The sequence below is a fragment of the Sinohyriopsis cumingii genome, chromosome 9 (genome assembly GCF_028554795.1).
Source record: "Sinohyriopsis cumingii isolate HCF-2022 chromosome 9, ASM2855479v2, whole genome shotgun sequence".
NCBI classification, from domain to species: domain Eukaryota; kingdom Metazoa; phylum Mollusca; class Bivalvia; order Unionida; family Unionidae; genus Sinohyriopsis; species Sinohyriopsis cumingii.
In genome coordinates this window covers 77,321,569-77,393,657 of record NC_142969.1, presented here as the reverse complement: position 1 = coordinate 77,393,657, position 72,089 = coordinate 77,321,569, and the positions used below count along the sequence as shown (strand labels likewise).

Below are 72,089 nucleotides of genomic sequence, written 5' to 3'. Positions count from 1 at the left end.
AAGGTAGGAAGGTTACATTAGACTGTGACCTTACAAACCTGCCGTAAAGTATCCGATAAACAGGTCAACTGTAACGTTATATAATCCAGGTCAGAAACAGCTTGCCTTAGACCACTTGTTACATTTCATGACCATTCTGAACAGTACATGCTATTTAGATTCTTTTTTTAGTGAAAGCATTTCATGAAACTGCACACAAAAAACTGACCATTTAGTAAAATGTTTTTAGTAGTTTTTAGCTATCATTCATCTATATTCCACAGAGAATCCTTTAGGTGTTTTCAAATTTTGCATTAAAAATTGTATCGAAACTCAGGGATATGAATATATATTAAAGTGCATTTCACCTTATCGCTTACATTTACTGATTGGTTTTCTGAAGACAACTATCCGAAATATAACACTCGCTCTTTATTTTAAATCTATAGATGGAAGGAATTCATAGTTGTAAAAATCACCTGGCCGTAAGACAATGAGATCATACAACAACCCTGCATGCGACGTGCATAATGTGCAGGGACTCCCTCAGAATTAATTTCAGGGGACGGGCAAACAAGTAATGGTCAGCTATTAAGCTTTATGGATGTAGACCCAAACATGTTTAGAAGTGAAATGGGGTGGGGGTGAGGGGTGGCGCCCCTATGTGCTTGCGCCCATGATAATGCGTCGAGTGTCTATCAGCAGCTTCTGTTTAAACGTCTAAAAAGACAGCACATCTGATCAGTTTTGACGAAATTGGGAACAAATTATCTTAGCAGGAACACCATTACAAGTTTTACAAATAATACCGGTCCGATTTCAAATACCTCCATGGTTACTAAAAGAGAAGAGCCGCTGTTACTAAGGCAAGAAAATTGTGCTTCATTAGCTTTACCAGACCTGCGCAATACAATTTATTTTAGCATAATGCATTCAGGTATGACGATGTTTTAAGCTGCTACAAATGATGTTGATTTACCATCAAATATGGCAACTCTTAAATATAGAAAATTACAGAAACCTATTCACAGCATTTGCTTTACAGAATTTGCCAATATTTGACAGAAAACATAGCTATGTCGGTCTTTTAAGTTTGTATTAATGATAGTGATGCTCCATCAAACATGGCCACCATGTCTCAAAGAGAGAAACCTTTGAACGACTACTCCAAAACCAATGAATATAATTAGCTCAATCTTGACTAAACGTATCCTGATATGAAAACCTTTCAGATGTGCCCAAAATAATGTCTATCCATTACTGAATTTTGCCGAAGTTACTAAGTTTAAGAAGAAAGAAATTTGAACCGACGTGCCTAAACCGCTTAATAGAATTTGACGAAACTTAATATAAGGCAATGTGAGATGATGATTATTTAATATTGTTAAAAAATACATATTCACCGTAAAACAATACACTTGCAACTAAAATTACATTTTTCCGCCCCAAATAAAGGTCTTTAATCTGAGAAACTCCTAAACATAATTTAACCGAACTGAATAGAAAGCATCCGGGCATTTAATGTTTTCAAATTTGTGCGCTTGATGCTGATCTGCTCATAAATGTTGCCATAAGTAACAAAAATATAAAAAAAATTAAAAAAATTCTGAAAAAACAACAGCAGAAATGTATCGTGTGTGAAAAACTATGCTGGCATAAAGAATATCTAAATATGCAAAGATGGTGCCTATATGCCGTCATGTACTCCCAACGCTACTACAAATATAACAACATTGAAAGAACTTCTTTTCCATGTCTGTAGAATAGAATTTAATTACTCTTTAAATAAAACATTATAGCATCAAAGCCTTTAAATTATGCATAAATGATGCCAATCAATCATCAAATTGTCGACGACGATAGAAAAACCTTTCAACGACTTCAAACAACACTCCACAGTTTTATATAAAAAATTCCGATCTAATATCCGTATGTTACCACTCTTATTAAAAATAAAAAGCGTTTAACCAACTTCTTCTAAACCACTGCTGAACACAGTTTGATGATATTTAACGGGACCAGCTTGTCACAAAAAGATTTAAAGTTTATGCAAATGATGCCAATCCGACATCAAATACGACTGCCATTTAAAAAAAAGGAAAATTTTTCTTGTCTGAAACTTTTTAGCCGACATTTTAAAAATCTGGCACAGTGCAGTTGTGTAATAATGACAGAGAATTGTACAAATGATGCCGATATGGTAACCATTCTCCTCAACCACTTAACAGAATGTGACAAAATTTGACAGAACATATTCTGGCATGATGCTTTAGTTTTACGTAAATGATGTCAATATTCTATTAAATATGACTGATGTTACTAAAAAAATAGAAACAAAATGTTTTTAACATTTAAATGAGATTGCTTGACAGACTTTTAAAGCTTTCCTAAATTACATTTTTTTTTTATCTTTGCTAGCAGCAGAGAGGGCGAACAACCTCTAATTGACTCACTCGTTATTCGCAAAAATAAGCCTTCCTGGAAAAGGCAAAAAAAGTTTTGCAATGATTGAAGCGAAGGATTTACTAATTCGAGTACCAAGTATGAGGCTTCACCCTCTCTGCAGCTATTAATTAATTCTTTTTCTTTTCAAGACCGATTTGATAACGTGTTCGAGGATCATGCAAGTTTATCGTTATTAAACCATGCGGGGATAACTAAGCATGACTAAATACATTTCTAAAATGATTATAATCCATGTCACCGTTACACCAAGTCTGATGAATATTTCGTAACGTGTGTGTATCAACCCGTTAAACACTGCAATATTGCAATTGTCTCTGATCATTTTAGGGATTTATGTATACCGCTGAGTAACACAAAATACGTCTGTGTTTTTATGTCTTCCGCGAGAAAATATCCGAGCTGGATTAGATTGTTTATCCAGCATCACATCATCGTACACAACTAAATTGTTAATAAACCCATCAATATCATCTACAGATGACGCTTCATCGATATCAGTAATACATTCAATAACATCATCACCTTGTTCATTTAACGCTCTTGCGTTTTCATTAAAGTCTTTTAATACATCATAACTCTGCTAATCATCAACTAACGGAGCAACCAAATACAACTTGTCCCAGGTCATCCACTTCATTATTGAATTAAGTAACAATTGACCTATGATAATCATTCGGCTATAATTTGGTAGCGCAGCATGATGTTTAACCGGTTCTCATTTTCTTACCGCAGAAAAGTCAGTGACCTCCATGTTATAGAAATATAATAAATAATATGGATTTATATTGTGTGAAATTCAGGGCGCGTACCCCAACAAGTATTACAACAAAACATAACAGGTCAGCAGTTACAGGAAAGTGTGAACGATGCAGTACAAAGAAATTTAAGTTTATTCCCGCTGACAAATCGGTTTTAAAAAAAGCGAGGAGATGATATTGCCGCCCAGTTAGCCAAACTTCCAGGAACTCCGTGGGCTAAGTACCCAGGAGAAAAACATCTTCCAGGATATAATTACTGCGGTCCTGGTACCAGACTTAATATCAGAATTGACAGCCAAGATCAACCAAAACCAGGTGAGTATACAATAAACGCTATTGATAAAGCGTGTCATACTCATGATGTAGCCTATGAAAGTAAAGATATGCAAGACAGACACATAACAGATGTGAAATTAATTCACGCCCTATATTCCATAAAAAATAAATCTTTCAAAGAACCACTAGCTAAATGGTTGGTGAGATCTGCAATGAAAGGTAAGCTTGTATTGGGAAACGGTAATTAATCGTCCGATTATTGAAATAATGGAGTCTATTTATTATTCCCCAAGAGGATACTGGAGGGATAGAGCAGTGATTAGTAAACTCGCTGAAGCAGCAGGTGTCGAACGTTCTAATGGAGAAAAATGGTTAGCCCGACAGGCAATATGACAAATTTATCTACCACCGCCTAAAACAATAAAATACGCTCATTTTGATGTCAGCGTCCCTAATAAAGTTCATCAGGCTGATATTTTATTTTTATCACATGATACTAGACGTCGAGCATCGTACAAATAAGCGCTAACTGTCATTGATGTTGCAAGGAGATATAAAGAAGCAGAGCCGTTATCAACAAAGACAGCTTTGGAAGTAGCTTCTGCGTTTAAACGAATTTATCAACGAGGTAGTCTACGATGGTCATAGCTGTTACGGGTTGAACCTGGCAAAGAATTTCAGGGTGCAGTATCGTAGCTGACGAAGCGACATAATGTCAAAATAAGACGAGGACATACTGCAATTCATCGCAATCAGGCAATTGTTGAACGATTTAATCGAACGCTTGCTGAGCGGTTATTTGGATATCAATACGCGAAGGAAATAATTCAAGACAAAAGATCTCGCGAGTGGGTTGCAAGATTACCAAAAGAGATAGCTGCATTAAATAATGAAATTACTCGAACACCCAACATGAAACCTATTAATACAATTACAAAAAAGTATACCAATACAACGACGTGATTTTTCAGAGCAGCCCCTATTAGGTAATGTGACTCTAAGATATTTATATGAACTGGTGGGAAAAATAGAGCGACTGATCCTATTTGGAGTATTACGACGCACAATATATCTAGCATAACAAGATCCACGGGTAGACCTGCAATCTACAGATTAGATTCAACTGCTCCTCGACGTGGATTTACACGTGACCAATTACAAGTAATTCCCGAAGACACGCAATTACCACCACGATCACTTAACTAGCGCCGTTACGTCGATTACACTCGAGACAGGTCAACATCACATTTTCACGTGTATGACCACGACGGTTATCTTTTCTGTCCAAGGTAAATTGTCTTGGATTATTACTTGAATACTGCCACAACATTACACAATTACACAACATTACACAATTACAGCTCGCACAGTGATTATTCTGCTGCTGCTTCAGTGTCATAATAAATTCAACATCTAGATCAAAGTTGCGCTTGTTGTTTTTTTTCTCACTTTGTTTATAACCAGCTATTTTTTTTTTCTTTTTGTGCTATCGTCGGTTACATCATCAGTAATTTCTGTAGCGTCTATAACAATTCTCCACAGCTGAGATATTCGTCTGACTCGATACACTGCGAGATAAACTAGTTTTGACCATTCGACACGATCATCTACAATCCAAACTCGCGTATCAGAGATGGTTAACCCCTGAGATGAGTGAATTGTCATTGCGTATCCTAGCGTCCACGGAAATTTGTCCGCGTACAATACATCTTGAACAATATTGACATAAACTAAAACAATATTGTTTAATACAAGATTTCGTTTATCGATCTGTCGTGGTATATCAACGAAAATATTTTGCCGTCGCGTATCTGCTGGTCGATAACACAGCGGCACTGGTAATTCCGGAAACTTTTCTTTATGTAACATAAATAATTGTTGTTGAAGTGTAGCACAAACTATCATTCTACTTGCCACTATCAAATCGTTCGGGTTCCACGTTTGCAGAAAGTCGTTCATTGAAGTTTCTGAAATTATTTTACGCATTATTTCACAATGAATTTTATTCGGTTGTAGTCTGATTAATTTCTTGAACTCGTTTAGTTCTGCATCAAGAGATCTGTGATCATCAGTTATATCCGAGTAGTGATCTACAAAATTCTTTAACCAATCATGTGGAGATTGTCCAACAAATGGTGGTGGTTGACCGTGATCGCCGGACATTGTCACAGCTGTATTTTTCAATAACAACCAATCGAGAAACATTTTTAATAGATCTTTAGATACTGTACATATCTAATCCCAAATAATAATTTTTGGAATGTAGTTCGCTCCCATTCGGTCAGGAGTCCATGTGTCGCCCTTGTATCTGAAAAAGCTGTGATAAGTACATGCTTGTACTCCTCGTTGTTTCATCTAACTGGCAAGTATGTGTGTTGGTGTTAGCATAATCATGTCATCGCAATTCTGTCGAAATAATTTGATCACCCGAGTTGTCTTACCAGAACCTCCTGAGGCGTTTAGATAAACAGTATTGTGTCTGGATACGGGATCATACACGGACGCCGCCCTCGACATTTGTTGAGGCGATAATTCTGATATCTGATTGCTGAAATAAATATCTTTAATCGTAACATCTGCGGATTCAGTATAATTACATAACATGTCTTGCTTCATTCTCCACGACCCCCATGATGCATCAGTGTTTGTAAAACAAGTTACCAGTCATGTATATTTTTATCGACATAAAACGAATCCGTTTCAACTCTGACTGCGGTGTCAGGGAATCTATTTATCATCGATAATAAATTTATAGACACATAAGCGAGCATTGACGATCATAAATGAGTATACTGAGGCGATTCGCCATCCATATAACCAACAATTGTACACAACCGTGTTCCGTCAGATAAGTTAGCGTTTTCTCGACTTACAAATATATTTCTCGCTGTTGCATCAGCGATTACGAAGTCATATTCAGCATCATCTAGAATTAATCGTGCATAATGTCGTTTATGATCATAAGCTCCACCTTGAGTAAACGTGCCAATTATTCTTCTACCGAGATCCTTTGCGGCACTATCATCATCAGGTGATGGTAACTAAACTTCGGTCTGCTTCCGATATGATACAATTTCCTCACTTACAATTAGCGATATCAGTATTTTACAATCAATCATATATCGTAATAAAGCTTGGTGCCCAGCGTTTTTCTGAAAAGTGTCTACCAAACCAAACATAACAGATCGGATGCAGATCCTTAGCTAGTTCGAATGACATAATACGAGCAACCCCGGTCAGGTCAAAACAAGGTAATGGTCCATTTCTCGATACTCGTGTCATCTCGTTTGTGGGGTGTCAAAACCGCGTAAAATATCCAGAACACTCCCCCATTCCTAAACCTTCCCGTATAACACGCGACCATATCAACCGAGATAATGTCGTTGTGGTTGTACTTGGTATTCCACAATCCGCCGTGTCCGTATTCGCAGCAACTTAATTGTATGTCTTCAAGAAATTCAAATCGTGTTGGCTTCCACGAATTTTTCTCTCTGGCAGCGTGGGTTGCAACTGATGAAACTGTAAAACAATTATTTAGTAATTGCTCAGTATTTTTTGACAATTTCTGCTCAAGATGTTTCATCGTTTCTTGAAGAGATTCTTTACGATATATTTCTTCGTTAGGTCGTACAAATTGATCCCGTATAATTTTGAATGTTGACCATACGTGAGATACCACATCATCACGAAATTCTTTTTTTAGCATCCCTGATAATATTAATCAGATTAATCGTCGGATCAGTCAGAGTTCGCCTCCGCAAGTCAGGGGTTCTTCTGTCAAGATTGAATCTGGAAGATTTCCAAGGCTAGATTTTAGATAATCTCTCAAAGTTTTCCATATTATATTGCAGGCAAGTATTTGAATAAAAAAATATTATATATACGATGGCTCAAATAAGAAATCAGTGTAGGTGGTTGATGGTGGGGTCTTCAACTCCTTGTAATAAATCCTGCTTGAATGAATTATGTGGTCAACATTTGCAAAGTGTGCGAAGGGTGAGTCTTGGTCCATAGTCTTGTTTACGGTGTGGTGTTGGAGTTGGAGAAAAACATAGCTGTGTGCGTGTTGTGTTGATAAAAAATATAGAGAATTAAAACGATATTACGATAAAAAATATAACAAACCTGTTGATAAGATTACAAGTTGTTGTTGTTGTAGGGTTTAACGCCATTTTTCAGCACAAGATAGGCTATACATGGCGGCCAGTATAATTGGTGGAGGAATAGCCCTGGAAAACCCCAGGAAGAACCACCGACCCACGAGAAGCTACTGGCAGGCTTTCTCACATACCCACGTTAGCCCAGCATGAGACTCGAACTCACGCAGACAGAGGTGAGATGGCAGTGATCCGTAACGGTGAGCGCTTTAGACCACTTGGAGCTCCCGATAAGGTTATAAGAACCCCTGAAGACTGTATAAAAAGAATTCTTTATTTCAGACTACAAAGTCCATACGAATAAATTAAAATATATTTATAAAGTAAAATCATTGTAAACATAAAAGAACATACGTATCATACATACAAGTATACAAATACATTTAAAACAGGCGCCCCGAGTGGCCGAGTGGTCTAAAGCGCTCACCGTTACGGATCACTGCCATCTCACCTTTGTCTGCGTATGTTTCTTGTTAATGAACGACAGTTATAAAATGAAATGCGTAAAGTATCCATTATGTATATTTGAGTCCAATTTGCGGATATGATGGTTCAATTACGACTTTGATAGTAGTCTCTAACTAACGCGTTTCTTGGCCACGCATCACGTTCAGCATCCCATTGTGCGTAGGGTTATCACATGTGATTTTGAAGCTGGCATAGTTATTAAATTTCGTTTGCAACTTTTCCACATGGGTGGGCTTAACTCCAGAGTATTGCTCAATATGCGAGGAAATGTCGGATTCCTGCGTTTCTGGGGCAAGTCTTGTCACGAATATGCATCGCTGTCGCATTGGATACACTGTACGCAAATTTGAAGACGCTGATTTTCCTATGATAACAATTCCACGCCTTCTTGAAAACTGGTGTGTGAATTGGACATTCGTAAACTTATTAAGCCGTCGTTGATGCAGATTTGTGCGCTATGTTTGATGTGGAAATGCTGTAATACAGAGGTCGTTGTTCCACAGAGAACTTGCGACTTGAGCAAAAGTTTTATCGTTTTCCAAATCCTCGTCTTGGGCATTGGTGTCTTCTGAACATGCGACCACTTTTAACGCAGTTGTGCTGTGGTTTAATTCGCCGTCATCTGATGCATTATTATAATGGATTTCTGGTGTTGTATCCCATAAAGCAGAGCAAGTCTTGTTTGCACTAGCCCGAGTCTCATTTCTGTTGAGTCCGTGCATTGGATACCGTCGCGTGTGCTACTAGTAACGGTTCTTTCTTTTGGACAACTGGGTTCAGGGGTATTCCTCGCTGATCTACATGGTTGACTTTTCAGCTCATGATTTGTTGTACTGTAGCCTCGGTTTGCAGATGAATTCTCAGTGAGTACAATGTCAGACTAACTGTGTTCGAATTGTCAACATGGAGAGGCAATGTACTTTTGACTGTCGAACATGGATGGATTTGTTCACATAAATGTTGCATTGCACAACATTTCCGCCTGGACTGACTTAAGTATGTCCACTGAATGTTTCACATTTACCATGTCCTTCAATAAAATTGACATGTCCACATAATTTTAAGATACAGGTGGCAACTGTGATTTGAAGATAAGTTATAATTTAGACAAATATGAATATATATTTATTTTTTCAAACTGTGGAGTTTCATATTCTATACAGTTAAGCACATTTGGATTTCCTCCTCGTCAATGAACTATTCTGGTAAGATCTATCTACAGATGTATTTCCATTGATCCTGCTTCTTCTTGATCTGTTATTCCTGGTTCTTCTATAAAATACGAATAGTGGATGAACATATGAAATATATCCCCTATTCGTAAGTATTCTTCCAGAGTTAATAGGCAGATAAGAATACAAAGAAAGTGAAACACTAATTTTCTCAAAACGCTTATCTACAGATTTGTAATCCTAGACATCTAAGATCGGAAAGTCTGAAACATAATACGAAACAAATCGTTTGTGTAAGTTCATCGATATTCAGACAGCTTCACCTTACATACGTCACTCTCTAAAAATTACATAGTGAGCGCCCCCTATACGAGAGGGACCGAATGTTAGGGGTCCTACTAAATACTGCTAAGCCCGACAAAGCCAGACAAAGCCTGACAAAGCCACACAAAGCCATGTGAAGTCAAATAAAAAATGCGTATTTATATTTTTAATTATATTGATGAATAAATTAACTAAGCCGAAAGACTAGTTTTCAACATATTTATGCAAAATTATATGACCGAAAATTGGAAGACAGAGTACAAATTCGAAATTGAATAATGACAAAGTAATAACAAAGTATGACAAAATCATACGTAAACTGTTTATTACTATATACATTGTTCATTGAACTTATCGAAAGAAAGTGCAATTTTTTCAATATTTACTAATCACACAAAGCCAGACAAAGTCATACAAAGCCTAACAAAGCCTCACAAAGCCTGACAGTCATAAAAGTCATTTTAGACAAGTGTATTTATATTGTAAATTATATTGACGAATAAATTAACCAAACTGAAGGATTAGTTTTCAACATAATTATGCCAAATTAAATAACCAATAAAATTTGGCGGCAAAGTTCGAATTCGAATAATAAGAAAATCCTATGTAAAATGTTTATTGTAAGTTTAAAAACGTTTCTATCCTTGTACTGAGTTAAATAGATAATAAAAAACAATGATCATAGACAAAGCAAACATTTTCTAGTTCTGTTATATTTATTGACATAAATTGTGTATCAACACTATATATTATCAAATATTTTTAGAATGTTACAATATTGTACAAATAATAATAAGAAAATGTTTGAGAAAATGCAAGATTTAATATTTAACGTAATTCACAATAGTTATATATGTCTTCGCGCGTCTTTGCTGTGTTTAGTAGGACCGATACGTCTTGGGGAAGAAAGCTTATTGGGCGCGACATTGCCCATAGTCAAAGAAACAACACACGATAATAATTACAGCTGGTAACAGCGAAAACTTATGTAAATGGGTATACCAAAACAAAATATTATATCATTGCTATTATTTGGAGAAAAATATAATTATCTTGAGAAAAAGAAAAGAAAATATTTAAAATCGCCAAATGTCTCTTTCTCCCAGGGCGCACGTAGAGATGGCACTAAACTCTTAAGGGGAAGCTGAGAAGATAATAGTATAAGAAGCGGCACAGGAAGAGGTCAGGATGGAAGAAGAAGGAAGAAAAGGAGAAATCGTGTAATAGAATAACGAAGGCATTTACAACAAGCCAAATTAACATATATTTCCATATTTATGTCATATTCAAATTGTTTTAAATTATGAAATACCATTTTTATAATGTCTTCATATTTAGTACAAAAATGCTGAACATGGATTTGGCAACGGCCAATCAAATCTACAATGAATAATCACAGATTCTCAACTGGTTACATGTTTTAAACTGTTCCTTTGCGCTGAGTTAAATTAATAATAAATAAAAAATAATGATCATAGACAAAGCAAACATTTTCTAATTCTTTCTCTGAGTCCTTGTCGCCCGGCACCGTGTTTTTTTATTTAGCTTTTTTGCCAGTTTTGGGGCTTTCAACACAGTGTACATGCCGTCAGAGGACGTGACCGCTGTTGTTAATTTAAGGTGGCATTTCTTAAAAAATGTCATGAATATATCGTCTTTTTCTTCCTCAGATTTGGAATTCCGTGATAATTTAATTATTTTACATCGAGAGAATTTTGTGTTGAGGATATAGTTGCCTGTCCCGTAAAGAGATCGGCGAAGGTCGCCGAGCTGGACCTCGATCAGTTCATATATTTTTTCAATGAGTTCGTTCGTTTTCCTTGGTTGCCAATTGAGTAAGACCTTTAACCGGTTATTCATGCTTTCCGTATTATTATTAGTCCAAAGTTGGTCATCACCGGATACAACATGTTTTGCTATTTTCTCTTGAATGTATCTTTCGTAATAGACCAAAAAATCTCCGTGATTATTTTCAGTCAATTTAGTTTTCAAGATTTGGTTACGTTCGTCAAAAGTTGCTGAGTCATTGGCTGTGGCAACACCATTTGATCCAAAGATCATTTCAACGATACATGTCCGCTCCTTAGTGTTTTTGAGAATCTTTTCTGTCATTTGACGGATAAGATTGTCTTTGATGTGTTTCGTGCACAGCTTTCTTCGGCAATCAGGGAAAGCCAGATCAATAGCGTTGACCATTGCCTTCTCATAGTCAGTCCCCATTAGTATCTCCACATTTTTAAGTTCAATACCTAGCACACCTCTGAGATGGGAAAAGAACCGGAAATAGTTCTGTTGACAACCGTTCCAATGGAGCATCAATAGCCCCAACAAAATTGGCGCATCGCCTGTTACCTTCCGCAGCACTTTATGCGATTTTTATACTGTGGTTGTTACGAAACATTTCCCAAGGGAAAATGTTCTGTCAATGCCAACCACACCTGCTCCGGACTCTAAAAACGATTTAAAGTCGACCAGTTGTGCTTCTGTGTAGCAGATAATGGCAGGAAGAGCGTTGTCTCGGGAATGAATAACTTCAGCTACGTAAGGATGATGTTCACTCGTCATTCTCAAAACATCCAGTAACTCGTCGGCGACATTATGTGAGCTTCCTTTGGTTATCTTCTCCGCTTTTATTCCTGCTTTAATATTCTGACACTGTCTGAGATCACGCGGATAATCTACAGATATATTATGGGATGGATCAGTCATCCTGGCGTACACATCTGTCGGTTTCTGGTGTTCTGCAAGTTCTCTAATTTTATCCATAACCTGTGGATTCGTTCTTTCATAACCATCTGAGCAGATTTTTGCATTCCCATGTTGAACCAGCGTAACGTCATAGTCTCCGGTATATTCCACGATGGCGACATCTCTACACTTTAAACCGTTTATCCAGGTGACACGTTTTTTTGTAATTAAAAACAAAAAGTTCAGTGTTGCATAATACCTAACGAATGTAATTATCTCGGACCTGGGTGGCTGCGGCTGCAGCAGTTTTATTTTCCTTGTTCCCGCTTCATGTGTTTCTGTGTAAATCAAATCTTCTTTGACTAGAACTTGACACAGTTTCTTATCTTCTCTTATCAGATATTTAGTTTTACACACGCTGACCTTATTTGAATCCCATACACCACAGTCATCCCAGTATTACGCAGACTTATAATTGTGTTCTCTCTGTATTGTTCATATTATCCAGAACCACATAGACATTTTGTTTAATTCCAGTTGGAATTTGTTTCACAGTCGGAATGTCACTCACAATTATAGAGTATTTTTTCTGCATTTAGTGGGTTTTTTTCCGGGAAGACGGTAAGTTCCTGGTTTTCCTGAATGTTCATCTCGTCTGTATGCTCCAAAGCTTCATTGCTATCTACAGTGTCTGGGATTGATGATGCTGCCTGATCCTCACATTCATTATGTCCATTTAACGTGCCCCAGGTATTAATTTTTTTGAGTTCTTCAGTTTGTATGTAAGCTGTGTCATTGCTCAAAGTTATATCCAGGCCTAATCTTTGAGTTTGTGCTAAATTATCCTCATCTGTGACAATGGGGTCGGTGGGGATACCTGATTCTTCGCAAGTGAGGTCCATACCATTCATTGACTTATTTGGTGTGCTGACCATTTCATTTTTACATGTAACCAGTGCCACAAAATGATTCGGCAACCAGATGCGACCACAAAACTCCAAGTGACTTCGTTGTTTCATTTGTGCACTGTGGCACATGTGTTTTCGTCAAGAGTTGCGCTATGTAGTCGGCAGGTCCGTTTATTTTTGGGTACAAAGCGTTGATGTTACAATCCAGCGCATCACTTGCAGCCTGGATGGTCCACGCACTAGAATATGCACCAGTCATAGCACAGTTCATGAGAGCATCTACAAACGAAGGTGAACACAACAGAAAATCTTTTGAATAATTCTGCGTTATGTAAAATTGTTAATTACAGGCCATTTCTATACAGGTGCGCACTTTAATTTCACAACACATAGACTCTGCACCACACAATCCGATGGAAAGGGCATTAAAAAACAGTTCCCATCTCCTGTCGTCAGTAAAGGCCGATACGTTTGGGAGTCTTTGTTGGCATTTTCTTCCAAGTAGCCAAGTGCTGCGAAGTCGATGTAATGTTGTGCTGGGTTTAATTGATGATGATCCAATCGCAATGGTGGCAGAAGTTGTTTGTCTCGTTTGGCCATGAAACGCACGTGATCAATGCTGAATGAAGCCGCCTGCAACGAGAAAAATATCAATAATGAAGCTGAATATGTAGCTATCCCTCACTTTGAGAAAATAACGAGATTTGTGTCTATAGGTAGAAGGAATAGGTCACTCTGCGCTCATAATTGAGTCCTTTTCATGCTTTTCCTTATACCTATATGCCAAACTCGCTAATTTATGTAAATAATAATAAAGTATAGTAAAATTAATGATAAGCTACACCACATTCCACCTCATCTAATCAATTCAATGTAATAATGAATGTTCAGTAATTATTGTTTGTTGTTATTTATCTAAAGTACAGTCCAAAAATTGATAAATTGATTAAATTTAATAAGGTTGAAAAGAACATTTTTAAGAATTATGTTCTGCGCTAATAAACAGTTAATTTGACCTTATTTTTGGGAATGCATAAACATAAAGCGAAAAAATCATGATCACATTAATATACTTATATTTTGCATAATCAACATCTTGAAACTACCCTTATAGTGCCTCTATGTTAATTGAGTTAAAGGTAGCGCGTGTCCACTCACCTACTCGTGATTGTAACACGCGTTAACGCGTGTTAATCGAATTACAGTAGCACTTCGACCACATGCCTTACATTTTATATCAACAGTAAATATTTTCCAGTATTGTAAGTTTATAAACCTTTTTATCGTTGTACTAAATTAAATGGATAATGAAAAAGAACGATCATAGACTAAGCAAGCATTTTCTAATTCTTACATATTTATTGGTATACTTTTTTGTATCAACGCTACATAACTTTTCCGTCTTTGCGGTGTTTAGTAGGACCGATACGGTATACCAAAATAAGCCATATAATATCTTTGCTAAATTGCTTGGGAAAAATTATTAATTATCGTGAGACAGAAAGAATATCATTCATCTGAAACGTTCACGATCCCGACCTCCCATCCCCCACCCCGACATTTAGATTGCCAACACCTTATTGTAGATTATTTTACAACACATCGTTGCTAATAATAATAATAATAATAATAATATGCGTTATTGGCAACATGGTTCATCAGTCCAAATTACATGCGTTTATGAAAAATAAAGGTACAAGCACAAAATATATCAATTCTAGGATTAATTAATGTACACAACATACCACAATTGATTCTACCAAGAACATAAAGCACGAATAACAGATTTTCGGGAGGAAAAAATATCCCCCCCCTGCAAATTCAATTATATGGCAAAGTAAAACGCAAAATAAAACCCCGATGAGGATCAAGAGTTCACGTACTATATTGAGAATTTCTCATCACACACGACATGATTAAATGAAACTTCTCCCATTCCGTATGAAAACAGTAGATTCGTTTCTTTAATAGTTTACTGAACCGATACACCGTTAATATGGTCAGGAATATATGTCTATAAATAGTTTAGAAATAATGAAAATAAAAAAGGTGATAAAACACCCCGGCGGGGCAGTTACATATTTATTGCAAGCCATTTGGCGTTTTCACATAAACTTTGACATTTGCATATATGGGTTTTAGCATTTTACTACAATTTTTCATTTGCTAATTTATGATAAGTGTGTTCCTGTCAATACGGTCAAACGCTTTTCATAATCAAAATAATAATAATAATAATAATAATAATAATAATAATAATTACCGTATTTAGCCTGTTCATTGCACTTTCATAGTTGTACACTCTACCGTCGGCTGTACGACTACACATACGACATTCATAAGGGTATTGTCCAGAAATAGTTTTTAAATCATCAATTGTCAAACCATCACACCTTGCGTGCATCCAACACTTGCAATTGTCACAAGCAAGGGATCCAACACCACAATTAAGTCCACATAAAGCACAGGGCCAGTTCATCTTTTGTCTTTTTCGAGCAGAAGCACTAGGCATTTTGTAATGTAAACTTAAATATGATGTTTGTTAAATATAAACAAGAAATATATTTCAGAGAGATGTAAATGATATCCAATGATGCTAACACGTAGTAAATTTTTGAATGATAAACCAATATGTACGTGTCCCCTAGTATAAATAGGTATCATTTGGCATGATTGTAATTTGCTAGTTTTTCAAATGTATACAGGTGTTACATTTTGGTGATTTACTCCCGGAGCCGTCAAACGCAATGCCTAATTAAATGTTTTGCGGTGCTTTTTTTTGAACATAACAAATGTGTTTTTTTTTTTTTTTTGTTTCTTTCTCAACCATCTGTTGTTCAAGCGATCATTTCACAATAACAGACTGACTTCTGTTTGACGATTTACGTCAACAAAGACACGAATCTGGCTTAACCAATTAAACAAAAGCCGATAGAGCAATTTTGGTTTTTATTAATAAACTGAGATCACTAAAGCCAATTTTCCATTATTATGAAAAACACACATGCATTCGGTCTTCACAGAACATACCAGTATATAATAATTCTCAGCATATATTTATTAACATTACAAAACAACAAACAACAGAAAGTATCACATAATTTCTTTATAATCGATTTCATATTTCTATCAAATATGGCGTGCGTCGCCGCTAAATAAAAATTTATAAATATGTACAAAAATTATTGTTCAAAGTCTTGTAAAGCACAGTTTTAAAACATGAAATAAAGTGTATAAACATTAAACTAATGAAGTTCAACTGAATTGTATTTTTCCTATTATAACATATATTAAAAAATTGAATGTTCTTTCCATAATCAGTCGAAGAACAATTTATACAATTATAACAAACATTTCCAACATGATTGTGTCATATTTTATCAATACTTTATGATTGTTTGAAATTCGAACTTTGTCGCCCAATTTTCGGTCATTTAAATCTGCAATAATAAGTTGAAAATTAGTCTTTCGGCTAAGGTAATTGATTCATCAATATAATGAACAATATATACACTCTTTTTTAATCTGACTTTGCATGGCTTTGTGTGGCTTTGTTAGGCTTTGTCGGGCTTTTTCAGGCTTTGTCTGGCTTTGTCGGGCTTTGTCAAGCTTTGTCGGGTTTTGTCTGGCTTTGTCGGGCTTTGTCAGGCTTAGCAGTATTTAGTAGGACCGGAATGTTAGCGAACAACAGGGACGAATTAAGGAAGAAGAATTTGGAAAGTCTGTTGTCATGTATATCTTGACGTATAAAGATTAGCTGGACAGGTGCGTTAGTTTAGTTATCGTTTAGACTAGGAAGAAAACAACTTTTAAAAACTACTGTTGAATTCAGTTGGAATTTATTCTTAGATAGTTGAGCGAGTGGGAATACAACCTGGACCAAGTTACTTTCGATTTGACGACCCGCCATTTATGTTAGGCTGATGAGTCCTATTGCTGCGTTACTACCTAGAAAACATCAAACAAGTTTCACTATATTTGCTGTTTAATTTTAAACTTACTGCATCATTAATCAACGTGTAGTGCAATTTAACGATTTTGATATCCAATTATAGGGACTGCCAAAGTGCTGGGTATTCCGAAGTGACCTGTAATTTGTACAGCCAGGTGCCCAAAAATTTCAAAATTAAATTCATAAAGATATTTATATGACCGAGTTATGGTAAATTCATCAGATAATTACAATTTATGATATTCTGTTAAATCAGATGGCATTTTTATAGTTAACATTAATCCGAGTTTCCTCTGACCCTTCCCACTCCACTTTTGATATGTGGACATTTCTGTTGGGTGTAGGACACACGGTACTAATTCCACTCCAATGGTAAACATATGGAAACACTATCATATTCAAAATTCAATAACTTAAAATTTCTGGGTGCTGATAATGACACCTATAATTCTTCATGCACATCTAACCTTGGTGCAAGCTTATGTGTGGAGAACACCATATGACCCGCGGCACTTTGTTTACATACATGTGCATGAAACACGTGTTATTGATTCTGCACCAAATGAATCAGGTGCTACTTTCAGTATTGAGTACTCCTGAGTCAAGCCTGTAAAAATGCTAAAATTGCATCAGTAGAAATTTGTCAATATAGTTTTTACATTACATATAGGATAAGCTCTCAAAAGATATTTTTCCTAAAATTTTATTTTTCATTATTAACCAATTATAGACCACCAAACCTGTAAATACTCTTATTTCTTCACCCATTTCTAGACTGGGTCACAGTTCTTCCATATAATTAGTACCGTGTGTCCTGTAGAGTTAAGAGTCCATTGCCTATTGAAAAGTTGAAATTCGTTGACACCATTGGGTGTTGGCATAGGGTAGCTGCTTACTAGCCGGCCTAGCAAAATTGAACGTTTTATCGATATATATGATAGGAATATGATTTATTTTCTCAGAAATTGTGACTCAGTGAGTATTAGCATTCATTATATATTTTTTTCGCAGACACTACAGATGAGACAAAACTACAGCATTGATAAACTTTGACCTGGAGCTCACCATAAAAAAAGTTGTGAGCTCCTTTATTTACAGTTTACCTCTGAAGTTATTGAGCATAAAAAAATATTACCATGTATGATATTAATTGTTACAAGTAAGAAGAAGAGATAAAAAAAGTGTGGGAAGGGGGGGGGGGCCCTACAGATATTATGAACTTGTGAGAGAGTGAATAAGGTGAAGTTGTTTACATTTGAAACATGCATAATGGAGAGAATGTTGGCATTCCTCTATGTTACTTTCATGTACTGTGGCAGAAATGCCTTTGGTTATTGTACTTGACAATGTGGAGATGTACATGATCTAAACACATAACTAAAATTTGAGTGTCCAATTTAGATGCAGATGGCTGCGGGTTCAAACACCGGCTGAGTCATAGCAAAAACTTATAAAAATGGTACAAGCAGCTGCCTCGCTTGGTGCTCAATTTGTGTTATTTTGTGTTTCTATAGACATCATGTGACTTTCATTTATATTTTAAGTTTGATCTCCTACAACAACACTGGAAATGGGTTAATGTAGATAGACTGTTGGACCACTGATCTTGTGAACATGTTGGTTGTGAGATTTGAGTAGTTAGGTGACTAGAAATGCCAAGGGAGAGTTCAAGGTCAAGTTCAAGTTTAATCATCACCGTAGTTTCATCTCATCTATCAGCAGATTACAGACATAGCAAATTTTATACTGTACCTGCAATTTGTTAGAAAATAAATCATCTTCCTTATTGATTGCATGCAGGTATGGCCCAGTGTAAGGTTTTTAATGTTTGCTAAAGCAGCTAGTAAATGGCTAGCCTATGCCAACACTGCAGTGAATTCCAACTTTGATGGGCAAATGACTCAGACCCTACATCCCAGCATAAATGCCCAAATATCAAAAATGGGGTGGGAAGGGTCAGAGGAAAATTGGAATAATTAATTGTGTACCTGGTGGATGTTATATGACTGAAAAATGTTAGAGCAAATAGATCTTTTCAAACTTATAAACATGTGAGATCAGAAAAGGAAAAATCAACACCCACTTTACAAATTAGTAAAAGAAGAACATGACAGCTCTCAGATTGAGCACATTGTCCTGCTCATTGCAGATTTTGCGAATTTCACAATTATTTAGCGAAAGTTAGACAGGTAGACTAGTTGTGTGTGATTGGTGTGATTTGGATTTTTAATTTACCTTAAACAATTTTTCAGTCATAGACTTGTTAAAGTGAATGGTGAATATAAATAATTTGTCAGTTTGTGTTTGTATTATGGTTCTAATCCACATAGATTTGTATTATGGTTCTAATCCACATGGATTTGGAACATTTGCACAGCTGCAGACTGGATTATTAGCAAAAATAAACATACATTTTTCATAAAGTATACTGTAAATATGGCTTGTAATACATATTTTTTGCTCGGATTACACTTTTTTGCCAATTACATTAGCAGGATTGGCAAGCATCATGATAGTTAAAAAAAAGTTTTACAAGATTTTGAACATGCATTTCGAAGAAGGAGGCAACATAATACATGTAACAGGTTTTGGGTTATCACCCCTGAGTTATGGTCAAGGAGTTTGGGTTAGCAGTGATGGTGTTGTTGGGAGATATTTAATAAAAAGTATGGATAATTGTATTGTGGCAAGTTATGGCAGTCGATTTAGTTAATTATACTTCAGTACATAAATTTATTTCATGAAAAAGTTGTGGAAATAAGGATTGTTTGATAGTATGATGATGGTTGATACATACAGATTTTGTTAAACATTGATAGCATGAAAAGAAAGAATGCATTATACACCTGTAATTTTATATAAAATGTACAAAACTGTGTGAAGCTCATGGCATTCATATACTACCAGACATTTGTTTTGTACACTGCAGATTATATGGCAACCAGATATGTTGTATTCAGCAGGGTTTGTTTATTATTTATTTCCAGGTAATCACAGCGGAAGTTATCAGAGTTTGGCACCTACTGAGAGGGATAAACATGGCATCAGAACAAGATGCAGGTATCTTGACTGAAGTGACTTTGTAGTTTAAGCTTTCAGAAAAATATATTTCTCTTTAACTTGTCTGCTCTGGTGGTTTAGTGGTTAGAGCATCCACCTCAGGTTCAGGAGATTGCAGGTTCAAACCCCATCTGAGTCATAATGAAGACTTATAAAAATGGTGCTAGCAGCTGCCTTGCTTGCCACCCAGCATTAAGAGGTTAGTGTTATGACTGGTCGGCATGATGTCAGTATAATATGACTGAGTGGGACATGCCCCAGTACTAGACATCACTATAAACTGCCACTTTGGGCTTGCATCATCAAGATCATGGATGGGTTTGGTTCAGGTCTCACTGGACAGTTTATCTGATGAATTTTCATCTAACAATGACCTATTGCAGAAAAATGAGAATAATTTTACACTGAAGATACAAATAAAAACAATCTAATGATTTTTGTAGAAAGCATACATGTGAGATTTTGACTATGGCAATCAGGTTAATTCCTGTTGCAACTGGTGGCTTTTATACTGAACCAACACTGTCACCAACCCCTAAATTTTACATTCATTCTTGACAGGAAATAGCTATTTTGAATATTGTCCTGTGACAAGGCAGCTAAAATAATCAGTATGTGCCTGATGCATGAATAAATTTCACTAGTACTATAACAAATTTTAGCATACTTTTCATCACCCTTCAACCATCTAGATTTTTAGATATTTACCTCTGTAGCAGACACGCACGTAAATATGTAAGCCAAGTCGGCTGCTCATTTGCAGCCCAAGTTATGCATTTGATCTCCAGTGCTTGTCTAACTGACAGGCAGTTCCCAACAAGCCAACCCATTTCCAGGCCTAACTCAAAGTAAATCTAAACCACATTATAGGTTAAGCTTATGTGTGAATTTATTAATGCTAGGCTTGTGATAATCAGGTTCATGCCTTCTACCTTAAAAATTAGGGAGGTGTCAAAATACGAAACTATCCTGTGAGACTTCATTGTCCATCTGCCAAAAGTAGCTCATTATCACTCAGGAATCTGTGCTTCTGTTTGGATGTCATTCAGACTTGGAATATGGGTTTAGGTCTTCAAAATCTTGGACAAGTTTGATGAGTGAGATCAGTGGATATTAAGAGTTGATGTCGTACATCATTGATGATTGGCATGTCTGTTTCTAAGAGTGGATGATTTGATTGTCTGTTTCTAAGAGTGGATGATGGGTTTATCTGTTTCTAAGAGTGGATGATGGACATGTCTATTTCTAACAGTGGATGATTCACTTGTCTTTTTCTAAGAGTGGATGGTGGGCATGTTTGTTTCTGAGAGTGAATGATTCGCTTGTCTGTTTCTAAGAAAGGATGGTGGGCTTGTCTGTTTCTAAGAGTGGATAGAGGGCATATCTGTTTCCAAGAGTGGATGCTTGGCATGTTTGAATCATAAAATCATCATCATATAATTTTAGTATCCATCAAAGATCCTCCTCCCATCATTACTCCCAAGAATTAACATTTTTGTTCTGTTATGCATGTTATGATTTTATGTTGTTTTCCCCTGTTTCATATTGCCTTGTTGGTACAGAAGGACGAAAGAGGAGCTGTCATGATGACATAGATGGACCAGCACCCAAAAGAAGAATATTGGAACCAGGTATGAGCAGGAAATCTGATAATTGTAACTGTTGTTATTATATGATCTAAAAAAGAAGATAAGAAACATGAACATCAATATTTGTCATAGCAATTAAGAGCTCAAACTTGTCTTTCCATGCCACAATTTCAGTACATGGAAGAAAGTTTGCTTTCAGAAGGTAGCATGTCATTTACTTGGGTGAGCCATGAGCATGACTCCATGCTACTGGACTTTGTCCTAGCATACATATACCAAACTTGACTACCCTTTTGCTTATAAAATTATTGCATGAGATCTCACATATTGATTAGTGTCCCTGTCTACTTGACACTCTACTATTGTATTGATCAATATCCTTATTTAGAATACTACATGACACTGTACAACCATCCTGATCAGCATCCCTGTTTACTGTTCTAGTTGAAAACTGTGCTACCATATTGATCAATATCCCTGTTTACTACTCTAGTTGACATTATAATACCATACTGATCAGTATCCCTGTTTACAATACTACTTGACACTGTGCTACCATACTGATCAGTATCCGTGTACTATTCTAGTTGACATTATACTACCATACTGATCAGTATCCCTGTCTACTATTCTAGTTGACACTGTGCTACCATACTGATCAATATCCCTGTTTCCTATTCTAGTTGGCACTGTGCATGCTATCATTCTGATCAGTATCCCTCTTTACTAGTCTAGGTGACATTATACTACAATACTGACCAGTATCCCTGTTTACCATTCTAGTTGACTCAGTACTACTGTACTGATCAGTATCCTTGTTTACTATTCTAGTTGACACTGTATATGCTACCATACTGATCAGTATCCCTGTTTACTGTTCTTGTTGACACTATATTACCAAACTGATCAGTATCCCTGTTTATTATTCTCGTTGACTCTGCTACCATACTGATCAGTATCCATGTTTGCAACACTACTTGACACTGTGCTACCATACTGATCAGTATCCCTGTTTACTATTCTAGTTGATACTGTAATTCCAAACTGATCATTATCGGTCTCAGTTTACAATACTGCTTGTCACTGTGCTACCATACTGATCAATATCCCTCTTTACTGTTCTAGTTGACACTGTACTAAAATACTGATCAGTATCCCTGTTTACTCTTCTTGTTCACACTGTACTACCATACTCATCAGTATCCCTGTTTACTATTGTATTTGACTTTGTGCTACCAAACTGATCAGTATCCCAGTTTACTATTCTAGTTGACACTGTACTACCATACTTATCAGTATCCCTGTTTACTCTTCGTGTTGACACTATACTACCAAACTGATCAGTATCCCTGTTTACTATTCTTGTTCACACTGTACTACCATACTGATCAGTATCCTTGTTTACTATTGTAGTTGACACTGTACTACTGTACTGATCAGTATCCTTGTTTACTATTCTAGTAGACACTGTATATGCTACCATACTGATCCGTATCCCCGTTTACTATTCTTGTTGACACTGTACTACCAAACTGATCAGTATCCCTGTTTACTATTCTAGATGACTCTGCTACCATACTGATCAATATCTCAGTTTACTATTCTAGTTCACACTGTACTACCATAATGATCAGTATCCCTGTTTACTATTGTAGTTGACACTGTGCTACCAAACTGATCAGTATCCCTGTTTACTATTCTTGTTGACACTATACTACCATACTGATCAGTATCCCTGTTTACTATTGTAGTTGACTCTGTGCTACCATACTGATCAGTATCCCAGTTTACTATTCTAGTTGACACTGTACTACCATACTGATCAGTATCCCTGTTTACAATACTACTTGACACTGTGCTACCATACTGATCACTATCCCTGTTTACCATTCTAGTTGACACTGTACTACTGTACTGATCAGTATCCTTGTTTACAATTCTAGTAGACACTGTATATGCTACCATACTGATCAATATCTCAGTTTACTATTCTTGTTCACACTGTACTACCATACTGATCAGTATCCCTGTTTACTATTCTAGATGACTCTGCTACCATACTGATCAATATCTCAGTTTACTATTCTTGCTCACACTGTACTACCATACTGATCAGTATACATGTTTACTATTCTTGTTGACACTATGCTACCAAACTGATCAGTATCCCTGTTTAATATAATTGTAGTGGACTCTGTGCTACCATACTGATAATTATCCCAGTTTACTAATCTAGCTGTTACTGTACTACCAAACTGATCAGTATCCATGTTTACAATACTACTTGTCAGTGTGCCACCATACTGATCAATATCCCTGATTACTATTCTAATTGATGCTGTGCATGCTACCATATATTCTAGTTGACACTGTGCTACCCTACTGATCAGTATCCCTGTCTACTATTCTAGTTGACACTGTACTACCATACTGATCTGTATCCCTCTTTGCTCTTCTAATTGACACTGTACTACCATACTTATTAATACCCCCCATTTGGTATTTCAGTTGATATTGTATTACCATACAGATCAGTATCCCTGTTACTCTTTTTTCTATACCTTATGAGTTGTGGAGGTATAAACATGGTATGGAAAACATGTTAATATTATGGAACAGTCTTGGAAAACATACTTAAGAGAAAAAGTGAAGCATTGCCTGAAAAGTGACTAAAATATATATTATTTCAAAAGATGGCTAACAAAGGGTACCTGATATATTGTCTAAAAATGTGGCAAACGTATTAGCTGAAAGGGTACCATATATATTTCCATAATGGTGGCTAGTATGTTGAATGAAGAATTACTGCCTAAACTACTATCCATAAGTGAAGCAATACCTAACATGGTTAAAAACGCTACCTCTAATCTTGACTCGATTAACCTTAGAAAAAGCTGTACCTCTAACTGAAGCAAGAGCTAAATGCATCTGAATATGCATGTGATTGTTGTGTCCTGCTGAATATGCATGTGATTGTTGTGTCCTGCCATCAAAATCTGAATATGCATATAAGCATTGTATCCTACTATCAAAATTTTAATATGAGCAGAAGTATATATAACGATTATTGTACATTTGTATAAACCAGATGACTAATTAGACATGTAATGGTGCTGTATTGCTAACATTACTTCCTAAAATTTGATAAAACATTACATTATTCATATTAAAATATTAGAATTTTAAAAAATTTGCATGGGAAATATACTGTATTGAAGGTTTTGTATGGAAATAGACCATATTGAAGCCTTGTATGGAAATGGACCATACTGAAGGTTTTGTATGGAAATATACTGTATTGAAGGTTTTGTATGGAAATAAACCATATTGAAGCTTTGTATGGAAATGGACCATACGTAAGCTTTGTATGGAAATGGACCATACTGAAGCTTTGTATGGAAATGGACCATACTGAAGCTTTGTATGGAAATGGACCATACTGAAGCTTTCTAAGGAAATGGACCATACTGAAGGTTTTGTATGGAAATATACTGTATTGAAGGTTTTGTATGGAAATAGACCATATTGAAGCTTTGTATGGAAATGGACCATACTGAAGCTTTGTATGGAAATGGACCATACTGAAGCTTTGTATGGAAATGAACCATATTGATGGTTTTGTATGGAAATATACTGTATTGAAGGTTTTGTATGGAAATATACTGTATTGAAGGTTTTGTGTGGAAATATACAGTATTGAAGGTTTTGTATGGAAATAAACCATATTGAAGCTTTGTATGGAAATGGACCATATTGAAGCTTTGTATGGAAATGGACAATATTGAAGCTTTGTATGGAAATGGACCATACTGATGGTTTTGTATGGAAATATACTGTACTGAAGGTTTTGTATGGAAATAAACCATATTGAAGCTTTGTATAGAAATGGACCATACTGAAGCTTTGTATGGAAATGGACCATACTGAAGGTTTTGTATGGAAATATACTGCATTGAAGGTTTTGTATGGAAATAAACCATATTGAAGCTTTGTATGGAAATGGACCATAGTGAAGGTTTTGTATGGAAATGGACCATACTGAAGCTTTGTATGGAAATGGACCATACTGAAGGTATGGAAATATACTGTATTGAAGGTTTTGTATGGAAATATGCGGTATTGAAGGTTTTGTATGGAAATATACTGTATTGAAGGTTTTGTATATAAATAAACCATATTGAAGCTTTGTATGGAAATGGACCATACTGAAGCATTGTAAGGAAATGGACCATACTGAAGCCTTGTATGGAAATGGACTATATTGAAGCCTTGCATGGAAATGGACCATACTGAAGGTTTTGTAGCAAGTACTGGACCATATTGACATTTTTGTATAGAAATGGACCCTAACAAAATCAGATTTTTGATTTATGTTTTGTGAATATGGGGGACCTTACTGATTTGAAATCTTATGCACAAGTGTAGACCTTCTTAAGAATGTCCTTTCCCTAATTAATAGTAAACCTAATTTGTCTATTTCATAATTGGAATCTGTATAATGGCCACCAAAGATTTTTTACCAATCTATATATATCTTATTAGGGTCTTGAACAGCTTTGATAATTAGCAAGGATCCATGCATACATATAAAGTGAGTATATATCTAATTGGCGTTGGGATTTGAAAGTCTAATGACTCATGCTGTAAAATTTTCTAAATAGTTAATGTGGCAATCATTTTAGAGAGATTTAATGTAACAGATGTATTGACAAGTTGTGACAAAAGGATGAGATTGATATTGATTAGTATTATATGTACTGGTGAGAAAGCTTGCCAGTAGCTTCTCGTGGGTCGGTGGTTCTTTCCGGGGTTTTCCGGGTTCTTCCTCCACCATTAATACTGGCCGCCATGTATAGCCTATCGTGCTGAAAAATGGCGTTAAACCCCACAACAACAACAACATATGTACTGGAAAAGGAGTTATTTTTTGTTCAAGATTTGCTGCTGTAGCCTTAGTGTCTATGATTCACTAGTTTTCTCTCAAGCTGATTATTTATAAAAATAATTTCTTTTCTTCAAAAGACGATTTTAAATAATTTCACCGAACAATTTACAGTATTGTATTCCAAGCTACTGCTTTTTAAAACTTAATGAGTTAATTGGTAACAAGCAGTAATATATATCAGAAATATGTAACACCTTGCAGTTATCAAATGGCATTAAGAGTAACATCTGATGGTGAAATTTTATTTGGACAGGCCCTGGTTTAAAAAAAGTTCTCTATGTCTCCTCAGATTGATATTTTGCATTATTATGCTTAAGATTTAAGAGAATGTCTTTGCCTGAGGTAGTGATAGTGCATAGGAGGCAAAATTATGTTTGGTTTTTAAATTAGACATATGGAAACCTATTATTATTGAAAAGAGATTTGAGGAATTCATTAAATTAGAGGGGCCCAGAGGGCCAAGTGGTGTTCCTGGGTTCTTCTTCCACGATTTATACTGGTCACCATGTATAGCCTATCTTGTGCTGAAAAATGGTGTTAAACCCTACAACAACATTAACTTAGAGGAAATTCTTAAAATTACCCCTGAGATAAGACAAAACTCCATTAAGGAAAATTCAAGATTTTAAGAATATAGTTTAATCCCCAGAACTTGCTATATAGTCTGTGAGAAAATCATTGTTACTAACTGGGCAGTAAACAACCATTCATAATTAAGATTTATAATCCAATTTTGATTAAACTAAGTTTATATGTTTATATCCAGATCTTGGACGAGTTCAGAAATGAGTGATACAATGCATGTTATTGGGATGATCTTGTATCGGATTGGATGACCTTGTTTCCACTGTGGTTGACATATTTCTGATGTAGTTTTGATCATACTTAGAATAAGTTTGCTGATTTCATCAAGCTCTTGTTGAAGTTTGATAATGAAAAAGATGTGTGTATAATTAACAAGTTGATTCTGCATCAGACTGGCTGATGTTGTTGCCTTAATGTGAAAACTATATTTCTAATCCCAATTAGATCAAGCTTGAAATATGTTTGTTTTTTTGGGGGGGAAAACTCTTAAATATGTCTGAGATCCAGTTATACTAATTATATAATTTGGATGCGATTGGCTGATCTTGTAACCACTTGGGAAACCATGTTTGTGATCCAAATTTGTTGACTTTTTTGAGTGTCTACCATTTGGATTGTTTCCAAACAGTGATTAATTGTGTTTATAAAGAAGAATTTAATGGTCCACAGTGTCACAGCTTTCATTTTATCTTCAAGATGATGCTTGCCAGCTTATCATTATCTAGGACATTTATTTCAGACATTTTTATGAACAGAAGCAATTTTAGGTCAGTTCCATTTGATGGGGAATTACCCAGTTTCAGTTCTAAGAATATTAAATATGTAACAAATTCTGTAATTAATGGACCAGCAGTCTTTAAGAAACTTGGACTAAGATGATCTCTAGTCTAGTTGCCTTAGCGTCATTAACCTCAGAGATGAACATTTGTTTCAGGTATTTAAAAAAAGAGACTATTTCGGGAGTTTGGGTTGTGTTGTTTTATGGTAATACCCTTTGTACTGTTTATATAATAGTCACTATCTTGCCCTTAGTACTGTGCATATAATAGTCTCTTTTTGTGGACAACTCATTCCAATTTGCAGAAAGTCATTACAAGTATCATCAATTTCCAGTGAATCAGTAATATCTATTTAATGTCTTTAATTTCCTACCTTATACCACCTCCTACACTTTCTAAACATTTTCCTCCCTGCTGAATAATCCTCCTTGTTGCTCTGTCTCTCATTACAGTACTGTTAGCCTTGTGGTATATGTTTTGCAATTTATTTCTCCATGTCTTCAAATGTCTTAACACATTTTAAAATTGTCTTTTTCCAATGCCATATAAGATAGCAGACCCATTGGCCATAGTAATTATATAAGTAAAAATAAGAGAAATATAATTCCACAGAATTTGAATTCTCTTTTTTCCCAGAAAAGTTACATCGGGATGTTCTAAACCAATGTCTGCCAGAACTGATGAGTTGTCTTGATTTTAGGAATGTCTCCATTTACATTCAGCAGAAAGAACTTTTGGATGATATGACAATGCGTGACATCTTGGTAAGAATTAATGATACCTTAGTATTGTATGAATGGATTATTTCACATGATTTAACTTGTACTTTTTGTGTTGGATTTAAGAATGATATACAAGCTATCACTTGTACTTTCTGTGATGGATTTCAGTGTGATATACTACCTATAACATGTACTTTTTGTGAAGGGTTTAAGAGTGATATATGTTAGGATTGCAGAGCTTTTCACCTGCCATAACATAAGTACAATTTTTGTACTATCTAAAGTTAGCGTCTTTTGTTTGAACTTGTTTTACAAGTTCTGTTAATATTGGTGCAGCTGAAAATTTTAAACTTAAAATTGAAAAATATTCTATTATGAAGTGATCCTTTCCCAGATTTAAATCTCTGCTTTTGGATGTTTCATTCTGGCAATTATTTTCTTGAAATATAGATGAATTGTATAATTTCATATCAAAATTTGGCATCATTAGGAAAAAGCTGAAGTTGATGAGAGTTGGATGTACCAAACATTACATTGTAAATAAGGCTGATTTAATGATAATATTAACAAGAAGGGAATTGGATGTACACACATGAAATAAGGCATAAGGTTGATTTTAGTGTGTGTTTGATTAGGATTTTTAATGTAGCTTTAACAATTTTTCAGTCATATCACCACAATGTCTGCGGTGTGGCAGTTTATAGTGATGTCTAACACTGGGGCATCATGTCACAGACATGTAGCATGATGTCCCACCGAGTCAGATTATCCTGACACCAGGCTGACCAGTCCTAACACTAACTCTTAATGCTGAGCACCTAGCCAGGCAGCTGTTAGTACCATTTTTGTAAGTCTTTGGTACGACTCGGCCGGGGTTCGAACCCATGACCTCCTGCTTCTGAGGCAGACACTCTAACCACTAGGCCACTGGAGCGGTACCCATACATACATACATAACATAAAATTGAAATATATTCTAACATATGAAGTGATCCTTTCCCAGATTTAAATCTCTGCTTTTGGATGTTTTGTTCTGGTAATTATTTTCTTGAAATATAGATGAATTGTATAATTTTATATCAAAATTTGGCATCATTAGGAAAAAGCTGAAGTTGATGAGAGTTGGATGTACAAAACATTACACAGCAAAAAGGCTGATTTAGTGATAATATTAACAAGAAGGGAATTGGATGTACTCACATTACATAAGGCATAAGGTTGATTTAGTGATAATGCTGACTACTTTCTTTATACTATATTATATACCTTTGAAAAACTTAGCTAGCCTGATGTGATCATTTTAACCTTAGCTTATGACATTAGGCCTATACATTTACCCCTACCTCTGAAACAGAGGCTAGTTAATATTAATGTTTGTTGATTGATCTGTTGTTTTTGTTGCATTTGTTTTCAAAGAAAAACAGTGAGCATGGTACATGTATTTCTGTTTTTGTCTCCCCTTCTGTCCATCCATCTGACTTTCGTTTCTACTCTTTAAGACTATTTGTGATTAAAGACTGAAATTTGGCACACTTAAACATCATTATTATAAGGTATGTTTCATACCACATTGGGAGTCCTATCTTCATGGTCAAGGTATGACTCAGATTTTCTGTCACCTTTTATTTAAGATTCATAACTTTCAGGATACTCAAGTACAAGTAATGAAACTTGGCATTCATATGCTCATCACTAAATGGTGTGTTGTGAACCATGCTGGTGGTTCTTCTTTCAAGATCAAGGTCACAGTTTAGCTGTTTTTCATTCAAATTAGACATTCAATACTGCTTCATAACTTAAAAGCCATTTAAGATTAAGGGATGAAATTTGTATACTTACTAGATCCCATGTTTTAGATGCTTCATCAAAGTTAGTGTAATTGCTCCACATTTTTTGTTTAACAACACATTTCCCATTCTAAAGATATTTGAGATTAAGGGATGAAACTTGGTACATATATGCTTGTACATCATCACTAGAAGGGTTCTTATCTACAACATCAATGCTGACTATTTTAATTTTTTAATCAAGCTTTCCCTTCAGCTTTGTAACTTTTCACCATTTTATATTAGAATATGTAACTTTGTGAACTTGTAGAATCATTTAATATAAAACATTTGTTTGATTTGTTGGATTCCATGTTTGACATCTTGCCCTGAAGGTCAAGGTGACATGTCAATATTATAAGATGTGTTTAATTTGTACCATGAAGCATTTGCCCCCGCTCCCAACTCCAGGATGACCTGCTTCATGCCTGTGACCTCAATGTGAGTTTCTTAGTAGCTTTTTCTGCAGCCATTGTGACAGTAGACCTGGTAACCAGGGCAAGTTTTATTTCAAACTTGTTGATTATTGCTTCCTGTGCAAGATCTTGGATCTTCAGTTTCTTTGCACAGTGCACTGCATGCAGCCATATTTTCCTTAAGCAAGCATATATTGTCTTCTACCCATGGCCGGGCCCAGGAGTGCAACCTGTTCATAGATGGCAGTGTCACTACTTTGCCACAGCACATCATAGCATTTTTGCTTCTCCACACTCCACTCTCTGCATGACCATGTACAGCTTGTTCCATTTCATCCAACACATCAGCTGCATGTTATCACTACCCAACAGGACAACCAGCAATATGTTGATGTAGTCTTGGTGTGGGGGCCAGTGATGCTGGGGCTTTATGCACTGTCGTGTGGCCTAGAAGTTGACAATATTCAAATTCTGCCTACACTGCAAACAAAAAACTGAAATGGTCACCAGCTATATTGTGCTGCTTGCCAGTGGCAGGTGCATGTTAAAAAGGGGCATGGTCTGCAAGATTAATAGAATCTATGTTGGTGTTTGGACTGAGACAAGGAAATGCAAGTCAAGAGGTTAATATTTTGTCCCCCCTACGAGAGTATGCCTAATAGGGTGACAAATAATGTTACCCTGCAGCTGGAATTTCCTTCTCTTGGTACAGACACCGACATCGATTAATTTTCTTACCCAATTTTTCCAAACTAAATTAAAATAACCCTGTACCCTTGCAATTCAGTTGGCAGATCCAAAACATAGTATTCAACCAGTACAATTATTACTCTAATAAAAAATAAAAAAAGAGTATGCCAGATTATCCACACCATTTGTGTCTTCGCAAATCAATACATCAACCCTACATCACTTGCATCAACAGACATTTTGAATGATTGACTGAAATCTGGAGCTGAAAGAACTAGTGCACCACCAAGTATGACTTTTAATTTATCAAAAACCTCGTGACATTTGTCAGACCAGTGAAACTTGGATTTCTTAATCAATGAGTATGTCAGAAATTCAAGAATTATGGAAATATTTGAGCAAAAATTTCTGATAAATTTCAGCTATTCCAAAATTTGCCATCAGCTGCCTCTTACTGATACGGGCACTGGGAATTCAGAGATAGCCTTTTCTTTAACTTCTATAGGTGTAAGCTGATTGTGTCCCACAATATGTCCTAAAATATAACACAAGCATGCCAAAACTTAATTTTATCAATATTAGTTGTCATCACTAAGTCCATCAGAGAATTTTGGATGGTTCAAAGTGGTATTTCCATGTATCATTGGACATCACGATATCATTGATATATGCATCACAGTTATCTAGACCAGAATATGTTCTAAAATACAACACAAGCATGGCAAAACAGAATTAGTTGTCATCACTGAGTCGATCAAAGCAATATTTCCATGTATCATTGTAGATCATGATATCATCAATGTATGCATCACAGTTATCTAGATTAGATGTTATCATTTTCGTTGTACACTGGAAAGTTGAAGGAAAACCTTTCATACCAAACTAATTCACTTCATATTGATAAAATCCATCTGAGTTGTACCAGTGACTTATAAAAATGGTACTAATAGCTGCCTCACTTGGTGCTCTGCATTAAGAGGTTAGAGTTAGGACTGGAAAGCCTAGTGTCAGGATAATGTGACTGGGTGGGACATCATGCTACATGTCTGCGGCATGATGTCCCAATACTATACATCACTATAAACTGCCACACCGTAGACATCATAGCGATATAAAATCCAAATCACATACACACACCCTCTCATTTCACAGACATATGGACAGGTTACATGTATCAAATATACCATAAGCTATACCAGATGATGATTCTAACTACATCCTCATATGGATGGCCTGTTTCCGTTGTGACTAGCCTAGGCCATATACTAGGGATCACGAAGGGCCAAATATCAATATTACTGGCTCAATCAATAACATCCCGTCTTACATTACATGCAGCCTGACTTTTGCAGATGTGTGCAGGGACCAGTTTAACTTCCAAACTACCTCGAGACTCTCATTTGGCACGATGCCACGAGTAGTTCCTCACTCCTCAGCATATGTCGTTTTGCAAGCTGCGTAATGCTAGCTTTAATGCTAAGTCACCAAAAATTGGGTAGGGCAGAACTGGCCTTTAACTGCTACTCCATTTGATAAAATTGAGATGACAAGAACTTGTCAAATTCATGTGTTGCCATTTTTGACTGCTTTAGGAAACTATATGATCATGAGTTGTTGAGCATGTTAGCTGCTTTTATTGCTGCCTATTGAAAACATCTTCGGTTAACCCATGTGATAGTTTGGGTAATGAAAATATTTTATGATCTGACTATTGTTTACTCACTCACCTGTTTCCTAGTATTGGTAGAACATTCCTTAGTTTAAATTCCAACTTGAATTCTTTATTTTTCCATGGCTTTAAAAGTTGAAGATGTATGATGATTTTTTTGTGATATTGAAAATTCTTGCAAATTTTTTAAATATGTTATCAAGATATTTGTATCCATGACAGTAAATTAGGGAAAAATTTCATCATTTTTTTTCAGCACCAAGACTTGGTCATTATTTCTTGTATTCACCATTTAAACCATGCAATGGCTGCTACTTTTTCAGACATTATATGGTTGACATTATTTGACTGTAGAAATTAATTCATTTTTTGCTGGAGAAAATGAGAAAAATTCTTTTCTGAATTTGTTGTTGTGAAGTGCTCCTTGTCCCAATTTCATCATCACAATTTAAAGTTATAGTCAGGAAAGGACATTTGACAAGGTCAGATTTTAGTTTTGTTGGTAAAAAACCTTGACCTGATTTTTGCTTTTTTGAATATTGAAGCAATATTCCTTTTTAAAATTACTAAATTAAAAACATTTAGCGGTAATTGCATTGTATTATTTTGTAGGAGGGGCAAATAACATCAGAAAATATAAAGAGGCTCATACAGTGGATTCAGCAAAGAGGATATGATACTTATAAAACATTTAAGGAATGCTTGGTCCTGGCCAAACAAGAAAATTTAAAAGTCATGCTGGAAAAAGAGGAGGAAAGAGTTGCCATGGATATGGACATAGGTTGGTTTTTAGCTCACATGATTTTAGACCCATATGAGTTTATATTGTGATCCAGCATCTGACATGTGTAATTGTCATCTAAGATATTAGTTGGGGACATTCATGTTTTACAGACATATATCCCAGTTCATGTCCATTAAGCTGTCTTGAACAGTTACTCATGTACAGTAAATACATAGACCAGTTTTATTTTATCAGCTTTCTGCAGTTGCCATGGAGATGGACAAAGGTTGGTTTTTAGCTCACATGATTTTAGACCCATATGAGTTTATATTGTGATCCAGCATCTGACATGTGTAATTGTTATCTAAGATATTAGTTGGGGACATTCATGTTTTACAGACATATATCCCAGTTCATGTCCATTAAGCTGTCTTGAACAGTTACTCATGTACAGTAAATACATAGACCAGTTTTATTTTATCAGCTTTCTGCAGTTGCCATGGAGATGGACAAAGGTTGGTTTTTAGCTCACATGATTTTAGACCCATATGAGTTTATATTGTGATCCAGCATCTGACATGTGTAATTGTTATCTAAGATATTAGTTGGGGACATTCATGTTTTACAGACATGTATTCCAGTTCATGTCCATTAAGCTATGTCTTCAACATTTACTCATGGGTGGACTGTACAGTTATACATAAACCAGGTTTATTTATGCTATATGGGTGCTTAATTTGTTGTTCATGTTCATTTGTGGTACTCTTGTAGTTGATTTGTAAAAATTGTAAACAAAGTAACAACTGGCTTGAAATATCATCATGAAAATAGTGGTGTAACTAGAGAAAAGAATATATTTTTTTATAAAACTATCTTATAGGCATTTAATGAATGAAATTATAATTTCAGAATTTTTTTTTTTTTAGTATCTTCAGAAGCTACTACACAAAGAAAAAGACCAGAGAGTGATGGCCTGCGACAGCTTAAAAGTAAGTCCGAACAAAAACATACATAATTATCTTATTGAGCTCATTGTTATTTGGCAGCACTGGTCTCAAAGGCAGATGAGCTTGTCTGAAACCTCTTTTGTGTCAACAATAGCCACAATGACAAGTAGTTTTTGAAACTTAAATGATAATCTGCTGAACATTAGGACATTATTATTAGTAGTAATATTAATAGCTAGGTCTGTGTCAGATGTCCACCTACAATGTCCTAAGCCATTTTCATCTAATTATGACAATGCTAAATAAGACCAATTCCACTTTATTGTCATCAAACCTGCTTTATAGATATGTCATAATCTTTAAGAAGAATGACACCCAGTCCTCATTATCCATATCTCAGCATTAAAGATTAATTCAGAAGAGATTGTTTGATGGTACAGTGTATGACATCTGTTGCCTATCATTTGTTAGCACTACTTCTGAACTATTTTGAGGAAAGTGATGAACCTTAGCACATAGTTTGATCCTGAGGTTTACTCAGTCCTAAACAAACATTGTGTGCTTCTGATATCCAACATGGCCACTAAAGTGTTCATCTTGAAAGACTTTTTGCTACTTCTGCTGAACAAATTGTCACATGACTATTGGGTTTCCTCTTCTTACATATAGTTACCAGTGGATTTAAATGAAAATGATGCTTGTCTGACCTCCACTATGTTATCCACATTGGCCATCTTGAAAATCTTAGTATTATTATTCGTAATGGATGTCATGTTAGCATGGGATTTCTACTAAAGCGCTTCATCAACAGCTATTTGGTCTAATTGAAACTATTATCAAACACACCACAAAGATGATTGCCATTTAAAAATCATGCTATCAGTACATTATCTAAACAGATTGATGTAATGACAGCAAATTATTTACTAACTCATCCTTATCATACAGTACAGCTCACATGATATTTTGTTAGCATGAAAATAATGTCAATGATGCATGAACCTTATTAAGACTATACCTGCTTATATTCCAAGGGTTTTTTTATTTCAGTTTTGTTTTGGAATTCTACCTACAGATTCATTCATGTGCTTATTTCCCATGAAGTTCATGCAGTTTTCACATAGAACAGATATATTGAGAACATGAGAACATCAGTGAGATGCTGTACTACCTCTTTGAAAAGAATGGCAAACATAGCAAAATTTTCTTTGAATTGCATTCACACATGAAAAAAGTGAAATGAAGTTCTGATACTTTCTTTGAATTCATTATCTTTTGAGATGAATTTGCTTACTATTTATATAACTGCCTTAAGGCAGAACCATTATGGAACTCGGTTGTCCATTGGTCTTTTGCCAGGTTGCTTCCTGCACAATAACCCAATTGTCCGCAACCTACAGTTACCAAACATTCGTAATGGCTTTTGCTTTGGGTATCAAAAAACCATACAAGTTTCCAGCTTAAAAGCTCAAAGATCAGGATCATTGTGACTGAGACAGAACAATGGTTTCTGCACATAAGCTCAGGTTCACCATCTACAGTAACCAAACTTTGTTGCTGGCTTGCACCCATTTATTTGTTCAGGTTCAGAAGATTAACGGTTAAGGTCACTTAAGGAAATAAGAAAGTTGGTCATTGCTCAGTAATTCAGGCTGTCCATATAGTTCCCAAACTTTGTTGATAGCTTGCTAGCTTGCACTTTGGGATATGGATGAGGTATATTGAGGGATCAAAAGGTCAAAGGTCAAGATCACAGACTGAATGAACAGAAATGATCTTTTCATAATAACGCAGGTTTCTTTCATCTATAGTTGGCAAACTGTGTTGAAGCATACAGATGACAAAATAGAGAAGTCAGCTAAGAACAGATGAGATTTGCAGAATCGGATCAGTTTTGACTTCAAAATAAGAGGATTATTATCAGCCTGATTTTTAGGATGCAACTGGACAAAAATGGCGACTATTATTCCTTTGTCTATAGTAACATAAGCATATCATTCTTGTCACATCAGACCTTTCACAATACTTTTTTAGCCTTTTATATTGCCCTCATGTATAGTGTCATCACCGAGATAATGATGTGTCACTACTGGTTCAGATTTCCTCAAGAGGCCGCCTAAATTTTCCTCAGAATATAAAATTTAATTTAAGTGTATGGATTGGAATGTGACAATCTTAGTACAATTCTACTGAGCATGGTAAAAAGTTTAAATTGTTTATATCCAGTGGGCTCATTCATGTTGCTGCCTGATTGCCAGAACTAATCAAAGTTGGTCCAGTCTGGATAGAATTTGGAAGTTCTTCTTAAAGTTGGCTACAGAAATGGTAGAATGCATATTCTTGTCTTTTTGAACATGGTTCCAACTACTTATACTTGTTTCTATTTCATTTTTGTATTTTGTGTAATATTTCAGTCAACTTGATAAATTTTTGGTGTTTCAGCATTGGGAGATAATTCAAGCTTAGATATCTCGACAGACTTTAAATACTGAAGTGAAACCAACCTGAGCCCTTTACTAACAACTAATCTAACCATAATCCTCCAGTGTCTTTTTCCCTTTCATAATTACTTCCAATCACACATTGCATAATACCTCAACAAACCTGAAACACTGAAGCCAAACCAACCCTGCAGAAAGAAACCAACTAATGTTAATTGTTTTATGCTACCTGAGATCTTTTGTAATCCATTATTGTCTCTTGTCCTTTCCAAATTATTTCTGCTTACACTCAGTATGATCGAATAACTGCTTTTAGATTTTTATCTTTTGAATCAGTGATTAAAGTGTTATGTTTGTAGGGTTAGCACATAGTCAAGTATTGACAGGGTGTCTTTACAGTGAATATGCTACTTTCGAGGCAAAGTGTGCAAAAAGACCCTGGAAAGTTTATGTTCTGGAAATGTTTAATAATAATTTTGGTATGCAGGAGATTTCAGTGAGGGACAGGATACACCCATCATCAAAACCCTTCCAGCAGGGAGGTTCACATGTATGTGATAGCCTGTACTTGAGGTGGGGATGAATCCTATTGATTCTGGATATGAAAGTTTAAAGTGGCTATAACAGTTTAGAGTGTTTCCACACAGTAGCATCATGACTTCAACTAGATATTGTATATGTCTTGCAAATGGGGAAAGGATAAAGTCTGTTGGTTTTGAGATCCAAAGGTCAAACTTCAAGGTCAGTGTGATTGAAAGAAATAATGTGATTTCTACACAGTGCAGTAGCATTAGTTGTATATCACAGACCTGGAGCAAACAATGAAGACTTTGAATGGTTTTCAATTTAAATGGTCTTTTCGTGACCTTTTGTGAAGTTTGCCTGTATACAGAAGATGGATGTGTGCATACTATTATGAAATTTAAGGGAATTCTCTATACTGAAACAAAATGGACAGCATTGTCGACTTTCCAGTAAGGATCTGTTCTGCTTGATCTCCAATGTGAGTAAACTTAATCAAAAATGAAATAAGCTTTTATGATTCTTGATGGATTTTTATTATTTTGTCACTATCTTAAGCAGTGTAAATTCATCACATTTCATGCACTTACATATAAGTAGTAAAATGAATGTTGCAGATAGGAAACTTGTATTGAAATTAAGTTCAAAATATGTAAAACATGTTTTTTAGTTTAATTTCAACTGAACATTTTACATCTGAAAATTGTCATTGAATACTATTGGAATTTAAAGAATTCTTTATGCTTTTTAAAAATGGTATATTAATTTGACAAATTATTTGAAACGTTTGTCCAGTAAAGCCAGATTGACCAATGTCACCACATTCGATGATGCTACCAGGCTGATTGGGCTTTAGTAAAGCCAGATTGACCTATGTCAGTCCACACTCGATGATGCTACCCATGTTCATCGGGCTTTGGTCTGAAAAGGGCTAAAGACAGAGATTCAGAAACAATTTGCTAGAAAAGGGGTGATAACATGCATTAAACTTGATCTGTGATTAGTTGAGTAGGTGACAGTTTCTTAATTGGATCAGGTAACTGTGGTTAACAAAACACATGGTAGTTAATATTTGCCAAGTGTCAATGTCAAAAGTTAGGGTCATGCCAATGCTAGGTCACTGAACCTAATGTTAATGACTGAATGACTTTTGAATTTTGAACTATCAAAGTATTACACACTGTATAACTTGAACCAATTTTACCAGCATTCATGAAAATGTGTTGTGTAACACAGTGCTTCTACTTTTGAATGCTGTTCATAGAAGCCATAACAGTAACCCATGTTGTTAGTGAGAGTCCTTGACCTTGCATTAATATACAAAATGGTGTCAAATCCCATAGCTGATTCTCATGAGTCTTGAACTAAAATAAAAATAAATAGCACAACATCTGACCAATGTCTATGCTCTGATTCTAAGAGGCCTGTACTTGACTGAGGGGCTTTATAGCCAGGAAGCAATGTGTATGAATCCATTTCAGAAAAAGTTACTCAACCATAACAAAATAGATCACTGTGCCCAAATTTTTACACTTAAGTGGGTTTCTTTGAATTTGTTTTGCATTGTATTATTTACATTTGTTGTGTATTTATCCTTGTTACACACCATTCAGAATTTGTTGTGACCCCTGCATTGACAAAACTGCATGTTGGTGTATCATGATAAAAGTATATTGTCAGTTCATAGTCAGTTCATCCATTAACACTGGTTTATTATCACTGCTAGGTTAAATCCTAAACTACTTGAAGGACTGCCATGAAACTATACTATACCCACACATTCATCCAAAGCTCAAGTCTGTTTTAAATGAAGATAGTGGTGACAATGATATAAATACAGTGTTTAAAAATGGGTGACTTGAATGAGCAATTAGTTATGAATATGTGCATGTATATATAATCCAAATATTGGATTTAATTAATATAAGAATGCATAGAATTAATGAAGAAAAGTACAGAAAAGAAAATTTAGCAAATACAAAGCCAAGGGGTGAATGGTTCACAGTGATTCGACAATGAAACGATGGATATAGTTTACTCAGGTAGTAAACAATGTAGAATGAATGTAAAATAAATTCAATCAGGTAGTGAAATTATGGTGATAAAAAAGGGACAGATATACAATTTATCTTTACTGTCCTGAAAGATACAGTGGGTTCTACGAACCCCAAAATTAGCCCACATCTAAAGAATATGTAAGGAGATACACTTCATCATCAGCACTTTATTTCAGCTCTACAGCTGCTACAGTTCAGCTTCACAGCTGCTACGGTTAATTCCTGTGGTTGGCTTACAGCTTACTCCATGTTGATCCCGATCACTGATAACTTTAAACGCTCTGGTCACTCTAGACACCCTAGATACTCTGGACACTCCAGACAGCTCTACACACTCTGGACACTCAGAACATTCTGAACACTCTGGACATTGGACACTTCAGACACTCTGGACATTAGACAGCTGAAAATATATCCAATACCATGTACTATACATAACATGGGCATATAATGTAAAACGTAATGACATTATACATGGTAAGTTATATAGATTACATTATCATCACAATAATTACAAAATGACAGGTTCAAAAATAAACCTAATCATGCTCGATAAGAATCCTACTATACTGAAAAAAATGTAGCTTTATATTACTAATATAAATCCCTTGCTGAGTCGAAAACGAGAATAGAAATATGTGCATTACCCTCATAAACCAAAGCAACATAGCAAAGATTCAAAAATAAATGTGGTAATACAGTAGTTATAACTTATTGACAAGAAATTAATAAACTTACATACCTCTACAGCTGAAGATGTGCATGTCCTTAAAGCAAGACTGCTGGCTGACAAGACTTATCCATATTGTAAAGAAATGCACGTACGGTAAGGTATTTATACACAGACAGTCTGTGCATTGTAGGCATTTGGTTCATTCCATCAAGAGCACATCGCACGTGTGGCATGGGATAAACCGAACTCACTATTTCGAAATATGACACAATATACATAAATCACCCTTGGGTATTGTTGTACACAAAAAACAAAACCGGAGTACATGTATTTAATAAATAAAAGAATTTATACAAGTCCGTGACACTTGCATGAAAATTTGTGCCAATTTGACTTCTAATAAGGCTGCCATAGTAGCCATATTGACAATTGTCATTGGTATTCCTTCAGAAATGAAAGTCATATTGAAAATGAATTTTTACCAGAGACTAATTTTATTTCCCCAGTAAGTGCCACAGGATCTCATGAGATAGAATTGGTCACATGATGAGTCACTGAATAGTTCAGTGTCAATGAAGCCATTGACATTAAGGGGCAGTACTTGTTCTTTGTCATGAGTTTTAAATTTTCATGATTACTGTACTTTACAACAGAACTTTTATGAAAATTTGACTGGGACATCATGCTACATGTCTGCCACATGATGCCCCAGTGCTAGACATCACTATAAACTGCCTCACTTAAGATATCATAGTGATGTGACAAAATTTTTAAAACTGTTAAATATCTAAATCTAAATCTCTTTCTTTCTCTCTCTCTTTCTATGACTGGATAGTCATGTCATTATGGGGGTGGGGCAATAAAAGACTTCTTACTAAAATTATGTTGCAGTAAAATCCAATAAGACCCCATAGCATCCATCTTTAAAATCTTGGGATCACTACTGTCATGTGGTTTTCTTTTTTCTTAGTATGTCTGTTTGGTCCTAAATGAATATGGTGCCAGTCTCATGACCATCTTGATCATCGTGTCATTGCTGACCCCATAAAAATGGGGTTTTTACCAAAAGACTTGTATGATACCTAGTTGGCTGTAAATGAAAATGTTATCAATCTTACATCCAATATTGGTTTATCATGGAAAGACTTATTATGATGTTTTATAGGTTCTGAATGAAAATAGTGTTGCCAATATGGTTGCAAGGGTGGCCATCTTGAAAATCGTATTGCTACTCCTCATGAGTGAATGCATTACCTTATTGAAACGGTTTTCACCAAATGACGTCTAATGAGGGTCCTAAATGAAAATGGTCATAATGATGTCTGTATGGTGGCCGTCTCCTCTATTTGAAATCCTGTTATCACTGAAGAATATCAGAGAGAGTTTTCAGAACTCCGCTGTTAAAAAAGAGTAATGGTTTTAGGTTCAGCAACTGGAAATTTTTCTCAGCCAGGAGAGCGTTGATCCTTTCCTATTCTGTTTGGCTTGCTTTATGAAATAAAACTAAGCTATTGTAACCCTCCCACCCCTCCATGTCAGCTTCCACACATGAAAATAAATAGATATGTAAGTCAATCATTTTGGGTTATCTTCAATAAGGGATAAAATCCATGCATGCTTAAGGTATGATTTGGCATTGACATATTATTGAGGTGTTCATACATTGGATTGTTTGTGCTGTTATTACTAGTCTGGAAACCATAATTCCTGACTGATTTATGTCGTAAAATATTTAAAGTTATTGTGCATATTATTATCTGATGCTCTTAAAAGACTGCATTTTTTTAAGATGAATTTTAATTAAATTTGGTATAATTAGGAAAATATTGTTATGATTTTGGTTAATATTTGTATGATTGAGATCTATGCATATATTTATGAGGTGGTCTTGTACCAGAGATGGCGACCTTTCACCACTTTTAGGACTGTTTTGTTTAAATTTTGTAAATAAGCCTGTGTCATAATTATGATTATGATTATGAGATAAATTGATGCATATTATCTGATGTGACTTTGAAACTCATCGGCTGAGTTTGTCAGCAATTTTGCAAATGATGTCAGAACTTAATCAAACTTGTTAAATATTCTTATGATTATCAGAAGATGTCAGATGCATTGGATTAGGAGCAAGATTTGTGCATAATGATTTAACCGCTTTTGTAATTTTGTTTCCTGAGTTGTTTATCACACAAAAGCACATATTTGAATAGGTGTTTGTGTCACCTTAAGCATAAATTATCATTGTTATAGACAGGTTATATAATAAGTGAGATCATTGCATATATATATATATATATATATATATATATATATATATATATATATATATATATATATATATATATATATATATATATATATGCCTGCTGAACGTTAACTGTTACATTTCTGGATATAGTGACTATTTTTCGTTCAGTTTCTATAAAGCTTGTTAAATGGGTTTATATCATCAAGATCCTGGATGACTTTGATTATGATCAAGAAACTGTGCTTATTAATGATATCAGCTCTTAAGCTTTGGACCACTTGCATTGGCCCCCAAAAATGTGTGTTCCTATTCCACTGGTTTTAAAATTAGTGTAGGTTGATAGTTCTTGTAAAACATATATTATAATACATATATTATAATGATTAGTATATATAATGTACTAAGTACTTCGAGTACTGGGCAAAACTGGCCCAGTTAGATGCTCAAATCAATTCCAAGAATTTTATTTTAAAAAGATTTAACCCTGGGGGAAATAAGTGCTTTGGTTGGCAATGAAAAATAGTGAGGTTCATCCAACCAGAAAAGCCTAATCTATACCATAATATTAATATACCTGAAATCGTGCTAATATGTGACGGGATGCATCTTGATGAGCTCTACACCCTTGTCTAGAGAGTATGTCACTGTGATCCATAATTTATGCATCACTGATCACTGACTTGGGTTTAGTCCCATGCACTGTTGATACCAGAATAACTAGATCATTGTATGTGTCTCTGTTATTACCACACCCTTACATCAAAAGAAGATCACTGTGGCCTACATTCAATATATTACTGGGTTAGGTTCAATTCTTACATATAGGTTATTACCACATTGATTATTTATCTGCTGACTAATGCTGTTATACATGGAATCATGAATTTTGGCAAGAGGATGCTTCTTGATCAATACCTCACTCTAATCATAAAAAAGGAGTATCTGTGGCTGACATTTAACTGACTTTGTCGTGTTTTGTTATTTTTATTGTTGATGCTTCAATCACCAAACTAGATTATTGATTTAATTTTTTTTTTATACGAGTTTAACACCATGTTTTCAGCTATACATTGCAGTCAGTATATTTGGTGAAGGAAGAACCTGAGAAAACCTCAGGAACAACTACTGTTACCCACATGAAGATATTTGCAAATTTTCTTACATACCCACATCAGTCAAGCCAAGACTAAAGCCAACAAGGACAGAAGTGAGATGTCAGTAAACTGTACAGGCAAGTGATTTAGACAACTTGACCACCTGGGACCAACTAGATAAATTTCACTGTTCTTGCTAGAATAAGTAAACAGCAATCTAAAGATGCGCATCATGACCCATATTTCATCTTGCACTGGCTTTAATTATGTTTTTACATTTGTGTGATGACCACGTGAGTTTTTTGGCATGCTTGATGCATACTCTTCAGCCTTCAAGTATGAAACTATGAGTTGATGCATCTTGATAAATTTTAAAGTCTCTGTGACAGGTATCTTCTGCTTCAGTGACTTTTTTGAACTTTTATGTTAAAAGTTCATTTATTGTCTATTGTTTTTGTTCGATCATGTAAACTTGATAATTGATGTATCTCTTACTAATATGCCCTTAAAACCAAAGAAGGTCACTGGGACTTACATTTTTTTAATGCTTCACCAACTGGGTTAAGTATTTGTTTTCATCCCATAGACTCAACCAATGCTTGCAAAAGCTGGATATTATTAAACTTGTTTCATATATTTAGTATTAAATAATTACCCATTTGAGATCCTCTTTATGTGGGTCTGTCATTACTGGTATTCTGAGGCGCTTCTCTTCTTAATATAATTTGTGAAATGTTTCATAACTAAATCAGCATCTTTTTTTTAAATAGTGTGTTATTTTCAATTTAATATTTTACTTTTATAAATTAATAATACATTTTCAATCAGTCTTTTGAGAATTTCAACATTTAACTTATTTTAAGCAATGTATTATTTATCAATTGGTTTGATAATGGTAGAAATTAAAATCAATGAAAAAAACTTTCTCTTGTAACATTGTCTTCTATCTTTGATTATTTAAACTTTTAGAGTCATAAGTTAAGAATGATGCAAACCAGTTTTATACAGAAAGTGTAGTTTATTCTCATTCTGATGATTTTTTTGGGGGTGGGTGGGCATCACATACACTGATTCTACCCTTGGGTCTTTAAAACAAACTTTTCAAATCTCAAACCCCCCTCCTCCAACACTGCCTGGGCACAGTACATGCATGAAAGCTAACGTGGCCACTACATGAGCATACATTGTTTGCTTTCAGAGTTCCTAATACATGATACTATTTTTAGACACGTGTCATGCAGTATACAGCTGTTCAGTATAGAACAACACTGCAGAATTCTGACAATGTAAATTTCACAGGAGAAAAACATTAGCATATAATAAATGTACATACATGTGATGGTATAGGAATTAGACTGCTTGCTTTTTATATGGGGCCTCACATGAGTGGCAAATTCAAGTGATTATTGCTGCATAAACTAGGTACCACTGGCATTCATTACTGAATTAACTATGTACCACTGGTATTCACTTCAGTGTGACTTTTACCCACAAAAGTCTGGTTATTAGGGGCAGACATTGATACTATCTTGTTGAGATTTTTAATTACAATGATTTTAACCAAAAATAATAGAAAAATAGCTATGATCTCTGGTGTGTATCACCTCATTATAGTACCTTTATTTCGATGTCCCTGCAAAGAATGCATTTTTGGTCTTATGTATCCTGCCACAATAGGTAGGTAGGTTGGTGAATGGTTTTGTAACAGAAGCTAGGTAGGTATCTCCAATATTGAATATTAACACAATACTAGCTTTATAGTGCTGATTAAAAGTTACAATTTTAAATTTTACAATTATTAAAAGTTCAAATGTAATGATAAAATATTGCAAAAGGGGTAAAGATAACTGTAGCGTGAATTTACTGTCTGCATGATAATGTGTACAATGGATACTGGAGACTAGTAAAGTAGAAATGAGAAGCAATCATTCATTACACCCTGGTTGTTCAAGTTTCTGTCATTTTCATTTGACCAGTTTATATTCTGAGGAAGAAATTTCTGATGGTGTGACATCATACTGAAATATGAATTTTGTTTGGAGATATTTTGAACACTAATCAAGGTGAGGGGTTCTTGATTAATGACACAGGTATGTCTTCTTTTGAGACTATATAAAGTTGACAATCAATAAAACGTTTCTTATTTAGATCATACTGAGGCCAACCTTATAGCATTTAGAACGAAAGGGTTTATTCCAACATCGCAGACAGAGAAAGCGAAGAAACTACTACAGGAGAAAAGGTCTATTGTCATCAAAGGGAATCCTGGTGAAGGAAAAACATCAACAGCCTCTCACCTGATAGACTATAACAACTATACAGATCAGCGTGTGGTGATCATTAGGCCACAACAGTGGGAGAAAGTCGACACAGATTGGGTAAAGATTGTTGTTCTGGAGGACATATTTGGACAATATGACCTTGACCCTAGTCGTCTGCAGGAGTGGATATATACTTATCTAAAAAAGATACAGGATCATGTTGATGAAGGAAACTTGCAGGTTATCATTACCATCAGAAATGATATATTCTCAAAGGTTTTTGCAAAACTAAAATCATTTAAACTCTTTTATAGTGATAGGTCACTGACACTGTGTTCAGGTGAACTGAAACATTCAGATAAGATCAGTATTTTAAAAAGAGAACTTGAGAGAAATGGAAAAGTCATGACTGATGATAAAATAGAACAGTGCATAGCAAATTTTGAAGGCATGATTGGTTTTCCCCAGTGCTGCTCACTATTTGCAGGTTATGAAGACTTATTTGGTCAGGGTCCAGATTTCTTCAAATGCCCAGAGAAATTCTTAGTTGACAATATCAGAAATTTAAAGGCAGGTAGCTTTCTGTCACTGGCTTTTCTTTTCTGCATTGATGAAATAGAGGAAGAGTACTTATCACTTTCAGAAATAAAAGAATCTAAGAAATATTTACCAGTATTGCAGGATATAGCTCAGTATCTCAATATTCCATTTAATGTGATATCACTGAGACGGTCATATGACCATTATCAAGGACTGTATGTCAAAAAGGGATCTTCATGTCAGGATCATTCTGGAGAGAATTTGCCATATGTACCTGATTCAGGAGGGAATGTTAGTAAATCCTGTATCCAGTTCTCTCATGCTACAGTATATGAAGCTGTAGGACAAGTCCTTGGAGATAAGTGTCCAGAGATGGTTGTAAAATACAGTGACCCAGAATATTTATATAGTAGGACCTACACAGCAGTAGTCGAGGACAATACTTCCCAGAATGTGTTTATACCTGTATCTGTCTATGGACTTCTGGTGAAGCGGATGGTTCAGGATGTTGTAGAGAAAAAAATTGTGAAGAGTGTTGTGAAACATTCAGCTTTCAAACAGTACCAGTTTGTGAAGAAACTAAAAGATGAGTTGCACAAGGATAATAGAATCATGGAATTTTTGATAGCTAATCCATACTGTAAACATGAGATTTATTGGGATGCATTTGAACCAAAGTGTGTCACATTTTTACAATGTGTATTACAAAGTGATGAAGATGCAGTCAAATTAGTATACAATCATTTCATGGGATTCTTGGAATGTGCACATAAGAATAACAGTTCTGACTGTTGCCAGTGTATAGAGAAGCAGAACCTACTGGAATTAGCTCTTTACTACCACCATTTTGAGATTGCAGACCAGCTAATCACTATGAATACCTATTACACACATGTAAGCCTCTGTAATGCTGCCAGACATGGTGACCTTAGCAGAGTTCAGACTATCCTGGAGGACTTAAAGAGGAGACAAGTTTTCAGTCCAGAATGTTTTGAGGCAAAGAAGGCATTATGTAGAGCCTATCTATCAAGAAGCCAGGATGTAATAGAGATTTTATTACAAGAAGAGATCACACTTCATGATAGTCATGTAATAGATGTTGTACTAGATGGAGATATAAATGTGTTAATGAAAGCGGTGGAACATCTGAAACTCAGTAAAAACTGGAATCCACATTTAGAACAGGATACGAAAGTACATTGGTTTTTCTTGCCTGATGCGTTGTATTCAGGTCTATTGAGTGACTTGATGAATACATTACCATGTTCTATAGCACTGTACATGGCCTACTGTAAAGAGAGATTTAATATGGCAGATTATCTTTTGAAAAATGAAGTAAAAGTAACAATGAACATGCTTCATTCTGTTTCATGGCATAATTCACAGCAGGCCCAGCAGGCCATTGCCAGCATGATACAGAATTTGAAAGACACTGGTACCTGGGATCCCCATTGCAATGATGCATCTGCTGCATTAGTAACTGCATATGGAAAAAATAATCTTGATGTATGTGATCTGCTGATTAAGGAGGGAGTCTCACTAAAAATAAAGAATCTTTCTGGTGTTATAGACAGACATGAAGTATCACTGGATTATATTAAGAAAGTAATACAAAATTTGAAGGATACTCACAGTTGGGATGTGAAGTGTAATGATGCATCTAAAGCATTACAATCAGCCTATATGGAAAACAAGTTTGATGTATGTGGTCTGCTGATTCAGGAGGGTGTCTCACTGACAATGAAGGATCTTGCTAGTATTACAAGTAGACATGGAGTATCACTGGAACCTGTAAAGAAAGCAATACAGCATTTGAAAGATACTGACAGTTGGGATCCCACCTGTTATGAAGCATCTGGTGCATTCATAAAGGCTTATAAGACCAACAATTATAATGTATGTGGTTTACTCATTGAAGAAGGGGTCTCATGTGCAATTCAGTATCTTTATGTTTTGACTATGATATCACTAGATTTAGTTAAAACAAGAGTAAAACAGTTAAAAGATACTGACAGTTGGGATGGAAAGTGTCACGTTGCTTCTAAAGCATTAGAAATGGCTTATAGCAGCAATAAGTATGATGTGTGCCATTGGCTGGTTAAGGAGGGAGTCTCGCTAACAATGAAGAATCTTGCAAGTGTTACAAATACGTATCGAGTATCACTGGCATCTATTAAAAACATTATACAACATTTGAAAGACACTGATTGTTGGGATCCCAAGAGTATTTATGCTTCTGAAGCATTAGAAAATGCTTATGTAAGAGAAAGATATGAAGTGTGTGATCTGTTGATTCAGGAAGGATTTTCACTGACACTGAACTCCTTCCTGAATTTGGCAAAAGCACAATCATATATGTCAATTGAATCTGTTAAGAAAATGATACAACATTTGAAGAACATTAATTGTTGGGATGCTAGATGTGAGGATGCATCTGATGTATTAGAAGTGGCTTTTGGACAAAATAGGTTTGCTGTATTTGATTTACTGATTCAGGAGGGGGTCTCATTAAAAATGAAGCATCTTCCTTGTATGATAAAGAGATCACAAGATTTTGTGAGAATAGCAGTGAAACATTTGAAAGACACCAACAGTTGGGACACAAAGTGTGATGATGCATCTGAAGCATTAGCAGAGGCTTATGGGGAAAATAAGTATGATGTATGTCAACTGCTGATTCAGGAGGGAGTGTCATTGACAATGAAGAATCTTTCTGGTGTTATTACATACAGACGCTCTTTAAATATCTCTCATTCAGTTAGAGTATCATTGGAATCTGTTAAGAATGCAATACAGCATCTGAAAGACACAAACAGTTGGGATCACAAGTGTGATGATGCATCTGAAGCATTAGGAATAGCATACAGGGAAGAGCTGTATGATGTGTGTCAACTGCTGATTCAGGCAGGAGTCTCACTGACTATGAAGAATCTTCCTGGTGTTGTTAGTAGATACAGAGTTGGTTTTAATTTTCATTTGAGTTGTATAGGATCATTTAAATCTGTTCAAAAAGCAATACAGCATTTGAAAAATACTGATAGCTGGGATCCCAAATGTAATAATGCATCCAAAGCATTAGAAAAGGCTTATATGGAACATGATTATAATACATGTGATCTTGTGATGCAGGAGGGAGTTTTACTAACAATGAAGTGTCTTTCCTGTATGCCTTTGAAATCAATAGAATATGTGAAAACAGCAGTAAAACAGTTGAAAGATACTGACAAGTGGGATGCAAAGTGTGATGATGCATCTGAAACATTAGGAAAGGCTTTTAGGAAAGAGCAGTATGATGTGTGTCAACTGCTGATTCAGGAGGGAGTGTCACTGACAATGAGTAATCTTACTAGTATTTTTAGTACACACCTACTGGAACTGGAAACTGCTAAGAAAGTAATACAACATTTGAAAGATACTAACAGTTGGGACGCAGAGTGTGATGATGCATCTGAAGCATTAGCAGAGGCTTATGGGAAAAATAAGTATGATATATGTCAACTGCTGATTCAGGATGGAGTGTCACTGACAATGAAGAATCTTAATAGTATTATAAAGGTTGAACCATCACTGGAATTAGTTCAGAAAGCAGTACAACATTTGAAAGATACTGACAGTTGGGATCCCAAGTGTGATCATGCTTCCAAAGCATTAGAATTGACTTACATCAGAGAGGAATATGATGTGTGTCGTCTGCTGATTCAGGAGGGAGTCTCACTGACAATGAGTAATCTTACTATTATTTTTAGTACATACAGTGAGGAACTGGAAACTGCCATGAAAGTAATACAACATTTGAAAGATACTAACAGTTGGGATCCCAAGTGTGATCATGCATTCAAAGCATTAGAAGTGGCTTATGCTAAAAGGCTGTATGATGTGCAAGATCTACTGATTCAGGAGGGAGTGCATCACTAACAGTGAAAGACCTGAATAATCTTATTAGTGTTAGAAGTCCATATGGAGTATAAACAGGATCATTGGAAAGTTGTTAGTACATATATTAGAAGTCCATTTACAGTATTGACTGGCTGACTGGAATGTGTTAGAATTAGAAGTCCATTTAGAGTATTGACTGAATCACTGGAATGGGTTAGTATTAGAAGTCCATTTAGATTATTGACTGAATCACTGGAATGGGTTTATTAGGATTGGAAGTCCATTTAGAGTATTAAGTGGATCACTGGAATGTGTTAGTATTAGAAGTCCATTTAGAGTATTAAGTGGATCACTTGAATGTGATAGTATTAGAAGTCCATTTAGAGTATTAAGTGGATCACTGGAATGTGTTAGTATTAGAAGTCCATTTAGAGTATTAAGTGGATCACTTGAATGTGATAGTATTAGAAGTCCATTTAGAGTATTAAGTGAATCACTGGAATGTGTTAGTATTAGAAGTCCATTTAGAGTATTAAGTGAATCACTGGAATGTGTTAGTATTAGAAGTCCATTTAGAGTATTAAGTGGATCACTTGAATGTGATAGTATTAGAAGTCCATTTAGAGTATTAAGTGGATCACTGGAATGTGTTAGTATTAGAAGTCCATTTAGAGTATTAAGTGGATCACTTGAGTGTGATAGTATTAGAAGTCCATTTAGAGTATTAAGTGGATCACTTGAATGTGATAGTATTAAAAGTCCATTTAGAGTATTAAGTGAATCACTGGAATGTGTTAGTATTAGAAGTCCATTTAGGGTATTAAGAGGATTACTGGAATGTGTTAGTATTAGAAGTCCGTTTAGAGTTGACTGAATCATTGGAATTTGTTGTTAGTATTAGAAGTCTGTTTAGAGTATTCACTGAGTAACTTCAATTAGTTGTTAGCATTAGAAGTCCATATAGAATGTTAACCGGATCACTTGAATGTGTTATTACTATAAGAAGTCCATATAGAGTATTGACTGGATCACTGGAATGTGTTGTTAGCATTAGAAATCCATTTAGAATGTTAAGAGGATCACTTGAATGTGTAATTACTATTAGAAGTCCATATAGAGTATGAACAGAATAATTTAAATGTGTTATTTGTATTAGAAGTCCATTTAGAATATTGACTGGATCACTGGAATGTGTTGTTAGCATTAGAAGTCAATTTAGAATGTTAACAAGATTACTTGAATATGCTATTGCTATTATAAATCCATTCAGAATATTAATAGGATCATTGGAATGTGTTAAGGAAACAATACAACATTTAATACTGACAGGCATATATCAATTACATCTTTGCTAAAGGTTTTAACACAAAACTATAAATAATGGCAATGCATCTTCATTATTTATAGTGTATTTGTATTTTCAATTAAATGTGTGTGGGGTCAATGCTATTTTGTTCACATTATTCAGGAAATGGGAGCCTTGTACATTTCCCAAGGACACATTGAGGTGGCAGACCCTTGGATTTTACTGCCCAACTTTCACCAAATAATTACTGCAGCTCTTGGATTGGGGTCAATCAATAGAATGGATTGGGATCAATCAATAGAATGAAACTAAAATACTTAAACTGAAATAGAGGGGTCAGTCACTAGAATGAAACTTGAAACTAAAATACTTAAACTGAAATAGAGGGGAAAATGAGTATCAGATCTAACCTCCATTGAAAAGGAAAGTTTTTTCTTTAATTCCTTAAGTTAGACATAAAGTAAATGTCGCTATTAATTTATCATTACGTTCTTATCAGCATCTTGTAATTACTGTGTAAAGCAGATATGAGGAAATTAATAAATAACAAACACAAGTTTTATGTCAAAACTGTCTTTATTATCACAGTAGCACATGAACATATAAAAAGTAATTTTTATGAGTAATTAAAGTCCTTAATGCTTTTTGCAGTCTCTTTTCAACAAACACTAACATCTGACAGTAGACTCTACACACAGCCAAGAATTAATAATACTTCATAATTGGATGAAAATACATAGAAGATTTTTATCATATGACTTTGTGATGGGTTTGTGAGTGATATACAACCCACCACTTGTGCTTTATATGGTGGATTTAAGAGTGATATACAACCTACACTAGCATTTGACAGTAGTCTGTATCCATATCCATATCCATATATATGTGTGTGTGTGTGTGTGTGTGTGTGTTACTTCACAGTAGGTCAACCAGTGGAGCATTTTGGTTGTATTATGTATATATGAATATATATGTTACCTGATTGTAGGTCAGGGATCAGTTCTTATATTTTTTGTGTTACCTTATTCTAGATCAACTTGTGGAACAGTTTTTTTGTTTTCTGTATAAATGTATGTTAACTTATTGTAGGTCAAAATGGGTGGGGTGGGGTGGCAGTTTAGATGTTTTTTGTATATAGATATGTTACGTGATTGTAGGTCAACTAGTGGAGCAATTTGGTTATTTTTGTACATCAAGTTTTGGAGCACTTTGGTTGTTCTGTATATATATATATATATATATATATATATATATATATATATATATATATGTATGTATGTATGTATATTAACTAACTGTAAGTCATCATGGGGGGCAGTTTGATTATTTTCTGTATATTTTCTGATTGTAGTTCAACCTGAAGAGCAGTTTTCTGTATAGATCAATTCACTGACCTTTAACGTTATAGCAACAGAAATGAAATTATGCGCATGCGCAGTTTTTGCAGGGCAGACAAAGTGAATTCAAATATCGACTAAAATGAGCAATTAGGTGAAAACTTTGCCTGAAAAGAGGAAACTGCATACTACAAAATGTTGTCTAGTTCAACAATCCTGAGTACGATGATCGGTGACAGATAAATGGGAAAAAATAAATTCAGTATGTGATAAATGCATTTTTTTTAAGACGGGTATACTCCATAAAACAAACTTTTTTAAATGTCAAGTTAAACAAATAATTTTATTTTGAGGCTATGCTGTGACAATGTGGCATATACATGAATAAGAACCTTGTTTACACGATTCGTCATTACTTACACGTTTCAATCATACTGCCAAACCTGTATTAATGATGACCTGACATCATGTATATGAGGTCATTACACTTGTTCTTAATTTAACTTCTGCGACCAAGGCTGGTACATGTTTTAAATTTCACAAATCACTTGCAACAGCTTTTTGCATCCATTCTTTCATTTTATGGATGTTATCAGCATTACTCTTGCTACAGTCTTAAAATCTTGAATTCTCATTTTACCTCTTTCAGTGTGTATACATGCTGTAGACATTTGTTTTGATTCTTCAACTTGTGAAATTGTATTCATTATTGATATCAAAGGAATACGCTCTACTCATAGTAATTTATTTCTTTATATACTGCTTTATTTGTCATTTGTTTTAAACATATAAGAAATAAAGTAATATAATATAAGAGAAGGAAAGGAAATGCTTATTATATAATGTTCTGTGTAGTGACTGCTTTAAAAGAAGAGATATGTTGAAAGAATATTATGGGTCTGATTCGTATCAGTCTTTACCTCTGACACAATTTAGTTCAGTTGAAGCAACAGATCCACGACAAATTGGTTTTATAGTTTATTAAAACATTGATAAATCTCTCACATTATATATTGGACAGGTCATTGTTATTTGATTTGCCCTTCACAAACTGAGTGAAAATTAATATCTGGTTGTAGCACAGGGCAGTGGTCAGCGTCATGAATTGATCTACATACATGTTACCTGGTACTTTATTATTTATGTTATATATTGTTTACATAATTGTACATTTTTTTGTTTACATTTATACCTTTTATATTTTATCTTTTTGTACTACATGTTGATGTTCATTTTGGAAGCCATTGTCTTCCTAAAATTTGTTAACTTAACTGGTCATAAAGCCATGTGTTTACAGTATTACTTGTGCATCCATCATATAACTTGAGATTGATTAGGAACAGTCTACACATATTAATAAGGTAATATTACATCTGATTGGCTGAGCTCTTAACCACTTTAAAGACAGAAATATCATTGTCTTAGACATATGGTATAACCAGTGATATTAATGAGATATCTTGCATCTGATTGGTTGAGCTTGTTACCTCTCTAGATCTAGAGACTATATTTCTCATCCATAAAATGCAGTAGATGAGTTTATATCATCATTTACATCATCAAGATCTTGGATGACTTTAATATTAACAAATGACTGTTTATATTAATTATGTCATTATTTTTAGAACCGATTTTCTGTCTGATAATAGTAAATTAGATAAAATCAACATGACATAAAAATTTTAAAATACTTTAGTTACATTGTGTTTGTATAATGTTACATATTTTAAAACACTTTAGTTACATTGTGTTTGTATAATGTTACTTAATCCTGCTTAGTGAAATGGTCAGCTGTTAAGCTCTGAAGGATTTTGTTGTTCTAGGGTTTAACGCCATTTTTCAGCACAAGATAGGCTATACATGGCGGCCAGTATTAATGGTGGAGGAAGAACCCTGGAAAACCCAGGTAAGAACCACCGACCCACGAGAAGCTACTGGCAGGCTTTCCCACGTACCCACGCTAGCCGAGCTTTGGACTCGAACCCACGCAGACAGAGGTGAGACGGCAGTGATCCGGAACGTCGAGCGCTTTAGACCACTCGGCCACTCGGGGCCCCAGCTCTGAAGGAGAGGCAAGTGATATATTACCAACTTGTGCCTCTTATTTTTGCAGTCCCTTATCTGGACATTTATAATTCAAAAGTCATATGTCGTCCTTCCATCCATCCATCCATCTGCCAACAAGCGCTTTTGAACACTTCAGACCATTAATTTCTGATCAGATCACATTGTATTTTCATTAGATTTGGTATGTAAGCTTATGTCATCAGTACAGATCCAGAAATCTTTGCTGATCCACAGAGTAACCACTCTTACCATCTATACTTCAAGGGTGGAGCAAAGAACAGTTCTGATTTGCAAATCAGGATATGATCCACAGGGTGAGGAAGATATCTAGAGAAAAAAGCTGGCTGTATGAATGACATGAGAAAGTGATTATATATATATATATATATATATATGTGTGTGTGTGTGTGTGTGTGTTATGTAAAGAAGATGAAAGAATCCAACATTAATAGTTGGACAAGGAACTTAGTACCGGGGTCATTTCATTCCTGTCTTCAATTTGACTACCTGTGTGAATTTGCAGTCACAAACTGACACATATTAATTAAAAATGTGAGTAATATGTCCATCTTGTTAGAACTTAGCTTTTAGGTTGATACCATGTAGCTCTCATTTTGTTGACATTTTATATATGCATACAAACATATAAAGAAATAAATTAAAAAGATGTGGTATTATTATGTTAATGATGTTGTCTATTTGTTACCATTATCTTTTATTTAATATACACCATACAGAATTTTTAAATCATTGCATGTTGTAATTAAGTTTATTGTACCTCATGTTTGCCTGTATTTTGAAAGGTTTATTCATCATAATGTTTGTGCAGTTCAATTTTACATTTTCTGAATTTTTACCTTTAGTTGGGACCATATTACCAATAGTGTGCTGAGATGCTGTAAATCGCTACTGCATGTCTGTTAACAATTTCGTTCCTAAACAATGTTGCATGCTCTCAGCCCTTTACAGCTACCATACTGTGTAGATAGCTTGAACCAGAAGTTAGACAAAGCATATTGATTTAAGGTCAGAAGGTAAAAGGTCAAAGGCACTAAGTGAAAAATAAATATTAGTTCCACATCATGTCTCTGAAACAATCTTTGTGGATGACTGACACTTATGGCAAGGAAGAAGCATGTCATTGTTTATGTCCAAAGTCCAAGGCCACTAGGAGCAAAGGGAGACAACTGGTTTTGATGTAGGAGCATTGGTTGTTGCTGGGGAACAGTGTGTTTTCTTTATATATATATATATATATATGAAACTGGTAATTTGACTTTAAGGCACTTTTAATAAAACTAGTAACCCACATTTAAGGCACTTTTATATGAAAACTGAGCTTTAATTTTCTCCTTTAAATCCTTTCATTTTTGTTATATTACCCATGAAGTATTTTCATTTCTGTACTCTGAGAAAACGTGGTAGCCAACTGGGTTACCTGATTTCCACAGACGGTTGCCCAGATCCAGCATTTATGTAATAACTAGACCCAGGCATAGTTTTATGGGAACATGTCGAGTCTGTACATATATTTTTTATTTTTCAACTTATGGAACAAAATATATGAATATGTATATACATGTATTAATCTTGTACTCATTAAATCTTTTGTATAATCATTGTTAACAAATTGGAAACTAACAAGAAACAAGGGTATTGCTATAGTGAAAATTGTCATTGATTTGCATGTATTTTTGTGTATACATTACACATTTGGTTAACTCAGAATATGATATGTGATTGATTCATATAGGATTATAGACCAATCAGATATCAAAAATTGAGTTGATTCTAGTTTTAAGAAAATGTTTATGTAATCTTGGGACCTTGCTACATCAGTAGGTTTGCTGATATCTAAGTGTACTTGTATTGAAAATCTTGAATAATAGCTATTGAGCTACAACAGTGAGATAAACAGGCTGATGTCTAAGTGTCATCATCATCATCATCAGTCTCATGACCTAGTGTGGTCGTTGAGGCACTGTGCTGCTGAACATCTGACCAGTTCCCTCCACTTGTCTCGATCATGTGCCAATGCCTGTGTCTCCGCAAAACTTTTCCTGGTCCATTCTGTGATGTTGTCAGTCCACTTTTTTCTCTGTCTACCTCTCCTTCTGCCACCCTGGATGCTGCCCTGCAGGACTGTTGTGGATAGACTGTTGGCTCTAGTGACATGGCCATACCATTTCAGCTTTCTCTTTTTGACGGTGGTGAGGAGGTCCTCATATTGGCCTACTTCGCGCCTGATGGTGTTACGCACTTCTTCATTTGTGATGTGGTCCATGTAAGAGATGCCAAGGATGGTTATGTAGCATCTCATTTCAAGTGTCTGGATTCTTCGTTGTAATTCTGCTGTCAGGGTCCATGCCTCACATGAGTACAAAAAGACTGAGATGACTAGAGCTCGCAATAGTCTGATTTTAGTTTTCAGACAGATATTCTTGTCTCTCCAGATGGGTCTTAGCTTTGACATAGCTGCCATTGTTTGTGCTGCTCTTGACAAAATTTCTGCTCTTGATCCCTCTTCAGTGATTATGGGACCAAGATATTTGAACTGGCTCACTGTTTCCAGTTCATGTCCTCTGACTTTAATCTTGGCTGAGATTTGTTTGCCTTTATTTGTCATCAGTTTTGTCTTCTCAGCACTTATCTCCATGTCAAATCTGGAAGACGTTTCATCCAGGTTCTTCACTAAGGTGGCTAGCCCGTCTTCACTGCCTGCCAGCCCATCAATGTCGTCTGAAAAGCAGAGGTTGGTGATGTTACGCCCTCCAATGCTGACTGTCCCACAGTGGTTTTCCAGGGCTTCGCTCATGATGCACTCTAAGTAGATGTTGAAAAGCGTGGGTGACAGGAGACAGCCTTGACGCACTCCCACTGTTGTCTGGAACCAGTCTCCCATAGTACCTTGGGCAATTACTGCACTGGTAGCTTTGGTGTACAGCAGCTTGATGGTATTGGTTGAATTCAAAATCTTGAATAATAGCTATTGAGTTACAACAGTGAGATAAACAGGATGATATCTAAGTGTACTCATTTTCTAAATTTTGATGACTTCAGTACTCATTGACACACAGGAATGGGATATACAGGATGATATCTAAGTGTACACAAATTCTAAATCTTCATGCCTTTGCAGACAAAGAGCTAGAGTACTGAGAGGTGCAGGATATCTAATTAATTAATTCTCTTTTTGTGTCAAATTTATTAGAAAATCAGGGATTCCGTTTGTTTAAAATTTCTTAGACAATCAAAGAATCCATTTTCCTCAAATTTAGAAAATCAAGGACTCAATGTATTCAAATTTATAAAAAAATCAATGATTCCATTTGTCTCGGATTTATTAGAAAATTAAGAACTGCGATGTTTTTCATTTGAACCTTAAGCTGAGTTTGAATTGTGCTAAAAATTGTTTGACTGTCTCAAGGACAAATATAAATTTTTTAATGATGTTGATTACAGAACTTTTAATTTGTATATAAATTATTAATTAAATTCATAATACAGATTGGTTATAATTATTGTTTATCATCATATCTACTTATCCATTATTATAATTTCTACTAATTCTCTATTATAATTTCTACATCATTTCTACAAATTCTAGTATAATTTCTACATCATTTCTACTAATTTTCTGTTATAATTTGTAAATAAACTATTAATTATAATCATAATGAAAATTTACTTCATTTATGGTTTATCATCATAATTACTACTTAAAACTGTACATCTGAAACAGTTATACTTCTAAAAGCAAGTTTACATGTAATTTGAAGTCTCATTTATAATTCATCAACGGTCTGTCATTGGTCTGTGTTTCAGAATGATGATGTTTATCACAGACCTGATACAGGTCATATTCTATTCATTTCATGAACCTAATAATGACTTTTACCACAGACCTGGTGCTGGTCTAGTTGCCATCACTTAATTAACATCTAGCTTTCAATGAGTGGTGTTTCAGAACAATTGTTTTTTTACGGTAGACCTCAGATACTGGTCCTGTTGTCATTACTTCATGAATATCTAGCTCTCATTGATTGGTGTTTCAGAATGGTTATTTTTTTCCACATAGTTTTCTTTTCACTTCATCAACCACTGGCTCTCAATGGTCGTCCTTCCAGGATAATTGTATTGTTTTACCACTTCATGAACCTGTAGCTCTCATTGGTTTGTGTTTCAGAATAATGATTTGTTTGCCACAGATCTTATGTTGGTTCTATTCTCTTTACTTAATTAACAGCTAGCTGTTATTGAGTAGTGATTCTGAATAATGTCCTGGTCATACATCAGACTTTTTGCCAGTCTTACTCTCTTCACTTGGTTATCATTAATAGCTGCTTGGAAGACTACACAATCGTTTAATTTGATACTGTTACATGATAACACCACTTTTAGTTGGACTGATGCCTGCAAATTTAAGATCTCACCGCTACTCAATCATTAAAATTGTATGAACTGTTGAGTACCTTTTTGAGTTTGAACATCTTTTCTGCAGTCATTTAGTACTGTGTACCTTGTGATTAATTATAAAATAATAATGATTATACAGTGTGTGCTTTGTGTAAATGTTTACCATTAAACATGGTATAGACCAACCATGTACGATTCATCATTAAATAGTGCCAGTTATAACATGATTGCTTCATGTAAATGTTTGCCAATGAACTTGAAAGGACAAACCTGAACAATTCACCATGTATGACAATGGTTATAGTAGTGGCACAGTGTTCTTTTTCTTTGTTTAGTGGACCCATTTATTGGTGGCACTCCTTAACAGATTCATGGGTGATGGTGAGAACTGAGCTTCAACTGTCATAGGGAATTGAAAATCTGCAAATTGTTCATTTACTCTTTGGACAAATCATAAGAAACTTGAACAGTATGTATATGATCTTCACAAATAATTTATTTTTATATGAATCACTGAATTTTAAATGTAGACATAATGATAATGTTGAAATTTGATTTGTTTTATCTTGAATTCATGGCAATATTAAGTTACGAGACTAGATACCAGACAACAAAGCCATGCAACACAACAACAGTGGAGATGAGTAAACATTTAAGTCATTATTATGAAGATTCTGTATTTTTGAACATAAATTATAACATCAAATATAAAGTGCGTCATTGTACATTGTATATTGGTCACCAGTACCACCAGCAGCGGTCAGATTGAGTGTTCATCCAATGTCTCATCCTCAGTCAATTTCTGGTGGCGAGGTGACAACTTTCCATGACCCTTTTTTTATTGCTCCTTGATCAAAAAGTTTCTTCTCGGAACATGTATGCCTCACCCTGGTTTAACTAAATTTATAAATATTTCTTCGCAAATCAAGATTTACACTATCTTTCTTAAGCCACTTCTGACAATATTTAGGTTTTTGGAAGACACTGAGATCATAGAAAAGATTAGAAAATATTTATTAAGCTTTTAACTTGTATTCCCTGTAAATATTTTATTTAAAAAGGGTTAAGACTTGCTTGAATCCAGTAAACATCCAAATATATACAACCAAAAGCAACCATGTCCTTAACAAAGGTCATAAAAAGGCTGAAGAGAAAATGACATGCTGAGTGTAACTGGTGCCTGGTAGCTTTGACAAATTCAAATATCAAATAGTGTAATCTGTGAATTTTGGATTTCAATTTATACTGGAATATATCACACGTGTAATCAATTGGTCAATAAACATTATGTATATACACATATATTTTCCTTTCTTTATATGTTTGGAAATTATTTCAGCTAAGTAGGGTCATTCTCTCTCTCTCTCTCTCTCTCTCCAAAACAAAATTTGGAAAAGCAGTTTAGCATCAATGATATATTTTCCTTATTGATGGTCATCTGAAATAGCATAAGTGATACCATTAATTCCTGAAACCGGAAGTTTCATTAAATGTAGCTAAAAGTATATCATTCGTTTTGAATACTTAACTATAGTGAACAAGATGAAGCCTAGGCATTCATCTGGCTTTATCGTATACTGAGCGTTGACGTGTACATGGATGAAGGATGGGAACAATTACAATATCTGGAAATTCGACTTGTACTCCGTATCGACTTGTACGCATGCAAATAATGTACTCTTGAAATAATTGGAGGATTTCCATGAAACTATATATATATATATATATATATATATATATATATATATATATATATTCATCCTGCAATGAAACTGATGATGCATGGACATCTCATATGGCCTCCACAATGCCATCTTGTAAATCTCATTATTCCTCCACCTGAGCAGAAAGTCATATTGACATATTGAGATTTTCACCAGAAGACACATTACGATGTCTAGTTACTCCTAAATCATAATCGTGCCGATCCAATTAGGTGGCCACAGTAGCTATCTTGAAAATGGTTGTAAATGAAAATGTTGCCAATCCAGCAGCCACTATGGCCATCTTACAAAATTCGTTATCACTACTTCGACAAGACGACTTTTCAACATTGAGCCTTCACCAAATGACTTCTTATATCCTGTTGGTCAAAATTAAAACTGTGTCAGTCTGGCATCCACGATATACTGGACAGCAGCTAATTCAAAACATTTTTGTCACTAACAAATGTCAGAGAGGTTTGAAGACTCTCCAGTTAAAGGAAGAAATGGTTTTATTTTGTTTAGTTGTAAAATTATTGCCTCTGCCTTCTGAGCCACAGCTTCACTCATTACTATTGTAGTGAAGATTATGTATTCAAATATTTTTAACTGTAACCAAAGGTGGGTGTATTGGTGTAAATCACAGTACATTTCTAATTTCGAAACTTTGTTGAATGGACGGAAAGATTTAATGTTCACAACGTTCTGAGGAATATAATTCCAACATGGTACTAGAGACAGTATATATCTCAGTGGAGCTCATTATTGTGCAAGGTAGCAGCAGGGAGGGTGAACCCAGCGCTTTTTTTATAAGTCATTGTTTAGTAAACTAAGACCTCCTACAAATGCGAGAAGAAGACAAAAAAAAAACGCGTAAATAACGTGAAATCGAAGCCTCTTATTAACTAAGGGCTTCTCTTACTGGTTAGTTGTTTTGTTACTGTATTGTTCTTCGTTTTAAAATTATACGCATGTGAGTTTACCTGGGTGACACAATCGATGACCGGTTCACCCTCCCTGCTGCAGTTAACCAATAATTTTATCAAGACTGAAACGATATCGTGATCGCGAGTCATGTAAATTTATCGTTATAAAACCACGCGGGGTTGACTGCGCTTTACTAAATAAACTTTTAAAACGACTATAACTCGTGTCTCCGCTACACGAAGTGAGTCCAATGAATATTTCTCGGCGTATGCGTATCAACTCCGTTAAACACGGCAAAAATATTACAGTAATCTCTGATTACTTTAGGTATCGGTGTATACTGTTGAGTAACATAAGTCACGTCTGTGTTTTTATGTCTTCCTCGAGAAAATATCCGAGCTGGATTTGATTGTTAATCCAGCATCACATCGTCGTATACAAATAAATTATTAATGGACCCATCAAGGTCATACACAGATGGTGCTTCACCGATATCAGTAATAAACTCAATAACGTCTTCATTTAACAATTTTGCGTTTTCATTAAAATCCTTGAGTACATCATAACATCATTGATCATCAACTTATCCCATTTTAACCACCTCATTATCAAATTAAGTAAGAATTGTGTCTTACCAGATCTGGACGGTCCAAATATTATCATTCGGACAGAATTTGATAGCGCTTGATGATGTTTAACCAGTTCTTGCTTTTATGTTGTCGAAAAATCAATTACATCCGTATACTTATAATATAGATTTATATTGTGTGAAATGTAGAGCATCCACCCCTACAGATACAGTAACAACTATAACAACAAAAAACAAATGACAAGCACTTACGGGCAAGTGTAAACGATGTGTACAAAAAATTAAATTTGTTTCTGACCCAAACAGTGTTTAAAAAAGTTGATATTGTCACTGCGTTAAGAAAGTTACCAGGATATCCGTGGGAAAAGTACCCAGGAGAAAAACATCTCTCGGGATACAATTATTGTGGTCCTCGTATCAGACTTGATATCCAATTCGATAAACAAGACCAACCAAGACCTAGTGAATATGCAATAAACGCTATTGATACAGCGTGTCATGCTCATGATTTAGCTTACAGAAATAAAGATTTACAACAGTGACATATTGCAGAAGTGAAAGTAATTTTATGCGTTAAATTCTATAAAAAATAAATCCTTCAAAGAATCATTAGCTAATTGGTTAGTAAGATCCGCGATGAAAGATAAACTAGCATTAACGGGCTGGTAATTAATCAATTATTGTTATGGAATCGATTTATTATAGTCTAAGAGGATAGTGGAAAGGTAAAGCAGCGATTAGTAAACTCGCCATCGCAGAAAATGTTACCCATGTTGTTGCTGTAATAGGGTGAACACGACAGGCAATATGGCAAATTTAGCTACCACCACCTAAACGAATCGAGTATGCGCATTTTGATGTCAGCACACCCAATGAAGTTCATCAAGCAGATATTTTGCTTTTACCACACGATACTATCAAAATACATAGACGCCAGCGCACATTCAAATACGCGTTAACTGTCGTTGACATTGCAAGTAGATACATGGAAGCAGAATCGCTATCAACTAAAACAGCAACGTAAGTAGCTTATGCGTTTGAACGAATTAATCAACGAGGACCCTTACGATCGCCACAGCTACTACAAGTCGATCCTGGTAAAGAATTTCAGGGTGCATTATCATCGCTAATGAAGCAACATAACGTTGAAATGCGACGATGACATACCGCAATTCATCGTTATCAGACAATTATTGAAAGATTTAATCGAACACTTGAAAAGCGGTTATTTGGATATCAATGCATGAAGGAAAATAATGTAGAGCCACAAAAGATCTCGTGAATGGGTTGCAAGATTGCCAAGTGTGATAGCTGTATTAAACAATGAAATTACTCTAACAATTCCGTTGAAACCTGTTGATGCACTTTAAAAAAAACATACCTGTACAACGACGTACATTTTCAAAACAACCAGTATTAGGCAATGTTACCGTATGATATTTATGTGAACCCGGTGAACTTGAAAGTTTTAAAATAAAAAGCGACTGATCCTATTTGAAGTATTACCATGCATAAGATTTCTACCGTAGTTACATCCACGGCTATACCTGCAATGTACATATTAGATTCAACTACTCCTCAACGTGGATTTACACGCAAACAATTACAAGCATTTCCTGAAGACACACAATTACCACCACAATCACTTTTATAAGTTTCCAGCACCCCTACGCCGATTACAATCAAGACAGGTTAGCATCACATTTTTGCGTGTATGACCATAACTACTATCTTTTCTATCCACAGTAAATTGTCTTGGATTATTAATTGAGTACTGCCACAACATTACTGTGTTACAGTTATCACAATGACAATTCTGTTGTTGTCTTAGTGCCATGATAAATTTAGCATCAAGATCAAAGTCGCGATTATTTTTTGTTTTGTCACTTTGTTTATACTAGTTAATTGTTTTCTTACTGTATCATCGCTAACAACTCCGCTATTGCTGTCGGCCGTTTCTGTAAAATTTGCAACAATTCTCCGCAGCTGAGTTATTTTCCTGTCTCGCGGCAAGATAAACCAAATTTGACCGCTCGTTACGATCATCAACGATACAAACTCGCGTATCAGTAATAGTAAAACACTGATATGAATGGATCATCATTGCGTATCCTAGCTTCCATTGAGATTTATCCATTCTTAGCGCATCCTCAACAACACTGATATCAACTGTGACAACGTCATTTAGTACGAGATTCTGTTTCTCGGTTCGCCCTGGTATATCAACGTCGATGTTTTGCAGTCGCGTATCTGTTGGTCTATAACATAACAGCACTGGTAGATTTGAGAATATTTATTTGTCTTTTTCAAATAATTTCCGCTGAAATTCATCACGAACTATCTTTCTACTTACCACTATTAAGTCGCTTGGTTTCCATCTATCCCAAAATGTATCAAGGGGAATTCCTTTCATAACCGTACGTAGTATCCCACACTGATCATCATTTGTTTCTAATCTCATTAAACTCTTAAATGTTTGAAATATTTCATCGAGCAATCTATGATCATCGTTGATTTCCTCCTAATAATCTACAAAATTCTTTAACCATTCGTGCGGAGATTTTCCAACAAACGTAGGTGGTTGACCATGATCTCCACATAATCACAGCTGTACATTTTGTTAATATCCAATCGACAAAAAACTTTCAATACATCCAATAAAACGGTACATATCTCATCCCAGATAATAATCGCTGTTATATATTTCTCACCCATTCGTTCAGGAGTCCATGCGTCTCCGTTCCATCGGAAAAAGATGTGATAAGTACACGATTGCACTCCTCGTTCTTTTATTTATCTTGCAAGTCTGTGTGTAGGTGTTAAAACTATAATTTTACTTTTATAACACCGAAATAATTCAATAATGTCTGGATACTGGATCATACACGGATGGATCCGTTGACATTTGTATCACCGATATAGATGACCGATAATTAGCCTTGATTTCAACAACAGATCCTGTATATCAGTGAAGTTGTTCTTGTTTTATCCTCCACGAACCCCAATCAGTTGATTTATCAATCCCGGCAACCTTCAGTAAGTTTGAATATTTTCTTGATATATAAAATGAATATGTGGCAACTCCGACCGCGTTGTCAAGAAATCTATTCACTTTCGACAGTGAATTTATCCAAACATACGGGAGCATCGAATATCTTATATGAGCAAACTGCGGTGATTCACCATCGGTATAACGCACAATTGTTCCTAATTAGATCCATCTGACAAAAAGGCTATTTCTCGGCCTATAAACCTATATTTATTCACTGTATCCGCAATTATAAAATCCAACTCTGCATCATCCATGATTAATCTTGCACAGTGTCGTCGTTGATCATTGCCACCTTGAGTACATTTACCGATTATTTTTCTACAAAGATATTTCGCAAATTTTTCTTTGTTTTCATTTCTGATTTTGAATGTTTTATTTAAAAAAAATCAGTAAACTCGTCTTCGCTGAGACAAGGACAATTGTCTTTGATCTCGCTGATAACCTTGTTGGTGTCGGGTTTATCGGAAACTGGTAACCAAACTTCGGTCTGCGCCCAATATGATATAATTTCTTCGTTGACCGATAACAATAACAGTATTTTACTATCAAGCATTAATCGTAACAAAACCATTCGTACTCATTTTTTTCTGAAAAATGTCGACCAAACCAGACAGAACAAATAGGATGAAGACCATCAGCAAACTCATATGACTCGACACAAGCAAATCCAGTCAATGTAAAATCCGGTAATGTTCCATTTATTGCCACTCTGGTCATCGCCTGACTGGGGTGTCCAAACCGCATAAAATACTCTTGACAATATCCCATTCCCACAAAAACTCCCCGGAAAACACGCTGTCATATGCACGGAAATAACGTCGTTGTAATCATACTTAGTGTTCCACAATCCTTCGTATTCGTATTCAACACAACTAAGTCTAACATATTCAAGAAATTCACTGCGTGTGGGTTTCCACGAATTCTTTTTGCTAGGCAAAATGAGCGGCGACAGAAGGAACAGTAAAACAATTACTCAGCACATTGTTGTCATGTGTATATCGCCGCGCAAGAATTTCCATTATTTCGTGAAGAGATTCTAAACGATAAATTTTTCCTTTGGGCCGCACAAGTTGATAATATTTTCCTTCATCGATTGAACTTCGAAAAAACCATACTGATACAGGATCAGTCTTACTCGTATCAGCGATAAAATCAAACATATTTCCGCGGTAAAATCTAACGGTACGATCTCGCGGAAATACTTTTATCTCGGATGTCCACGCGTGCGAGTTATGATCAATAATTTTAATCGGAGCTCCGCCATTTTTATGTTGTGAATCGCGTAAAATCTCTCCTATTGTTGTTGATACTTTTATTACAAACATTATTTTTTTCTAACCGAGACACATCAATAATAGTAGCTGCGGTATCCTTGACTGATTCAGCCCACTCGTTTATTTTTTTTACATCGTAAATCCGTTAACCCGTTTCCGCGTATCGCGTTTGTAAAAGTTTCGATTACGCGCTCGGCTGTATCATTTATCTTTGACAATCTCATCGGCGCTAAATCATCAATGTTCGGATCATTAATAGTATAAATTCCATAAATAAACGCGGTTATAGGATATGCTTGTTCGTAATATGGTTTGTCAACTCCAGTCAGCATTCCTGGCTAGGAATTTTTACTTAACACAGCAACGGTTTTATTATGATACACGGGACCATTTTTGTCTTGGATAGTCCAAGATTTTATTGACGGAGCCAGTAAAACAAACTATTTTGCAAAAATATTGCTTGTTGTCAAGCATGTAACTAATAATCGCTGATGCACGTTTGTCATTCAGTGTGGCATCGATGACTCGTGTGACGGAGTTAACTTCATCGTTGATATTGAATGTTGACCAAGTATGAGCTGCGCCGTCATGATAAAATCTTTTCTTAGCTTCTTTGATACTTTTAATTAACTTGGACATAATCGATAGTCTTGATGGAATCCTATTCAACGACAACGTGGATATTTTGTCAATCTCAAATTCTCGTTTAGGAATTTTTGTTACAGCATATCAGTGATTCGAGATAATCTTGGAAACCCTGGGTTTTTTTTTGTTTTGGCGCTTGTAATGCACTCATATAACATTTACGCAAATTTGTCTCTAATTAGATACAATGCTGAGAATAATTTATAATGATTGCGCAAAACAATTACAAATGGAAAATGATTAAATCAACAGAGGTTTGTAACCGCAGATGCAAGGGAAAATTCTACTTGTTTTATAGCCAGTATATTCGACCGGGGATAAATGGTTATATCTCGTGTGTACACTGTCGAAAAGGAACACGAGGACGAACACTTATGCAGCGCGTGTGGCGGTAAGCAATATCGAGAATGATCTAGAGATTACAAGCGATAATATGGGTTTGATATGTCTAAGCAAGATTACATCACGTCTGATTACTTAAATCAGTTTACGCGCACTAATTAAACACATTTGTTTGTATATGATGGAGAACAAATTCGTCAAACACCCTGTATTAGTTAACTACGAGGCGTCTCGCGATGGCCCTATCAGAAATTGCAGACGGAAAATAAAGTAGGCTGGCTTAATAATTTTAATTATTATATGGTTGGCATTGGTCGTAACATTTATCTTCCTCACCGGTTTCTACGTGGGTTCGAGTCTAGGATTCGGCCAATGTGGGTATGTAAGAAAGCTTGCCAGTAGCTTCTCGTGGGTCGGTGGTTCTTCCCGGGGTTATCCCGGGTTCTTCCTCCACCATTAATACTGGCCGCCATGCATAGCCTATCGTGTGCTGAAAAATGGCGTAAAACCCCACAACAACAACAAAAAATCCACACCGGTTTGTTTACGAGTGTTTTAATGAACCAGTGGGTGACAATCTCGTTATTGACCATATTAATTCAAACAAAACATATAATCATATATCCAACTTGAGAGCGGTTAATCAGAGTGATACCTACCGATTTGGAAACAACGGAAAATATATAAAAAATTAAACGATTGGTTATTGCTGTCGTTGATACAATCGGAATTGAGTTTCCGTCGATTTATTCTGCAGCTAAATACTTTGATGCTCGCCAGGCATCAGTAAAATGCGCCGGCGATGGTATAATCGCTACAACATACTCGCGGAAGTACTCTACATGGGTCACGTTCGTATATGCTTGAAGATGTCAAACAATTAGGCAAATCATATTAGTATATGAACGCGAGAAATATTGGTGTCCTAAAAACAAAGAAATCCAACGACTCCGAGATATCTCGGTGATAACCGGCAAAATTCCAACGCATATAAATAGTATACTCACGTTTGATTTTGTCAATCGCGAGTATGCAAATGTTCAACAAGACAGACTCAATAATAGATAAACACACAAAAATGAATATCGTATAATGAAGATGATTGAAAATGCAATGAAGGAATCACTTAGGTTTGCCAAAGACCAATTAAAAGAATGCTACTATAATTAAGAAAATCTTAATGCGATTAAGTTGTTGTAGGGTTTAACGCCATTTTTCAACACACCATAGGCTATACATGGCGGCCAGTATTAATGGTGGAGGAAGAACCCGGGAAAACCCCGGAAACAAACACCAACCCACGAGAAGCTACTGGCAAGCTTTCTCACATACCCACATTGGCTGAATCCGAGACTAGAATCCACTCAGACAGAGGTGAGATGACAGTGATCCGTAACGGAGAGCGCTGTAGACCACTCAGCCACTCGGGGCCCCTAATGCGATTAAGTTAAAAATTAGACCAAAGAGCGAGAGAGAATGAGCCTTGGTGGAAATTTAACAAAAATGGTTGGTGACGTCAGTGACAGCGACGAAGAAAATCCAGTTAACCAAGGTAATCTTGGATCTCCGCGGTTAACTTCTTATTATCTTCGGACAACGCGCTACAACGATCAGTCAGTTGCTGAAAAAATCATCACGAACGCGTTCACAATCTTAGTCAACTGATTGTATTGATCTTTCAGCGTTGTATTTTCGGTTTCCTGCTCGGAAATTATTTTTTTAGCGTTGTATTTTCGGTTTCTAGTTCGGCAATTTCATTCTTGTATGTCGCGTCTTTCCGCAGTTAATTTATTTAACACCTTTGTGGAGTTACTGATTTCAGATTTTTTACTTTTAATATTTTTGTTGATCCGCTGAACTCGCTCGGTAAGATTATGGCTGCGTGCAACTCCTGTCAATCCCGCTGTGTAGCTCTCGTATACACTTACGCGTGTCCAAATTTTATATAACCGAGTTAGCCCGATATGATTTTCAGATGCGATTTTTACTGGTTTTTCAACTCCTCGCTCTTTGATATTTTTTCCCATCCTTGTAAGACAAATATGTGGGTTTGTTTGTCATATTATTCGCTCATATTTTTGGATAATCATAGCGGTAATCATGGAAAGGGTAATATAGTGGTAATCATGCTGGTAATTATATCAAAAATTATGGGAAAAGTATGTTAATTATAGTAATTATGGAGGGAAAATCTCCGTAAAACACGTAAAAAAATTGCTGCATAATGCAGCGGCACCGAAGGTGCTTTAATCAACGGGGAAAATGATTTTCGTCACGATTTCATCGGTGATAAAATCAGACTGTTATGGTTCTGGCGGTACGACTGACAGGTTGTTGGAATAACCAATATAAGTTATCAAATCGAACCAATTAATAATGAATTTCAACGTAGAATAACATCGTTAATGGGAAGGGAATCCAATATAGCTATAACGGTTCACGAACCAACATTATCGGCCGCGATAGAGATAAATTCTCCAGATTACGCTGGTGATATTTATCAGTCGTCGATTACCATGTTAGGTTGGCTTGAAGTTGCACCTGAATATCAAGGACCGCCAGAACCAAAAAAGTCTGATTTTATCACTGATGAAATGAAATTTATAAAGGAACCAGAGTACACAAAACAATTTTGGAATCTATTTCGGTCTGGTCGTGAATAAATAAGGGAAATTTTACCATCTGGCTTATTTTTATTTGCAAATAACAGTGAATTGTTCCCCGGTAATCCACCAAATGATCCCGATCTCATATTGGGCCAACTATAGTATACTTGTAAATGCGCAAGAGCTATTTCCTTTACTGGAATCGCGGTTGGAAAAACAAGATTGAATTCAGAGTTGGTTGAGTTTACTGACAGCATCGTGGTTCTCAACGGCGCTGTATTTGCGGCTATCTGCTGTAACAATTACGTCACTATGTTTATCACGATTATCTAAATCAATGACTTCGTTGTATATTTTAATGATTTCGGTAAATAATTTAGAATACGCGGTTATGGTTGCGTTTAATTGCACCAGATAGTCATTTAATTTTGCACTCGTTCACGCGGATATTTTTTTATATTAAGAATAACGGCAATTGTCGTGGATGCGATCACGCAAATAGTAAGTTCTAACGGCGCCACCACAATTGCTACTAACGATGACAAGCCCACAGGACCAACAATTGTGGATACCGAATAAACCACAACGTCGACGATGACCGCACGTCTGCGATATTTTTTTTACCTTGATTGTATACTCGCCCACGATGGTCCTTAGCAAACTCCGTGTTTCACGCGCATGATTGTATCTAAATATCTGCACATCCATTATTAATAATTTGATGAACTTAAATCAACTACGAATTCTACATACCATGTAATTGACGCTGTTGTCAAACTAGGTGTTATTCTGAATATTTCACTGGAGCCATTTTATATTATTGCACTAACGTTATTAACACTAGTAGACGTGCTCGAAGACACATTAAATTGTACACCGGAGAATACTGTGAATCTGTAAATACTTTAACAGATGTGGTGTATCTGGTAGAGTTACTTTGAGGCGTCCAGGTAAAAAGACCCCACTGCATCGAGTACACAATATTAATATTTTGTTTGTGTGGTATTTTAATT

The 72,089-nt window shown here is 35.4% G+C and overlaps 1 protein-coding gene across 1 annotated transcript; it reads left to right on the top strand.

Annotated features, from left to right (window-relative positions):
• Positions 1–16,872: 16,872 nt before the first annotated feature.
• LOC149792062 (uncharacterized) lies at positions 16,873–61,240 on the top strand. The gene is made up of 7 exons (XM_089970560.1): positions 16,873–16,961; positions 20,136–20,208; positions 21,771–21,839; positions 28,743–28,870; positions 34,042–34,210; positions 35,080–35,142; positions 46,284–61,240. Exons 2-7 carry the CDS (start codon positions 20,187–20,189, stop codon positions 50,849–50,851), a joined length of 5,019 nt encoding a protein of 1,672 aa, XP_089826686.1. The 5' UTR covers positions 16,873–16,961; positions 20,136–20,186; the 3' UTR covers positions 50,852–61,240.
• Positions 61,241–72,089: the final 10,849 nt, after the last annotated feature.

Excerpts from the sequence above, each read along its gene's own strand:
- LOC149792062 (XM_089970560.1), top strand. The coding sequence starts at position 20,187 with ATGGCATCAGAACAAGATGCAG. Across the intron at positions 20,209-21,770 it reads GGCATCAGAACAAGATGCAG|AAGGACGAAAGAGGAGCTGT; the intron begins GTATCTTGACTG and ends TTGTTGGTACAG. Across the intron at positions 21,840-28,742 it reads AAGAAGAATATTGGAACCAG|AAAAGTTACATCGGGATGTT; the intron begins GTATGAGCAGGA and ends CTTTTTTCCCAG.